The following is a 63435-nucleotide window of genomic DNA, read 5'->3' on the forward strand; positions in this document are numbered from 1 at the left end:
TGAAGAGCTCGTAGCCAGCAATTTCGTTTGCTTGCTTCAAGCTACTCACGACAACTCGCAGTTTGTTCGGCCTCACCTTCGTAATCTCGGTTACGGCCGAAAAATGTTTTGCCAGGTCTTTGCCAATTTGAATAATATTCAATGGCTTCTTTATGGGCCGGAAAAAACAACGTAGGAACCGCCAGCGGCATCTGGGTAAGCTTTTACCCGTACTTCCGGTACTCTTGGTACAGGACTTGGCAAAGGGGAGGGCACAGGGGAAGGTAGGGGTGAGCTGATGGGAGAAATTTCAATTTCTTCCCCGTTTGTTTCCACCTCCAGGAAAAGTTGCACCTGCATGTCGTCCATTTTGCGGGAGCGTTACGCTCTACCGCACACAAACGATAAATATTCGAATATGGGGGGGGGGGTTCAAGTAGTTGGTGTTAAATTTTAAAAACAATTTTTCAATCTACAATGGATCAAATAAAAAAAAAGACAGTAATACTAATTCTAATAACAATAGTAATAATAATAATAATGATAATAATAATTATAGTAATAATATTAATAATATCAATAATAATATTAATAATAATATTATAACATAGTAATAATATTGATAATAATAGTAAAAATTCTAAAGATAATACGTCACCGAACGTCTAAGTCACGACCTCACGGCTGATAGTAGAATAATCGAGCGTCTCCGCAGAACAAACAATGACGATCCAGCTTCGTGTTGAGACGCAGTGGCCGTGTCCTACACGCGACCTTGTAGATGCCACTTGTAGTTGACTTCCACTCGCTCGATCGTATGATGGTCCGTGCTGCTAGCGGGGTAACAGCGGTGCGGGAGAATTATTCTTGCTGATATATCAGCTGCGTATCGAATCACTGGCGGGGTAGCCTGCCCCTACCAGTGTGCAGATGTTTCTGCCGATATATAACAGGCTATTGTTATCGCGCAGCACAAGAACTAATCGACAAAAAAACACCCGTACGATAACTCGTGTATTGTTATTTTGCGAACTCAAACGAAGATAAACAATTTGCGTCTAATCGAGACGAAAGCAAAACAACGAATCTAATAATAATAGTAATAATAATAGTAATAATAATAGTAATAATAATAGTAATAATAATAGTAATAATAATAGTAATAAAAATAGTAAAAATAATAGTAATAATAATAATAATAATAATAGTAATAATAATAATAATAATAATAATAATAATAATAATAATAATAATAATAATAATAGTAATAATAATAGTAATAATAATAATAATAATAGTAATAGTAATAGTAATAGTAATAGTAATAGTAATAATAATAATAATAATAATAATAATAATAATAATAATAATAATAATAATAATAATAATAATAATAGTAATAATAATAATAGTAACAATAATAATGATAATAATAATAATAATAGTAATAATAATAATAATAATAATAATAATAATAATAGTAATAATAATAATAATAATAATAATAATAATAATAATAATAGTAATAATAATAATAATAATAATAATAATAATAATAATAATAATAATAGTAATAATAATAATAATTATAATAATAATAATAGTAATAATAATAATAATAATAATAATAATAATAATAATAATAATAATAATAATAATAATTATAATAATAATAATTATAATAAAAATAATGATTTTAATATTAAATGAAATAATTTTAATATTAAATAAAGTAATTTTAACAATAAATATGGTATAATAATAAGTTTTTCACAAGAAATTTACGTGTTACTCTGTGTTCAAATCATTGAACGATTGTGAATCGATTGCGTTAGCTCAAGATGTGTCATAATTATTTTATAGGAATCATAGAAATTAAGGAACGCCAGACGGCAAGTTTTTTGTCCGAAAAAATATTACAAATCATTGATAGCTTTAATATATCAATAAGTCAAATTTTTTCTATAACGTGCGATAATGGCGCAACATGCTAGCTGCAGTAAAAAAACTGAAAGAAGTTTATGAATATGAGCAACTTTGCATCCACTTTGATGAGAAAGACATTGAAGAGAAAGAACAGGAAATCGATAAAAATTTATTTACCGAAGAGCTCAACAACAAACTAAAAAAAAATTTGAATTTAGTGCGCTGTGCCGTTCATACTCTCCAATTGGCCATTTTGGATGTGATAAACAAGTCAAACGCGGACGTAAAGAAACTAACTGATGTTGCGAAGAAAAGCAGATCTGCTAAATACAAGACGTACTTTGAGTGTCACAAAGGGCACTATCCCTCACTTTGGGGCCAAACGCGATGGGGTGGAATATACGAAATGATGTCCAGTTTTTTGCAACAGCGTCAATTCTTTGAAAAGCTTGCGGAACAGTTTCCAGAAATGGGTAATATTCAACTATCACGGGTTTAGCAATTATTATATATATTTTTTTAATTTAGATCTCTCGAATAACTGGAAATTCATTATTGATTACGAGCAAGCCTTCAAACCTCTTTTCTTAACCACTGAAGAGATGCAATCGCCGCATGTCTCTTTAAGTGACTTTTACTTAAAATGGATTGTTGCGATTCAGAAAATCAAGGCCATGAACAAAAATCCATTTTCTGAATCTCTCATAACCACTTTGACAACTCGCCTAGCCGCTTTACGCGAATCGCAAGCTTTCAAAATGGCTTTGTATTTAGACCCTAGATTGAATTTCGCTGGTTCCACACTTTTCACTTCTGACGAAAAAGAGGAGATCCAGGTGAGTTTTTTTTTTGCTTTTTTCGTAATAAGTTATCATTGATTGAATGAAGGTTATTTCATTCAATTTAATTTCCAAGCATGACCTAATGACATTGGAGATTTTTGAAATTATTGTCGAAGTTGACGATTATGTAAATTTTCTCTACAACGTTCGTTAAACTTTGAAAAACTTGCAAATCGAAAAATATACGGTGAACGACAATTAAAAAGAAATATTGATATAAATCTGTTGTCGATTTTTTTGTGTATTTGAATTGTTTTTCACGAGTTGTTTATATGGGCGAAAGGTTCTATTATGTGGTGTTGGTTTAATATTTTGACACAAGTCTCATTTTTATGAATCTATAGAAGAATGCTATGTTGGGAAGGCATTAATGATTACAAGTATTTTTAGAGCTTCAGTGTGACGTCGTCAGCAAAGTTGTAGATGATTATTATGTCTATCCAAAAAAATATACACTAAAGTCACTTTTTACGCGGGGGATACGTGCCGCGTAAAAAAAAACCGCGTTAATTCCGGAATCCGCGTAAAAAACCGCGTAAATTCCGGAATCCGCGTAAAAAAAGCCGCGTAAAAAGCGACCTTAGTGTACTCTAAAAACATCATTTCTTCGAAAACAGTTTTTTCATTTTCATTTTTGGGTGCAAATCATGAAAAGAAAGTTTTAATTTTCTTCTAATTTTTTTTTTCAGAAAAAATTACTTGTGAAAAAGAATTATTTTTTTTTTTCAATCTGTTATATTTTGTTCTCCTTGATTTTTTCATGATCAGCCAGGCCGTAATGTTTAATGTAATCTTTTGTAGTTTTCATCAAAAAATCGGATTGAACCAAACTCATTTTTGAGAGCTATTGAAAAAAGCTATGTTGGAAAGGTATTGATGATTACAAATAAAAAAAAAAAATAAAAAAAAAGTCAAAACGGTTTGTTTGATCGGTGTGACGTCGTCAGCAAAGTTTTAGATTATAATTATGTCTATCCAAAAAAGTATACTCTAAAACCAACTTTTCTTTGAAAAAAGTTTTGAGAAAAATAAAAAAAAATTATTCAAAAAAGTAAATTCTAAAAATTGAACATTGCGGACATGGATTATGGCAAAAATGGGTGATCTTTAATAGTTTCAGATTTTAAAAAATTTTATATTTTATATTTTAGATAATTATTTTTAGTTTTTCTTTTAACTTTTTTTAAAAATAAAAAAACTTATTTTCTTCAGAGTGTTTATTTTTTTCAGAAAGACAAAATTACTATCTTCAACTTTGCCGAAAAAGTCACACTGATCAAACAAACCAAGGATCAGAGAGCTAAAACATTCACCAACAAAATGCTCGGAAAACTCGGTGAACAAAATGCTCGGAAACAATGTCCGTATTAATTTAAATTTCCTTATAATAGTCCTCATGAGTCATGCCTATAGCCAGATACTTACCTCACCTTGCTATTGTATGAAATTCGCTTGCCTTCGGCGCAACAATACCTACAACACCTTGCTTCGGTTTATCGTCGTCATGCAGTTGAAAGTGAATTTGGAAGCATCAAGCGCCGAGCAATGTGCTCGACATTTTTTGTGTCTCTGCCGTCTTAAACCCACAATTCGAACAGTTCATTCCGAAGTGACGAATACCAACAACACGCAGGGAAGCAATGCAACGTAGCGTACCGAGAGAAAGACGATTTTTGTGTTAACTGTGAGAGAAGGATCGGTGTGAACAGCGTTGCCAGGTCATTTTTTCAAAAATCTGGATAAGGTAAAAAAAAAATCTGGAAAAAATCACAAGAAGGTTGTATGCAAAGCCACGACCGCAAGGTTGAAGTAGAATACTTTTACAAGAAAGATAACCCGGCTGCTTGCGTGTCAGTCATTTTTTCTAGTAAATAAACGTTGACCGTTCATTGGCAGTATTGTAATTTCTTTTTGTTTGATATTTTGAATGAAGTTCATTGAATATTTTTAAATTTTGTGCAAATGAGAAGTTGAAGTGCTGCCGAATCGTAATATGCACATTTAATACGACATCATTAAACGGGAACGGAACAAAGGCTACGGTTATGCAGAACGCGAATGCCGGCGCGATGCGATTCGCCTTACCGTGGTGAAATGTACAGCTTTTTTTAAGGCGAAGTAGAGCTATACATTTCAACAGATTTCGTCTTGCCGAATCGCATCGCGCCGTTATTTGCGTTATGCATGACCGTAGCCAAACACTAAGCGACGCAAACACGTAATAATAGTCAGAGTATGCATGTAGATGAAGATAATTAACTTTGGATTATAGCGCAAAACGAGAAAATATTAACTCTTCAAATATTCATTTGTGTTCTTCAAATTTCAGTTGTTCAATTTAGTATCCGATGAAATGTCTGTTTATTATCTGATAAGCTCTTATATAGGCCAAATGATGCATTCCCAATTTACTAGGTCCATAACTCTGCCGACCGTGCTTGGGAAAGCGCGGTATAACGACCAATCAGAGGTCGAATTTTGTGTTTTGACAAGGCTTAAGAATTTTCAATGGTACAATAGTTCGAATGATAAAATTGCAATTTTATGCATTTGGTAGGAATCTTAGAAGATTTTCTAATCGATTGCTGCAAAAACGAAGGAAGTCCATCGAAAACTAACCGATTTATTAGCATTTGAAATTGGACATATTTCTCACTATTTTCAGTTTAAGATTTTCATTTCACATCCCTATGTAGCCGAACTTCCTGAGAGAAGTATTCTACTTCAAAAGACAATTTCCACGTGTTGTAACGTGCTGGAGCACGAAATCTATGTCTGTGATAGGGAACCTTCACGTTCACGAGGCATGACTGGAGAAACGCGTCTAATAATGCGGTAAAATTTTTAATGTCTTTTTGTGCAAATTATTGTACTTAGACAAAAACCTGTTTTGAATTGGATGAATTTTTAGTGAATAAACGTTAATCGTTTGTTATTCAAAGTTGGTCATGCTGATCGCAGCCTTTGCGCTGCCCCTACAGTGGGGGGTTTACTAAATAAAGTAAAAGTAAAAATTAGACAACTACAACAGAATTTGATTGCATCCCGCACAGAATGTCTGCTTGTGTTGATGCCAGAAAATTATTAACCTTCAATTATTTGTTTATTTGCCTTGAAAAAAGCATAACATTGGGGAAATTAAGATACACGGACAACATGCACTGTGGAAGCTATTTCACATTCAGTGAATTAGAAGGGCGCGACAGATTTAAATTGCTAGGATGCAACACAGAATGCTTGCTTGCGTTTACAAAAATTATTGACTTTCAATGACTTGTTTATTTGCCTTGAAAAAGGCATTTTGATTTCCAAAATTGGATTTCCTGATGGCAATCTTCATGCTGCCCCAACACGGGGGGAATAATGGCTGTCTGGCGACACACGCTGAGAAAAACCGCGCTGCTCCTGAGACGTGGTGACCAACCACAGGGCTAGTGCTGCTGCTAAGGAAGAACGACTGCTGTTGTCGCTGTCTAGAACTATTATGAGCGGCTCCGGCTGAAACAGACTCTTATATAGGCCAAATAGCATGTTTTTAATTGCAAGGTATATGATCCTGTCGACCGTGCTTGGGAAGCAAGCATATAACGACCAATCAGAGGTCGAATTTTTCGTTTTGACAAGGCTTGACTATTTTCAATAGTACAATAGTGTGAATAATAAAATTACAATTATCTTATTTTGGGAAGAATCTTAGAAGATTTTCCAATCTATTGCTGCAAGAACGAAGGAAATCCATCGAATACTAACCGATTTATTAGCATTTGAAATTGGACATATTTCTCACTTTTTTCGGTTTTAGATTTTCATTCCACATCCCTATGTAGCCGAACTTCCTGAGAGAAGTATTCTACTTCAAAATCTGGAAGTCATTTCTTGGGGTGAAAGGTAAGTTCTTCGGATAAAAGTCTTGGGGTACGTAAAATTTGTGGTGACGAAATTGCAAAATTTCGCGCCAAATTTGAAGTGATGACCTTTTTGCGGAACAGAGAAAATAAAATCTGGATAAAATCTGGATCATTCATGAAAAATCTGGATAATTGGACATCAAATCTGTCTACCTGGATACATGTTCAAAAATCTGGATAATCCAGCTAAATCTGGATACCTGGCAACGCTGGTTGTGAAACGAAGCAGGTACTCAATCGGGCCGAAGTCGAAGTTATATTGCATCATCGTCGCTTGAAGATTCACTCATGAAGGTGACGATTCAAAGGTCTGTTTATAACACAGTCTCTAGTCGAGTCCTGCCAGCTTTATTAGTGTGGCTCACAAATATTAGGGTGGTTCAAAAAGTAATAATTATCCTAAAAGAAATTGATAATTTAACACTTCCCCTCAATTTCGTAATTGCAGGCTCGCAGTCATCCTCTCGAACGTAGTCCTTGGTAATGGATTGGTGAGTATGTCCGCAAGTTGATCTTCACTCCTAATGTACTGGATCTTCAGCTTCTTGGACTGGATTATCTCTCGAACATACATATACTTTATATCGATATGCTTCGTTCGCTGATGCTCCCTTGGCTCTTCAGCAATCCCAATACAAGAAATGTTATCCTCAAAAATCGTGAAAGGACATGATTCAATTCCTATCTCACGTATTAATCTTGATAACCAAATTCCTTCATTTGCCCCATTACATAGGGAAATCAGTTCAGCCTCTGTTGAAAAAAGACTTACTGTAGGTTGTCTCTTCGTTAACCATGAAACCAGATTTCCATAAACTAAGAAAAGATTTCCAGAATTCGATCTTCTATCTTCGTAATTATTTCCATAGTCGGCATCTGCATATCCTTCCAATGCTCTTGCCTTATCATATATATCATATATTATAGAAAAGATATAGATCCTTTCTACCTTGCAAATATCGAAGAATTCTCTTCAATCCATTCCAGTGCTCCTTTGATGCACAACTTAGGACCTTGCTCAGGATACTCACAGCTGCGCTGATATCAGGACGAGACATTGATGCTAAATATTGCAAACAAAAAAGCTTTATACGGCTCCTCCGTTCTATTGCTTTCTGATGCTTCCCATTTTACATTGCATCCATAGGTGTTGCAACTGGCTTGCAATCATGCATACCAAATCAATATAGAACTTTATCAACATAATTCTTTTGAGAAATCTTCATTTCTTGTTTCTCTAAGTTTCTGTCGATTTCAAATTCCAAATAAATCTTGACTTCTCCTACATCTTTCATTTGAAATCTCTTCGATAACACTTGCTTTATCCAATTGACTCTAGCAATATCATCAGAAACAATAAGGATGTCGTCCACATAAAGTGCAACATACAATATGAGGTCTTTAAGTATGTAAACACAGAAATCGCTAGACAGCTTAAAAAACCCCAGCTTAATCATGACTTCGTCAAAGCATAGGTCCCAGCTTCTTCCAGCCTGTTTTAATCCATACAGACTCCTATTCAAACGACAAATTGGACTATTCACACATTCATCACATGGCAATTTCATGTAAACTTCTTCTTCTAAATTCCCATTGAGAAAAGCTTTCTTAACATCCATCTGATGTACCAGCATATTTCTCACAACGGCTATAGACAGAATAGTTCTAATGGTTGTTATCTTCGCCCCTGTTCAGCAGGCGATAGCATGTCGCCCTGGTGTGGCCTACCTTGCCACATTCGAAGCACGTCCGGGTCTCCTTTCTCTACTTCTTCCTGGGTTGGTGGTTGGCAGTTCGAGGGGCAGCCATTGCCACGTTGGACGGCTCCGGCAGCTCTTGATACCCTTCCCTGCTTTCCTCGGCGTCCAGGAAGAGGCTTAGAATGTCAGCCAGCGACATTTGGGCCAGATCAGCCTGACGCATCACGGCGATGGCATCCAGGATAGTAGTATGCTTCTCCGGGATGGCGACTAGCAGGGTTTTCAACTTCTCGCTTGCCGAGGTGACGTCACCTGCCCTCTCAATTTCCTGGACGTACCGCTCGTGAGCCATGAACAGCTCCATGAGAGTACGGTGGCCTGCTGTCCGTAGGTTGTACAATTTGCGCCGAACGTTGAACAGCGCAAGTCGTCCATGCCTTAAATAGACGGAGTCAAGGCGGTCCAAAATGTGTTTAGCGTAGACACACTTCATCACGTGCGCCATGGCGTCGTTGTCCAATGATAACCAGAACACGTTGACGACCTCGTCGTCCTATTTTAGCCGCTGCTGGTATTTGGCTGCGTTCAGGGCAGCTTTCTCCGGTGAGGCGTCTATACGAGTGTCGCCGCAGTCCTCCATCGGCGGGATCCTGTTCGAGCAGTGTAAAAGCCCCGCTGTTCCAGGTAATGCGTCACCCGCACCTTTCAGAAGGGATAGTCCTTGCCGACCGCTCTCTTGAAGGTGGGAATCATCCCCAATCGTCCGTCTTCCTTAATAGAGGTAGTAGAGGTCGCGCTAGCCATTTCTTCCTTCGGGTATTCCACTATCTTCATTACAATCTTAGTATCTGAAAATAGATTAATGACTTAACCAGATAACCCTGCGGGATACTGGTGCTTTCCGGCGAAGACCTTGTTTTAGGTCTTCGCCAAGACCAAAAACAAACAGCTAGATCTAGTAGTACGAGTACCGCCTAGACTTGCACTCACTGGTACATGTTACCACCTGAGTATCAAAAAAGGACTATGTGCCTAGAACTCTAGCAGAACTATGTTCCTGGGCCCATAACCTGTTGATCCGACATACCAAATAGTAATAATACGTTTTAGTTTTGTCAGATTTCAAAAGTAATTAATCCATACAATCTAGTATCTTATATTTATATATAATACATGGTCCGTTAGCGATTGCTAATGTGAAACACAATATCATTGTTCCGATTCCTACCACGCATCTCTGTACATGCATATACAGCGCGCAACTCGGTTATACAATTTGTCATTCTATTGTCGAGTCCTGTCAGCTTCATTAGTGTGGCTCACAAATATTAGGGTGGTTTAAAAAGTAATAATTATCCTAAAAGAAATGGATAATTCAACATATATGCTTCGGTCCTTCGCTAATGCTGCGAAGACAAAACATGCCGAGCTCAAAACAAAAGCCGCGGCTGCTGAGATGGGAGAAACGACGATGATTGAGAGGGCGACGAAGTCGTTCCAAAGAGACTCCTGCACGTTTGCAGACCAGCCGTGAAACAAATGAGACAGTCCCCAGGAAAAGCGCCCTCCGAGAACACGGAAAAAGGTTGGTAGTGCTAAGCCCGCGGGATATTACATTAATGGGTTCAAGGTCCGCTGTAGAATCAACCGGATCAGCGGCTGCGGGACACTGTTGAGTTACTGTAGTGGGAAAACGGCACCAAGAGGGCAGGGAGCGCAGAAGGCAACACGGGGACCTGGGAGCGGATGTGCGGAACGTTCAGCGGGGACCCAGGTGGCTACCTTTCGGCTTGCATCGTCCAATGCAAACCTAGCCCTGGAGATAGCCAGACATATTGTGCGACTGCTTGTCTATCTAGAAAATACAGACATGCAAATATTTGTATTTTCTCTGATAGTCATCCAAGATTGTTTGAAAATGTATTTTCAAAAATACATATATTTATAACACCGAACGTAATCATTCAAAACAGCTCTCGGAGCTCAATAAAAGAGCTCTTTGTACATACGTCGGCCTAGTAACGGGGCACTTACCGAGTAGATACCATTTTAAGAACATTGGCCGGGTTTGGGATGATATCTGTCGCTTTTGTAATATGGAAACCGAGGCATCGGAACATCTGCTGTGCAGTTGTGATGCATTATTTACACGCAAATCAAGGTTTTTGACGTGGGACTACGTCTTTGTTTTCTATACTGGTATGCATTCTGTAAATTTGGAAAGGAAACTGGCAAATGTTGCGTCAGATTTCAAACGATAATAACAGCATAACCATAAGATGGATAACAATAACCAATATGTTGTTGGATAGATAATACCACTTTAATACGATAGTTATCATTATTTTTTCATTGCAAAGCGGTAAAAATCGATAAAAAGTGTCAAGGACAAATTAACGCGAACAATGAACTAATCACATGCGAGCATTCCGAACACAGACGACATGAATAGACACCAACCATTCCGTGATATTCTCTGTATCAATATCCGAATAAAAAATTGACAGAGTCTCCCCGTCCCAATAGGTCAATTTATGTTTGCTTCCATGAACCTAGACTAATTTGATGTCTCGAAGGTAAAGAGTTTTCGAAGTTTCTTCCTGTTACCTAGTGATGTTTCGTCTCCAACCTCTCGAAGTGAAAAAACGTTTTCTCACCCCGTGTCTGCTTTTTGATCAAGTCGTTACATCATTCGCTACCATAGCAGACAAAACTGGCGTGAGGCGTTAGTGAGCTGATAACGTCTAGTGACTATCGTCATCGCCGATATCGTTAATGTTTGAAGACGCTATCGTCATCGTCAGTAACGATACCATACGTTATCGGTAACGGCGATGACGATTATCGACGATAATCTATCGTATTAACAACCTTGATTGGAGCGAGGGCCCAGTGTGGTTGGTAACGTCTCCGCCAACCACGCTCGACGCCTGGGTTCGAATCCCACCGCCGACATTGGTGTCGATGGTTGTGAGGTGGCGTGATCCACTCACAACCAACCCAACTGGTCTAGATTCAATCCTAGCCGACATCGGGAGATTTTCTGAGGCGAAAAATCTCTGGGATCACGCCTTCCATCGCATGAGGAAGTAAAGCCGTTGGCGCCGGTCCGTTAATAAACGGGTCGTGAGTTAGGGTCCTGGGTGTGGAGTCGCCTCCCTGGGCGTCGGTGATTGGCCACAACAGTGGCGGAACTAGGCCGACGGAAAATAAGCGAGAATAAAAAAAAACAACCTTGATTGGGATATATTACAAAAGCTCACATTGATGGACAAAGTAATTCTAATTCCCTAACAAAAAAAAGAAGGAAAACGTTGGCTGGTCAGTATGTCTCTTAAGCATACTTCAGCAGCCGGACGTTTGATTCAGGTGCTTCGAGGGAGGAAACAAATCCTGGACCTACAATGGGCCCGATAGAAGCCAGAGAGGATTTTCATATGACGAGAAGCTTCCTACCTGCTGGATCATCACCAAAATCAATTCAAGCAGCTACTGTAAGCTTCTGGAAGACGTTCTGGTTCTATACTTGGTGACTACTATGTATGAACCGGTTGTATTTCAGCAAGAAAACGCTTCTAGTCATGTTTCCCAACGAACCAAGGCCTGGTTTTCTGAAAATGACATCGCCGTACTTGATTGACCAGCATGTAGTCCGGATTGTAACCCGATCAGGAACCTCTGGGGTATCTTGGCTGCAAGAGTTTACGCAAATGAACACCAGTTCAAAAAGTAAACGACCTTAAATCATGCATACGTTCATGCTGGCAACAAATCTCTGTGAATACTCCTCATAATCTTGTCAATTCAATGCCCAGAAGAGTATTTGTAGTTATTTTAGTAAGGGAGTAGCTACAAAGTATTAGCCAATTATTAGCTTTACTCAGAAAATTTGAGCTTTTACTACGTTGACTTGAGGTGCGTCTAAATGAATGCATCAGCTTATTTTTAATTTTTCGCATTTTTTTATTCTATCAAGTGCACTTTTTTGAAGAAACGATGCTGTTTGTTTTAGTTTATGATAAGTGATGACATTCAAAATTCAATTAGTTTTGAAAGAAATACCTATGAAAAACATGGTGCGTCTAAACGAACGCATGTCACTGTAGTTCGGAAACTCACCTCAGAGATAACTGCAATGTTCTTCAGTAGGGTTACCATTTGATCGGGGTTAAAAATCAGGACAACTTTTTCCGGTACAAATTTGATATGAGGCGTTTTCTTTTTTTGAGGTTTGATTAAATAAAACACGTAATTTGAGATTTACACTTCTAAATACGCTACTCATTTATTCATTTAAAGTATTTCTAGGACGATACAATTTTGCAACCTTGATTCATTAGGCGTTAGTAGATACCTAAAAAATGCAGTATACAAAAAACGGTTCAAAATTGGGTCCTAAAGATTTACACGGTTTTTTGATTTTTATATATCAGTTGAAAGAGCGCAATTTTCTGAACTAAACGTGATTCTTTAAAAAATGTTTATCGTTGTCCTTTGATTTTTAAATTTAAATAATTTTTAAATAACAAACTGCTCGAAATACCTTAAATGTCAACTCTCCCATATACCTTGTGCGAAATGTCATTTAAGACATTTCGAGCAGTTTTTATTCTTCATTTTAAAATCGAATGAAAACGATAAACATTTTTTTTTTAAATCACGTTTTGGAAACGTGTGGAAACATTTTAGGAAACGCGGTTTTTTCAAATGATATATAAAAACTGATATCCAGCTTTTTACGCGGAGGCTAAAATGAAAAGTTCATATTAAATCATCCACCCTTTTAACAACTCTGCTCATGTCAATTTAAAATCTTCACGTATTTTATCAAAAGAGAAATAAATCTGGTAAGATTTGTGTTGCCAATTCCTCAGAAATCCCCAAAACTGACGTAAGCAGAGATGTTCGCATATTACGAACACGCATCATAGCGAACGCCATTATGGTGCGAAAAAAGCTGGATGGCTTTAGGACCCAAAAGTCAGAAAGTTGAGGGTTGCAAGAACTAGGCAATTTCTCTCGACAAAATTCAACCAAAGAAAAAAAATCGTTCAAAATGAGTCCGTTCCGTTCCGGAGTCAAAGTTAAAATACTGAACAATCTTCAACATTTCTGAGCATCCGGCATCATCCAGGAAAATCAGGACAAATGCTAAAACCTGAAAAATAAATCAGGACGCTCCAAACGGATCTCAAAATCAGGACATGTCCTGCTAAATCAGGACGGATGGTATCCCTACTCTTCAGCTTATAAACCTGAACGAAATCAGTGAGGGGAGGCGAGGTGGCATACAGCTCTAACAAATATATGTTTTCATGTTCCTATGTGTGTGAATGTTTTGTTTTGAATACTCGGTACAGTGCTGTTGACTGAAAAAAAAAATATTTTTGAGAATTGAGAATGAAAAATAAATTCAGCAGAAATTCTTGCTGATGTATTTATTTTCACCATGCCGGAGACAGTGAGATTGCGGGTTCATGTCTCGTCTGGTTGCGGTATATTTTTCCACATATGTATCATATTTTTAATTCGGTTATTTTTCGCTTCCCCAGCTGCACACACTGTCAACACTGTGTATTTAAAAAACAATAAAGTTTATGAGAATTGTTAAGTTTCACCGCTAGGTGGATTAATTCTTGTTTTCCATGATACAACTAGGATGCATTTTTATATCTGTATAATAATTTCTTTCATGCTGCTTCCAATATTCGCCATGCCATCTAGTTACTTCATTCAAACCTTTGCTGATTCGTTTCGCCAAAATTGCATTGATTTGATGCTGGGTAATTCGATTGCTTTCGAGTCACTCGTTGAGGATAATCCTTGTGCGGTTCTTGTCGGTGTTGCAGCGGGTGTTCTTATACCGTCGCGAGGTCTTCCATTGACATACTACAACCGTGGATTATTGAGTGTTGAGCATTATTTATTGGAAGAACTGTTGTTTAATGCCAGGTTGATGCTCTTTTTTAATTTTCAGTTCCGAATAGAAAGTAACAATATTTTTATTTATTTTTCTCCTAGTTACTATTTGGCCCGATTCAAGGATGCCTATCGTCAGGCTACTATTGATATGATGTTAGGAAATACAGTGTCGGCAGAATCTGTAAACGCCCTGGGAGGTCAAGCAGGAGCAGTTGATGAAACGGATTCTCTGGAAGGCGCGGAGCATGCTCGTTTGTTGGTTGAGGACTGTCGACGTTTGCTACTTGGCACAACACAGTTTCCATTAGGAGCTTGGGGTCTTATTGATGCCGATCCAAGGTGAGTAATTGGAATGTTACTTATCGGCACAAATATTGGAATAACTCTTTAATTTGTGTTTTCTGCACAACTTGAAAAATATTTTTAATCCCCTAGAAAATAAAAAAAGTTAAATGGAAAAATTATACTCTTTAATAGTTAAAACATTTCGTGTTCCGCGCCAACTCGTCCAGACGTTGGCAGACACATCTCAGAATTCTATGAATCTTTATGGGTTTGCAGGCCATATAAAACTGAGTACCGTAAAACGGGGTATCATTGATCAGCGGGGTAAGATTGATCAGTTTTACCCTTCTCATTATTAGTTGAAATAAAATTGCTCCGTGATTACTTTTGCTAAATTTGAGTATAACATCTTAGTCTTGTGGCATTCGAGGTCTGAATAATATTGCCTTGGTTGAAATTATTTATTTTTTTAATAAACAAATTTTGGAAATAATTTGACCGTTATATTTCTGAGAGTACACACTTACATTTAATCACCGAATTCGTTTTTTTTTCAGCGACTTTTCGACAGCTGAGCGTTCGGTAAAACGTTCGGTAATATAAACCACTACCGACCGATCAGTAATCAAATTGTTGTTGCTTTTTGTCATTATTACCGACCTAATTTGTGAAAACGGCGAATGCCATTAGTTGCCAAAACCACCGATCAAATCTGTAAGTTGTGTAAGACAGTACCGGAAGATCTGTGATGTTTGTTTTTTGTTCACTTTTAATTATTTAAGAAAACCAGAAATATGACGTAAATTTATATGATTATTTTTATTCGAATGTTATTAAAAATTTTAACTATTGAAAACCAAAAAAAATCAAAAATCGACGTTCGCCGCACCAAATTTGCATGAGTGAAAATCAATTAAACGTTTTTTACTGCTGTGGACTGTGCATGAACTTCATGCCAGTTGTGCTCATAGTTTCAAAGCCGAGGATCTTCCGGATGTGTCCATTAACATGGCGGTGTAAACTATTTACGTAGCATGCAACAGATGCTCGGAAGTAGAAGCAAATAATGTGATGGTTTGATGCCTAAAATATTTACAAATTTTATCATCATATACTTACGAAAAATTTGTTCTATGCGATCATCTTCTTGCTGAAGTTGTTGGAAAACGTCCTCCATTTTTTTTTCGCAGTAACCTCAATGTTCAAACGAACCGAGAATGTGACTTGACAACCAGAAGGAGAACAACGAATAGAGAAAATTTGACAGCGCTGTAGTTGGTCCGGTAGTTTTTCACCAATATTCGGTAAAAGTTTAATTTACCGAACAGTGCAGCAGAAAGTATAGCAGTATTCAGTAAAATTATTTGTTGAATACAGAAAATATGTAAAGTTATATCAATTTTACAAACTACTCTGTATTTTCTCAAACTTACCGATCGAAATTGTTATAATAATTACCGAACTTTTATTATCTGATTGAGTGTGTAAGAAGTGCCAAAAAGCACTTTATACTAGTCGAATATTGAACATTTAGTATTCATTGACATGTTTTCGAAATTCGTTATTTAGTTTTCTCAATCAACTAGAAAAAAAAATTAGTCAAATTTATTACATTAACAGTTAATTAATTTATATTTGTTAAGAAAGTCCAGTTTTATGCTCTAGCCAAGACATCATCCTGGCCTACGCCAGGATGTTGTCTTGGCTAGAGCATAGAACGTAAGCGGCTAGAGCTGGCCTATTGATACGTTTGTTGTTGGGAAGGCCATGCATATATGATCAACATACGTTTTCTGAACATAATTATTTTACAACGATTGCTGACTTAGAAAATACTTCTGACACATCTCGTGACCAACGTTTACGTTTTTCATCATCGGAAGGTAAAATTACATATGGCATAAAATGACATACCGTGGCTAGGTGCAAGGACAGGACTATCCTCCGCAGTAAGAGCAGTCAAGGAGAACGTGATGTCAATCCGGGAAGCGTCTCTAAACATGTTATCAAAGTATTATCTAACATTTTTATTTAAAAAAGGTTTCAAAACTATTCAAAATTGAAACTGATCAAAGTTACCCCAAATAAGGAAAATTGAAACAACGACGAAAAACAAATGTTTTTAATGTTCAAGATTTTCGAAGGGCTTTAAAAACTAACTTCTCAAGTTCTAAGGATGCCAGTACTGGTTTTGAAAATATGAAACCTGTAATTTCAGTTGTAAAATATATAAATACTCACGAAAATCGACATGTTGCTGACATTTTACGTAGATCAGACACCTGCCAATCGATTTCTGAGATTTTTTACTCATTATAAGATATAATTTGACTACCACTTTTAGATATTAACGCATTACCATTAATGCTCATACATACTCGATATTATTCTGCTCTGTGAAATATACTAAAACCATGGCAAAACCGTTTCCGTAGAATCACCGTTTTGAGCTCAGTTTTTGTCCGATTTAAGATCTGTTTTTTTTAAAGATGGGTAAGAAGATGCTAATATGTGGACAAACTCATGGTATTTTGATTTTTGGTCTTAAAACAAAATGGCGTCTAAAAAACCTCAAAAATTTTCGATTTCTCAAAAATTCAAAATGGCGCTGTTGTTGCCGCTTAAGTTGAAATATGTTCAAACTCGAGGAAATTTGTTTTCGCATAAAACTTTATCAAAAAATCATACATAGAAGCCAAGGCAAAAAAATTGTTGCACTGTGTTATAGGATGGTCGGTGTGCGACCAGTCCGAACCAAGCCCCATTTTTTTCGAAATTTTAGTAACTGACGAGGCGGGTAAAATGTTGTATTAGGGATCGCAAGTGAAACTTGGCTGCTGACAACTGAGTCGAACAGTTTTGCAGGCGAGCTATTTGTCCAAAATCCAGCCGACTCGCCATCTGTAATATCAAAATTGGTCAGGCGAGTAACTCGCCGCTTGCCTCGTTTTCTGTGATAAGCCAGTACATATAACAAAAATTTCCTAAAACTTTGAACGCCGATTACTCGAAATAATGTTTTTATAGCTTGGTTCGATTTTGTTGCACGCCGATCATATCATATCTGCTAGTTCGTCACCAGCTCCATTTTTTGCGGGAATGGAATGGACTATAAGGAGGCATGATGATGTCATAATCGCACGCAACCTTCCAAAACCCGATAAAACAACGATACACGATCACTGACAATGACTAAAAATTGCATAAAAAAACTGCTGTATGCTGAAGAATAATTTAAATTTTTAAGAGATCGAAAAGATCAAATCGAAAAGTAAACGATCTTTTCGATTTTTGCAAAGCTAACGAATCGATCAAAAAACTTGAAGATCGGCGCAAAAAAGATCGATTTTTCTTAGATCGATCCAAGATCGAACAATCCTAGCCGAACTTTGCACTCGTATTTGACTTAAGGTCCGAATACACACACGGCATGACAACGCCTTCCTGACGAAAATTGTCAGTACCTTCTTGAAACATTCCAATGTACCTACCACCTCCCATCAGAGATGCCAGAACTATTTCGTGAAAATCCGTAGATTAAATGTTAGCAACCATGCACTTTTCGTGTTCCTTATGGGTCCTGCAACAACTGTGTAAATTTTCAGATCGATCGGTGGAATTATATTTTGCGCCCGATTTTCTAAGTTTCCATACGATTTTCAAAACTTATTCTCTAGAGATGCCTGGCTGGCTCCTAAAAATATATCAGTACATGATATTTGTAGGAAATTTTCCTGGAAAAAAGTTTTCTGAAAACCGTAAGGCGCTAAAACGTCTAGAATTGGTGTCATCTGATTTTTTTTTCGCAAAAATCGTTTCTCTGGGACTTAGTTGTTTTCTAATTGCGAAAGGCAGAGTTCAAAATGCTTAGAATTTATCTTTTGAAATTAATCTCTAGTCTCTCGAAATAGCCTGTATAATGATACTAGCTGATGCCCGGCCCGCGTTGCTGCGCCAATAAGTTTAAGACGACAACGGTATACCTATCAAATGTACTTTATTTCAAACAAATATCACCATGTTATATGTACATAATGCCTTATTCATTATGCCCAAAAATCTGTTTTCCTGAATCCTGTTTCACCAATGTTCCAATTCCTATCAAAACTTTAATAAATTGATGATTTTCTTGCTATTTGGTTTCTCGTGTATTCAGATTTGACAGTTCACGCGGGAATTCTGACAGCTGTCAAAGTCTAATGTACTCAGCTTGGTTTGCCATTTCACCATGAACAGACTTACGCCTGAACAACGCTTACAAATAATCAAATTTTATTACCAAAATTCGTCCTCCGTTAAAAATGTTTTTCGCGCATTACGACCATTTCAGTGACGAAGCTCATTTCTGGTTAAATGGGTATGTTAATAAGCAAAATTGCCACATTTGGATCGAAGAGCAACCAGAGGCAATACAAGAATCGCCAATGCACCCAGAAAAATGCACGGTTTGGTGCGGTTTACGCGCTGGAGGCATCATGGTCCGTAGTCCGTAGTTCTTCAAAGATGCTCAAAATCGCAACGTTACAGTCAATGGCGCTCGCTGTCGCGCGATGATTTCTGATTTTTTTGGCCGGAAATGGAAGAGCTGGGTCTTGTTGACATGTGGTTTCAGCAAGACGGAGCAACGTGCCACACATCGCGCGAATCAATGGACATATTGCGGAATGAGTTCGGTGAGCAATTCATCTCACGAAATGGACCGGTGAATTGGCCGCCTAGATCATGCGATTTAACACCGCTAGATTATTTCTTGTGGGGTTACGTTAAGTCTTTCGTCTATGCGGATAAGCCAACAATAATTCCAGCCTTGGAAGACAACATTACACGCGTTATTCGCGAGATACCAGTCGAAATGCTCGAAAAAGTGACCCAAAATTGGACTTTACGTATTTTTTTTTCAAGGTGGCGGGGAAATCTGCGGACAGACACCTGAGAAAAGAACTCAGGGTGTGGGGATGAGACTAGAGGAGAGATGCTGAGGTAGTTACACTCCTCCAGGCACCTAATGGTCCCTGTCCCGACCCACTAAAACCCCTCCAGTCTCCAGCCCTGATCTTCCCGGAACGACGGTTAAGTATTACGTCGGGGAGTGGGTTTTGTGCGTGATGCACCCTCTTTACTCTTATTACCTCCTAGCTAACTACCTGGAGACTGGTAGTTAGCTACCGCTGGCGTGTTGGTGGTTGACCCGCCACACACGTTGTAGCTCCAAGACAATCTGAGAGGCGGCCGCACAGGCCGCGTTCCAGATGTCCGGGTCGTCGCACATCCTCCGGACAAGATTGTCCGGAGTAGTGCCAGGCCCGCTCACAGCCATCATGTTGCTCCTCGCTCTTACGAAACGGGAGCATACGAAGAAGACATGCTCTGCAGTCTCCTCCTCTTCCACGCACTCGGGACACATGGGGGACCCCGCGTGCCCGAATCTGTGCAGGTAGAGCATGAAGCAACCATGGCCTGACAGGATCTGTGTCAGGTGGAAGTTCACCTCGCCATGTCGCCTCCCGACCTGGCCGGATATCTCCGGTATAAGTCGGTGCGTCCATCTGCCCTTTGTGGAATTAGACCATTCCCTCTGCCAACGGAGCATCGAGAATAACTTTCTGGTGCCTCGTATGCCCCTTATGTCACGTTGGTCGAAACACTCGCTGTCCTCCTTGATGGCGATGCTGATAGGCATCATGCCGGACAAGACACAGATTGCATCGTATGACACCGTACGATACGCACTCACAACTCTCAGGCACATGAGCCTGTAGGTACTTTCCAGTTTACCGCGGTAACTGTTAGTACCTAGCGCTCTGGACCATAATGGCCCACCATATCTAAGTTTGGACGGAACCACGCTGGCAAGAAGTCTTCGCTTGCTGCCATAAACCGCTGAGCTATTGGACATCATACGAGATAGTGCTGCAATAGCCGATGAGGCCTTCTTACAGGCATAGTCGACGTGGCTCCCGAACGTGAGCTTGTCGTCGACCATAACCCCCAAGAGTTTCAACGATCGCTTTGAAGTGATGGTGCAGTCTCCGACTCTGACCACCGCCTGTTGCTCCGATTTACGGTTGTTCACAACCGTGACCTCCGTCATATGGTGCGCGAGCTCCAGTTTCTTGGAGCGCATCCAGCGCGTTATGTCGGCTTTGCGTCTCTAGCGTTATGTCGTCTGCAAAGCCGACGATCACAACCCCTACAGGAAACTTTAGTTTCAACAACCCGTCATACATGACGTTCCACAACACCGGGCCCAGGATGGAACCTTGCGGAACCCCTGCGGTGATTGGAACGCACTTCTGACCCTCCTCTGTGTTGTAAACCAGTAGTTTTTCAGAATCTTGTACAGCGACACCGGTATCTGGATGCTCCTGAGCGCGAGCGCTATGGAGTCCCAACTGGCGCTATTGAACGCATTCTTCACGTCAAGCGTGACGATTGCGCAATAGCGTATTCCCCTTCTCTTGCGCTGGAGTGCTATCTACGGACTTTTCGTATTGGCCATTTAAAACGTAGCCGTGGCCAACATTTGAATGAGATTATCTTTAAAAAGTAAATGGCATAAACCAATTTACCGGCTCAAATAAAGATTTCATACAGTTTTGTAATTTTTATGCGTTTTTTTTAAGAAATCCAAATTCTTAAAAAATCACCCTTTACATCGGGAAAATAGCAATAGTTAAAATTGTTAGAAACTTGACGGAACGTTATTATATTAAGTTTATTTTATTAGCTAGCTATAGCGCTGTCCTAATCTTCAATCAAGCAACACATGCAAAAAGATCCAGGTGCCAAACGTGAACAAATTGAAACCGGTTATTCTGATTCAAAATGATTCGAGAAGTGTATTTGTTTCACAATTGAAAATAGTATCCATCAATGTTGATGACTACCTGTACCCTTTTCAGATGGGCTTTATAATGTAGAGGTCCAAGTCATTGTTGAGTGAAAAATAATTGTTTCTGTAATTCGAACAAAAATAACTTTAAAAAATCCAGTATTAAAAATGTTGTTTAAGAATTAGTAAAATCAATAGAATCAGTATTAGCCCAATTTACTTAGTTTCAATCAAGTATTTATCTGGTAAGGTAAAATTAGAAGATTGGATTGCAAAGCCACGACCACAATATTGACGTAGTGCTACATATTGCTGTTTGTTACATTGCTTGCATTTTTGCATTCAAAAATAATCGCAAAGGAAATGTTCGAAACATACTTTTTTTCCAATAATTCTGTAAATGATAATCAATAAGGTTACTATGAACAATCTTGTATCAATATGTTTAAGTCAATAACTTTTACTAATCTCTATCTCTATCTTGGATTTGGCTTCTGAAGTCGATTTCGGGCCTCTGGGATTTATTTTGGTTCCAACAACAACCATATTGGGTGGTTCTTCGGTTATTTACGGATGCCGGATATCGCCATCTTGTATTTGAAAACGGCGTCTAGATTTGATTTCCGATCTCTGGGTATCGAATGATCATATTAGGCTATTTTCCAGCAACCCGACGTTGCAATTTCGGCAGACGTCTAAATTTGTTCTCCGGTTTCCGGACTTCATCGATCCTAAAACGAATGTTTTTGGTATTTCTTCCGTAACCGCAAGTTGTCACTTCGGATTAAAAAATGGCGTCAGGGGTCGATTTTGGCCTATGTGCATCGTCTGATGATGAAATATTTATTTTGGGTGGTCTTTGGTGATTAATGGAAACCGGAAGTCACCATCTTAGATTTTGAGACATCAGAACACTCATATTGGGTGGTGTTCGGTCATCCTTGGTTGTTTTTCAAAAACCGGAAGTGGTCATATTGGATTTCCAAATTATTTCGATTTTCGACCGTTAGCTATCATTTTGATTCCAAAAATAACCATACTTTGTAGTATTTGGTATGGGAGCTGCGTAGCTGCAAGGTTACAGAGTTCGCTTTGTCATGCGGATGGTCGAGGGTTCGAATCTTAGTAGAACCAGGCCATCCGATGTCAAAAAGGACTTAAGCATGGGTTTATTCTCAGGCTCCCCACCAGTTACCCTTTCTTTACGCTGAAATCTACAATTCCTTTGCGTGTTTTCCTCTTAACAAAAAATAAGTCCCTCTCATCAATAAAACTGGCCAGAAGGACGCACGACGAAACTTCTCCAGGGAATTATAATTGGTGATATTTGGCAAGAGGAACGAGTGTCGGTATAGTAGAACAGTAAGCGTTTAAGGAAGAGTATCACATTACACACAAGCACTGATAAACAATAATAATAAGCATGCCACTTCTCAATAGCGGTATTGCTATTAACAGAAGTGCGGGATACAGCAGACACCTGGGCATATCTCACAATAGATCTACGATTCTGGTCGCAGTGAGGAAGTCCATACAGGAAAAAAAAAGTATTTGGTATATCTTGTATTTTTAAATAGCGTCAGGATTTGATCTCTGGTTTCTTGGCATCATCTCGGTTCTGGAATGACTATTTTTGGCTGTTTTCCAGCAACCGGAAGTTGCCAGTTCAAATTTCAAAATGGCGTTTGGGAAGGAATTTTGGCCTATATTCATCATCTCGATTACAGAAATACCCATATTGGGTGATATTTGGTCATTTCCAGAAACCGGAAGTCGCCATTTTAGATTTCAAAATGACGTCTGTATTTGATTTTCGGTCTCTGGACACAATTCTGGTTCCAGAAATACTCATATTGGAAGGTATTCGGCCATTAAGGTTGTTTTACGAAAACCGGAAGTCACCACATTAACTGGATTCTGAAATGAATATTTTTGGCATTTTTACCGCAACCGGAAGTTGCCACTTCGGAACAAAAAATGGCGTCAGGGGTCATTTTTTGGCCTATGTGCATCTTTGAGATTACGGAAATTTTCGTTTTAGAATGAATTTGAGCATTTTAGGCAGTTTCGTGAAAACCGGAAGTCACCATTGTGAATTTCAAAATGGCATATAAAGTGGATTTCCGAACATTGTGCATCATTCTCGTCCTGAAAATATCTATACTTGATGGAATTTGGCCATCTTTTGCTATTTACTGGAAACCGGAGATTACGCCATCTTGGATTTCAAAACAGTGTCTGGGGTTGATTTGATTAACTCTGATTTTTGGAATAATAATTTGTCTTATTTGGCCATTTTAGGATGTTTTCCAGAAACCGGAAGACTCCATTTTGAAATCGAAAATGGCATATCATTCCGGTTCGATAAAATACCAATGCTGGATCATATTTGACCTTTTTTCAAACTCTCATTGGTTGAAATCTGTGTTTATAACATGTCTCGGCACTTTTCATTTATACAATAGTTTACCTCATAAAATTATAATTTTACGGCATTTTAATGGACGTGCAGCTAATTTTCCAGTTGATTGTAGAATTTGTAAAAATCAAGGAAATCCTTTGACACAAAGTTAACACTGAGACACAGAAAAATCAATGTCACAGGAATATACCACGTATTCAAGAAATCACGTATACTAAATAATACGGTATCGTGTTTGATTTTGGAGTTTACAAATAACTATTATTGCTAACCCCCCCGGGCAATGCTAATGAGAAAGATAAAATTAAGTTATTGCAACAAATACGTTGCTATAGGACCTTTATATACTGAATGATATGATAATCAGTCAGGCGGTTTCAAAATTGATATTGGTTGACAACATTCATCCACTTTCTTCCCCTCCTCTCAATGTCGTGAAAGGCTCGTATCATACTCGAAAACGCTTGTATATAAATTTTACGATGAATTTGTCGGTGATTTACATATAATAATAAGTTTGATATAACCCCTTGGCTACGCCACTGAAACACAGAAAAATCAATGTCTTAAAAACATACTTTAGAACCCACATATACAAATTGGCACAGTATTCAAGCTTGGTATAAAAGAATTTACAAATAACTATTTTGCCCCTCCCCTCATCACGTAATGAAATATATGAAATGAAAAGTCGCTGAAACACATCACCCACTACAGCTTCCACATACCGAATTTGATGATGATCGGTTCAGGCGTTTTAAAGTTATAAAAGAGTGACATGGCTCATCTCCCTCCTTATACTTACTTTACTACGCCAATGAGATGTTGAAAAATCTCAAATGACACACTTATGTTACATTAATACGCCTCACACAAGAAAATCCCCTGCATTTCAAGTTGAACGATTATTGTTGAAGACGTTTTCAAGTTTATAGAGTACTGGGCATTTGCCACTGGGAGTCAGAAAAATAAATGTTATAGAAACATACCCACCTACCGAAATTGGCACGGTAATCAAGTTAGGTGTTGAGGATTTAAAAATAGTAAATTATCCCCCCCCTTGCCACGCTAATGGAATATATAAAGTTCAAAGTCGTTGAATTATAACAGCTACCAGAAACTCTACATACCGAATTCAATGCTGATCGGTGCAGCAGTTTTAAAATCATCAAAGGTTGACATCGTTCAACCCCCCCCCCTCTCATCATTGCAACGCCTCTGAGATTTCAGAAAAGTCTAACATGGCACAATAATGTCGCAAAACTACATCTCAGACTCAAAAACATCTGTATAAAAATTTGCACGGTCATCGAGGAGGAAGTTTTCACGTTTATGGACCACAAGTTCACTCCCCCTTGCCTACGCTTATGACTTAGAGTAAAACTAATATTTCAGGATTACACCGCGTACTTGAAAACCCCTGTGTACAAATTTTCACGGTAATCGGTTCAGTAGTTTTTGAGTCTATAGGGAACAGACAGACAGACATTCGCCTTTATAGATATAGAATACACAATAACTAACATTGAATACATTATGTTTCATTAGGTTGGTTCATTTATTCGGCATAGGGTTGTTCATAATATTGTGTAAAAATGAGTATAAAATAAAAAAATGAGTTTAAAATAAATAACTTCTGTTCGTTTGATTGGTGTGACGTCTTCGACAAAGTTGTAGATAACAATTTTGTCTTTCAAAAAAAAACACTTAAAAAAATTATTTATTCAAAAACAAGTTAGAAGAAAAATTAAAAATTAATTATTCAGAAGAGCTCATTTTTTAAAAATCTGATTTTTTTTTAATAAAACCTACAAAAGATCGAAGGAACTTACATCTCCTTTGTTCTGGCTGTTCAATATGTCGTTGGAAACTGGAGTCTTCCCAAATATATGGAAAAGCTCATTTTTAGTGCCTATTTTCAAATCTGGCCGTAAATGTGACATACGTAATTATCGTGGAATCGCTATTATCTCTTGCATACCTAAACTCTTTGAGGCAATTGTCAATGAAAAGATATTTGCTCAAGTCAAAAATCGAATAACTGACAAACAACACGGCTTCTTCAAAGGCCGCTCTACATCCACAAATTTACTTGAAGTCGTAGATTACTCATTGAACGCAATGGATAATGGGAACCATGTTGAAGCTCTTTATACAGACTTTAGCAAAGCATTTGATCGTATTGACATACCAATGCTACTTTTTAAACTGCAAAAATTGGAATTAAGTCTGGTCTCCTGAAGTGGCTTGAATCATATTTAACAAACAGGCAACAAATAATAAAATTTAATGGAAAAAAGTCAAATCCCATTCAAGTTACTTCAGGTGTTCCCCAAGGCTCCCACTTAGGACCACTTCTTTTTATTTTGTACGTAAACGACATTTCCTTCATCCTCAAAAATATTAAAGTTCTAATATATGCCGACGACATGAAGCTGTTTTTGGAAATAAAAAGTCAAGAAGACATCAATGTATTTCATAATGAAATCCACACATTTTACATCTGGTGTAAGAAAAGCCTACCTGAATTAAATGTAAAAAAATGCAATGTAATATCCTTTAGCAGAAAACTAACAACGCCCAAAATTGTAATTGCATTAGGGGATCAGAATGTGAAGAAATGTGATAAAGTTAGGGATTTAGGAATAATCTTAGATTCTAAACTTAATTTCATCGACCACTATAACACTATCATACACAAGGGAAACAACATGTTAGGGTTCATCAAACGCTTCTGCTACAATTTTCAAGACCCGTACACAATCAAAACTTTGTATATAGCCTATGTGAGGTCAATACTGGAATACTGTAGCATTGTGTGGTCTCCTCGTCCTGGCGTACATGAAGAAAGAATAGAATCAGTACAAAAGCAATTTCTACTATATGCTATTCGTAAGCTAGGTTGGACCGCACATCGTCTTCCGTCATATGAAGCACGCTGCATGTTGATTGACATTCAAACATTAAAAGAACGGCGAGAGTACGCGATGGCTTCATTTGTAAACGATATCGTTTCGCAGAACGTTGACTCAGCAGTACTACTTTCTAAATTGAACTTTTATGCACCCATTCGACAACTTCGACACCGTAGTTTATTTGCTCTTAACCATCATCGTACGGAATACGCAAAAAATGGACCTATAAATAGTATGATGAATTCTTATAATCAACACTGCGAAGCCATTGACTTTACGATGTCCCGGTATAAACTAAAACAGTATTTCAAGTCCTTGAGGCTGAGGACACAAAATTAATTTGTTTTATGTTCGTGTATAATTTAGAAATTATTGTAACCAGTCTACATATATGATTGACGAAATAAATAAATAAATAAATAAAAGATTACCAAAACAATGAAACCAGTCTGATCATTTAGAAATCAAGAAAAAAAAGTTATCATTAAGAATTGAGAATATTTTTACAGTCAAAACGGTTTATTTGATTGGTATAGTGTATCTGGCAAAGTTGTAAATAATAACTTTGTTCTTCCAAAAAAATGTACTCTGTGGAAAAAAAAATTGAAAAAAATTTAACTTTTTTAAGTTAAGTAAAGCGGGCAATGTATGTAGTTTCGCGGGAATGCGAAGATGAACGGGAATAGAAGGTGTGACTAGAATTAGAAAAAAATTTCCCTCGTCCAGACGGGACACGAACCCGTAATCTCCGTTGTCTCCGGCAAGGTGTTTTGGCCAATTAAACTACTGGGTAAGGGTAACTCTTCCTAAGACCAATGTCGAATCACCCTCTACTATTGTGTTCCCGCATCTCAGCACGCCGCGATGAAACTGCACACACTGTCCTGTGGAAGTTTATTTCTGTCAACTGAGAGAGTGGTCTCTTTACGCACACTATGTATAATGACTTATTATATCTACAGCGGCGCAAGCGATGAGACACGTCAGTTGGTGGCCAACTCCCATGGAAGGCGTATCACGGAAGAGCTCCGTTGTGCTAATTTTACTTTACGAACTAATTTCATTTTTTGTCATATTGACTTACATTTTAAGTTTGGTAAAGCGGGCAATGTATGTAGTTTCGCGGGAATGCGAAGATGAACGGGAATAGAAGGTGTGACTAGAATTAGAAAAAACGTCTGGACGAGGGAAAAATGTAAATAGCTAAAAATGAGGTATTCAATTAAAACATGACATTTTACCCACCTATTGGTAGCGTAAAAAGGGTTTTAGAACGATCTATTTCTTGTTCCAAAAAGTGACAAAAATAGATCAAAACGTATACCAGTTTCAATTTTTTTCAATTTAGATCTGGTATAAAACAAAATTTACACCACCGGTACAGCAGTGAATTTGAGTTTGTTTCAAAAAATAGTACAAAACAACGATTTGGGCCACCGCTGAAGATGCTCTTAGCAAATTGAGTATTTTTTTAAACTTTCTGGGCCAAAATAAATTATAACAAAAACAATATGGTCAGCGTGCGACCAGACCGAACCAAGCGCCATTTTTAAAAAAAATTGACTTATTAACACTAGTGGATGCGAAAATTGATAACCTATCTTTCACAAAAAAACGAACAATTCAGAATGATATCATAACAAAAATTGTCTGTAGCAGCTTGCAGGAAGCATAGAGTAGTGAGGGCAAAAGTACGCACTTAATTGTTTTTGCAACAGAACTATTGCAAACAATTATCATAAAATTCGGTTTTGTTTCCAAGCGGTACATGAACCTTTCGCCTTCAAAATGTATTACCAGAGTTTTTCGAATTTTGTTTGTAGCATAAGAATTTCACTTTTTAGAAAAAATACTCAGATGCGAACTTTTACCCAGCATGCGGGGCAAAAGTTCGCAGTTTACGGGGCAAAAGTTCGCACTGTATGAGCAGTGTATTTATTACACTATGCTTAAAAAAGTTGTTTTTCGCTGGTTCTGCACTAATTTTTTTCCAGCTGCGTTAGAGCGGTGCCCCGAAATAACTTTCTTACTTCCGGAAATTCGGTTTTCTGGGGATATGTATGGTTGTTTCGGTGATAAATCCCAAAAATGGACCTTCCAGAAGTGATTCTGATAGAAACAAATTAATACAATTTATTTTCGGAACCGGGGTGATACATAGAGACCCGAAAACGACTCCAGATGCCATATTAGATTCTAAAAAAGCGACTTCCGGTTTCCGAAAAACAACCAAAAATGATTGAATACCACTTAATACTAGGATTTTCGGAATCGAATTGATGCTCTGAGATCAAAAATCAACTTCAGACGTTATTTTTGAATTGAAGATGGTGACTTCCGGTTTGCGGTAAACAGTAAAAATTGACCAAATACCACCCCATATGAGTTATTTCGGAATCGAAATGATGCCAAGAGACCTGAAAACGATCCCAGACGCCATCTTGAATTCCAAGAAAACATCAAAAATTTACCAAATACCATCGCAGATGAGTATGCTGCCAAGTAGGGATGGGCGTTACTACCATCGATACCAACGGTATCGATACTAGGGGTCGCGGTATCGAGTATTTTGGCATCGATACTCACCGCGAGAAACGAGTACCGGTATCGATACTTTCTAAATGATGATTTTTAGAAAAAAATTGCAGGTCTAATACCGATACTATCGAAACATCGATAATCGGTACTCCACCAGCCGATACTTCGATACCTGGTATCGAAGTTTATTGAAGTATCGCGATACCAAAGTATCGATACTTTCGTCAGCATCGCCCATCCCTACTGCCAAGAGACCTGATTACGACACCAGACGAACCAGAAGTCACCATCTAGAATTTGGAAATGGCGTTTGAAGTCGATTTTTTGTCTCAGGGCGTCATTTGGTTTTAAGATATACACATATTGGGGGGTGGCCTCAGAGATCATCCCGATTCCGAAAATACTCATATTACCTAGTATTTGATCACGTTTTGTTGTTTTCCAGAAACCGGAAGTCGCCTTTTGGAATCAAAAACAGTGTCTGGGGTCGTTATCCAGTCTCTGGATATCATCTCGATTATGGAAATACACTCATTGGAGGGTATTCGACCATGTTAGGTTGCTTTCTAGAAACCGGAAGTCGCCATCTTGAAATTCACAATGGCGTCTGGGCCATTTTCCGATCTGTGGACATCATCCCAGTTGCGAAAATAAATGTTGGATGGTATTTGGCCTTGTATTTTACATTGTTTTTTTGGCCTCTAGAAGCTCCTATCTATTCCGGACGGACCATTTTGAAAGCATATAAACAAAACTGTTAAAATGGTTGTAAGATTTCATTTAAAAAATCATGAAACCATAATATTCCTCAGTTTCGGAGCACATCCGCATATCACTAGTTATTTTTGAGTAATTTCTGTACAAAAACATCCATATTAAACTCATTTTTTCATTACGGTTAATGGCGTACTTTTGCCCAACGGTTTATGCGTACTTTTGCCCACAATGAGTTTTGCAACTGGTTTGAGTTTTATGACAAACATCAAAATATTTCCGGCAGAACAAATTCACCCTACAAACTACAATTGTACAAGAGTTTTTTGGGCTCTGTTGTTTTCGAGTTTCTGTAGGTTCCGAATAGGTCACCAAAACTAAGAAAATTAGATCAAAACAACTCAAAACACAACTTTCCTCATAGCTTCGCCCCATTTAACGGAATGTTCACATGTGTGATTAACTGACGTTATAATACTGCAAATTCATACAATGTTGCCAGTTTATTTTGCTCGTATGCTTTGAAAAGCTCAATGCGTACTTTTACCCCGTGGGTACTTTTGCCCCTCACTACTCTTCGGGGTTGTCAAACTTTGAACGCCGATCACTCCAAATAATGTTTTTGGCGCTTGGTTCGGTTTGGTTGCACGCCGACCATATCTTAGTTAGAAAAAAATAGAGTTAAAGAGTCATTTAAAAAAAACCTGAAGTCATACCAAGACTTGTATTAAAAAGTTTTGGATTGAGAAATGACATATACATTTCACCGCAAGTTTTGAAATAATATCAAATTTTGAAAAATCAGGGAAATTCAATATTTTTTCGTATTCATATAAATTCAACTGTTAATTTTCTAACTTTGTAATGTTGAATTCAAATTAACTAATAAACAAATGCAGTTAGGAAGTAAGTTGTTATAAACTTTTCAATTAGAAATGTTTACTTAAACTTTTTAAAATCATGAGAACATAAATGTTTTGCAAAATGTTAAATTTGACTTTTTTCTTATAAAACTTAACCTTCAATAAGAAATTTACATTTCATTCCACCATCCTGAACTTTGCACCAGAAGTTTTGTTATAACTTCAGGTTTCGTCGAAAAGAAAATGAGGAAATTTCAACTCTATATTATGTCTATTAAGATGTAGTGTTTATTTATAATTTATTTTGACTAAAAAATGTTTTTTCGCGGTGTATATTTTTTGTGTAAAAATTACTAGTTTTCTGCAGTTCATTCTCAGACAGTTTTTTTGTACAACTAAAGACTTCTGAGCTACAATACTTCAAATTAAACACATACAAAAATGCTTACGTTCTTCTAGAAAATTTTTCTTGAGTCTGGAAAAATTGTTTACCTGCGAAAAATATGTTACACATTACTTTACTATTACATTTACTAGATAATACAATACCGTAGCATTGAATTGCCTTTTCGTCTGCGGTATCGAAAGCATCATGTATCAGTTATATGATTCGAGCATCACAGTTACTTAAAGATTTGTGTTTTCGATACGGTATACGTCATGAGACCCGGAAAATTGCACAAAACTATATCACTGAGATAGTTACAAATGTTCACATCGTTGCACAAGGCAATTCTATTCCCCCAACAAAAAATTTAAATTAATAAATAAATTAATGAGTTAATACACCATTCATTATTTTAACGGTGTTCTGACACAAGCTCCTATAACACCGTAAATAATAAATCACATAAAGTCTCCTGCATTCATCCATCTGTGCAAAATCACTTTCTTTTTTGCACCATCAGCGCAAAGCAATATGTGAGACAAGCTCGCGAGACGAGCTCACGTGAATTCGCACGCAAGCTGTCTCGTGTACGCGACACCCATACACCCATGCGCTCGTTGCGTTGAGAGACGAGAAGGGTGGTCGGTATTACCAACTTTATGAAAAACCGATAAAAAACCGGTATTTTCATTTTTTTGGATTAATACAAACCAGGGGTGACTCGTGGACTTGGAATGACGCTTGTCCGCCGAAAAACGCAAGTCATTCTCTCTGTACTATTTAAAAATAAAACTGAAAAATAATTCAAGATATAGGGTGTCGAACGTCTCCGGCAGTGGTTTTCTTCGGCTGGTTTTCTACCGCACTCTTCTGCAAAAACCTGCCGAAGACGTTACCTACACAAATTTGGATTTGAAATTTATTTTTTTGCTTAATATCTCAGGTTGCATCTATGTACGGACGTCTCGCTGCATAATTATGATTTTGCATTTATGAGTACCTATACTTCATCACGGTCCAGTTTTTTTTGTAAGTTTTGGACATTGCATTGTTGATCTCTTGTGGTATATTGTGTACAACACTGGATAAATTTAACAGTGTTTGAAAAACTTCAATGAATGAATCTAGTGTTATGATTACGAAGAACATAATTTTGAAACTCATGTTAACAAAATAAAACCTAAATTATTCCACCTAGCGGTGAGACCCAGCCTTTCTCATTCGAACTTATTATTTGTTGAAATAGATTTACACCAACACTTAAAAATACACCTTGAGCAAAATCATTTCAAATGACCTGGAAATACGCGAAAATTTAATCGACCATTTTTGATTTGAATGAAACTTTGCACACGTATTTGGCTTAGCAAACTGGGCTACAATGCTTCGAATAAAACCTATGCCAAAAGGCATACGCCCTTTTAGAATGTAACTCATGGATGTAAAAAATCTCTCCATCTGTGAAAAATGCTCAGTTTGCTAAGCCAAATACGTGTGCAAAGTTTCATTCAAATAAAAATGGTCGATATTCGACCATAGGTCATTTGGCGCGATCTTGCTCCCTTGATAATTTCTGCTGGATTTGTTATTCATTCTAAACAACAAAATATTGGTATCCAACAGCACAACTGTACCGAACATTTAATATATAACATATGAACATACATTAACACATATACATGCAAATAACATTAAATTCTTTCAAATATATGATACGATTTAGTTTTTGATCGTGGTATAATCGATTTGTACTCATATACTGCGTATACATATTCAGATTGTTTATGTCAACTTTAGTCAGTAGATTTCAAATAATGTATAATTAAATGTTGTTCCTTATACATTAATTTGAATGATCTTATCAGTGAAAATGAAATTCTTTAACGCAGTTGATATTACTGATCGTTTCTAAGGGGTATCCAATGAATGGCCAACTACCAATCAATATGGCTTCTTGAAACCTGGATTATACCCAGTGGCCAGAATCCGACCTAAAACCCAATTTTCAATCCAGATGACCACTGCTGGTTGCCTGATAATCATAAAATCCATCATAAAATTGCCGAACTGCTTAATCTGGGTATTTCTATGGCGAAGATGGCGACAGTTTCCGATCAACAGCCTAAAGTGACAAATATAATCCAATACGATTTGGGGAAGCGGTATGATACCCTGAGGCCAGAAATCATCTTCAGACACCATTTTAAATTTCTAGATAGTAGCTTCCGGTTTCTGAAAACCAGTCTAAAAGGGACAAACATTATCCAATGTGAGTTTTTCAGAACCCGGGATGATGCTCAGAGCCCAGCAATCAACTTTATACTTCATTTTGAAATCCGAATTTGCGACTTCCGCTTTATGGAAAACATCCTTCAATTGTCAAATACATTCCAATAAAGGTATATCAACTCTTTGGGTTCTAGAATATTGTTGTATTCGGAATTCGGAGTACTCGGAATTTGACGTAATATTTGTACACGCAAAGTTGGATGGTGCGAAACCAGTACAAAATTGTGCGTTTTTAGCGCAATTGTTGATGTAATTCGGAACCAGTACAATGATTGCGTGTTGGGCATAACGCAATTAATGCTCTAGCGTTTCTCCAATGTATTTGGCAGCTCCAAACTACTACACCTAAACAGTTTCAACTGGTATCAAGCAGCATTGCAAAGCGAGCGAGAAGCAAAACCTTTTCCTCCTTTCTGCTTGAGGACGAGACATATGTTACGCTTTTCAAGTCTTTTGCACACACGCTTTCGAGATACTTTTTCTTCTTCATGCCTTCCTCTGAATAGCAGCAAGCACGTATCGACAGTATGAGTGAGACTAACAACACTGGCATCTAGTATGTACAGCACTGGTGTCTCGCTCATTTCGTAAAGCGACGAGACATCGTCTTGCGCGTCGCAACCCGAACCGAAAAAGAAGCGAAAGAGCAACCTGCAAATTATATGTGACGTATCTAGTCTCGTCGCACGTGCATGGAAAATCTACGAGCAAGAGAGAAAGAGCAGTCACTAATACACTCGATGTGAGAAATAAAGTGTCGGTATATGATACATATTCTGATTTCAATCTATGTCAATGTATTCGCAGTACAACTGTTGCGTTATGCGTTTCACACATTTATTGTGCGATTTCTGTGCAACATTTGAGCGAATCGGGAAGACACAATGATTGTACAAGACTTCAACTTTTGCGTGTACTGAATAAATAGTTTTTCTATCATAATGACTCCTAATTTCGAACTTTGATCAAAGCAGCTAGTTTTACACAGCTTTGGAGGTTTGATTCTCTTTAAGTTTGAGGAACAACCTGTTCGTTTAACACCTGTTTTCTTTAAGTAAGTCGTGTAATCTTTGAGAGATAAACTTTCAATATTTTTACAATTGAACACATAATGGTTAAAATAAAAGTCCGATTACAATAGTCAACACAAGTGTTGCCCCGATGATCAAACTAAGAAAAAATGAAAAAATATAGCTTTTCCTGTGAATTTTTTTCTTTCTAGGGCACCTATTGTGAGCTTTAGAGCAGCTTTTTTTTCGATTTTGTCAACCAGTGTTATAATCAAAGGAAATGGGTACCAATAAAGCAACTAAACCTCCAATTTAAAACTAAGATTGTTGAAATCAGTCATGCCAACTTTGGCAAAAAACGAGTGAATTTAAAAAGTTTTCTGAACACGTTTCTTTTCAAAACCTTCGAACTACATGTTCGAATCATAAAATTCGTTATTTAAGGGTTTTGAAGACAGTCCGTTAATTTGATACCTATTTTGTTCAAATCGGTTGTGTAGTTTCTGAGATAATAGAGTTTCATAACTTTTATATTTTGATACATAACAGAGAAAGTTACAGTCCGATTATAATAAAATTCAATAGGGCTTTATCAGGCAACTAGACCTTTCTAGTGCAACTTATTTTGTGGAAATCGGTCCATCCATCTTCGAGAAAAGTGGGTAAGTTCAAGCAGTCTTAGGAACATGTTTCTTTTCATAGCCTGATTTCACATTATTATACATAACGGGCAAAGTTAAAGTCCAATAACAATAAAATTCAATATGGGGCAACAAGACTTTCCATATGACACTAACTTCATGAAAATCGGTTCAGCCATCTCTGAGAAAAGTGAGTGAGTTCAAACAGTTTTTGAAACACGTTTCTTTGCATAACTTTCTAACTACATGTCCAATCATTATAAAATGATTTTACAAATGGTTCGAAAAACAAGCCCGTTCTTTTGATACCAGTTTTGTTCAAATCGGTTGTGTAGTTTTTGAGATAATGAAGTTTTGTGATTTTCACATTTTGATACATAACCTCGAAACTAAAAATCCGATTACAATAAAATTCGATAGAGTCTTATGGGACAACTAGACCTTTCATTTGCAATTAATTCCATGGAAATTGGTCCATCCATCTCTGAGAAAATCGAGTGAGATTGGGAGAGCACACACACACACACACACAAACACACACACACACATACAGAAAATGCTCAGCTCGTCGAGCTAAGTCGATTGATATACGAGATTCGACCCTTTGGAGCACTTTTATACCTTTGGTTTTTTCAGTGATTGCTATACCTTTCTAGGAGAAAGGCAAAAACATGCAGATTTTTATTTCAATTTTCATTTACATCGCAAATCTTAGTTTCAAATTAGTGAATAACTTCAAAATTCTTAGAAAAACAATTTTGAAACTATTGAGAAGAGTATATGAATGAAGAAAAAAAAATGACGATTAGACCAGAATTTACTTTTTACGAATCCGAAGGAATCGAAGGTTAATACTTCTTTATTCTGTTCGTTGGTCTTTAAATAGTTCGTCCAAATTATTTATTATTATAATTATTTTATTAATTTTAGCTCCTGCTGGAGAAACGAAAAACGTGGCATATGAACAAGTTTGGAACTTAAATAGAAATAAATATTTGAAATGAGAGGTTGGTAAAAAATATATAAAAATATAGAAAATTATAGAAAATGCAGAAATTTTTACACGAGCAAATCCGGGAACATTCAGTTAGTTGCTAATGAAAGCCCGCTGCGGTATGAACGAAGAAGCTTTGACCATGCTACAGCTATTTAAATTTCACTTTTTCAAGGAACAGTAAATTTTAGGATGAAATTCTCCATAGGTTGATTAATTCATCCTGTAAACATTTTTTACCAACAAAAAGTATACTCCTGATCCAAATTTATATGTATTTATTATTTTTTTAGTTTCACTTTTAAATAGCACAAAATGAATAATGACCTGCGTTGATTGTGATTACTGCCTAGTTTGATTTTCATAATTTGTAGTTAAACTGGTAGGTTCAAAACCTACGAGTTGCCTCTGTGAGTATGAGTGTGTAAAGAGATTAGCTGTTCTACTTAAAAAATAAATGTTTTGCTATATTGATATGAAGTTGTTTGACATATTATAGATACACATAAACACATTGTCTGAATCGATGCAGAACAAGCAAAAAGATAACAAAAACCTAAATTAATCCACCTAGCAGTCAGACCCAGCCTTTCTAATTCAAACTTAATATTTGTAAAACTAGATTTACATGAATGCTTCAATTCAGTAAATGTATATTCACTCTTTAGGGTTCTAAAAAATTGATGCTGTAATCTATACATATAAAAATGCAGTCCGGTCTGTCTGTCTGTCGGTTTGATCCATATAGGCTCGAAAACTACCGAACCGATCGACGTGAAAATTTGTATGTAGGGGTTTTTGGTGCCGATAAAGGTTTCTATGATAGTTTGAGACCCCTTCCTCCTCTGGAAGGGAGGGGTCCCATACACATGAAACATAAATTTCTGCACAACTCAAGAACAAACCAAGCAAGTGAAACCGAATTTGGCATGTGGATGTTTTATGGGGTAACAAATATGTCCATAATAGTTGGACGCCCCTCTATTTTCTGGAAGGGAGGGGTTCCATACAAATGAAACACAAATTTCTGCACATCTCGAGAACTAACCAACTAAATAGAACTAAATTTGGCAAGTAAATATTTTTAGCATAATGGTTTGACACCCCTCCTTTTTCTATAAGGGGGGGGTCCTTTACAAATGAAACACAAATTTCGCACAGCTCAAGAACCAATCAAGAAAATACAACCAAATTTGGTATGAGAATGTTTTTAGAGGTAACAAATATGTCCATAATGGTTCGGCGCCCCTCCCTCTTCTGAAAGCACATGTTTCTGCACAAATTTCTGCACATCTCGCGAACTAATCAACTAAATGGAACCATATTTGGTAGTTGATTGTTTTTAGTGGTAACAAATATATTCCATAATCGACCTCAGGCAACATTTTAGATTATAAGATGGCAACATCCGATTTCTGGAAAACAGCCAAAAATGGCCGATTTCCATCCAATATAATCAAATCCGGATCTAGAATGATACACAGGGGTCAAATCAACCACAGATACCATTTTGAATTCTAAGATGGCGACTTCTGGTTTCTGAAAAACAGCTGAAAATGACCAAATACCACCCAATATGAGTGTTTCTTTAACCAGTATGACGTTCAAAATCCAGAAATTGTCTCCAAATGCCATTATGAAAACCAAAATGGCGACTTCCGGTTTCAACATTCCGGAAAAACAACGGCAAACGACCAAATACCACCCAATATGGGTATTTCCGGAATCGTAATGATGCACTGGAGCCACAAATCGACTTCAGACAACATTTTGAATTGTAAGATGGCAACTTCCGGTTTCTGGAAAACAGCCTGAAATGGACGATTCCAATTAAATATGAGTATCTCCGGAACCAGAAAGATGCACAAAAGCTATCGAAAATGGCCGATTTCCGTCTAACATGAGTATCTCCGTATCTAGAATGATACACAGCAGCTGAAATCGACCACAGTCCCCTTTTTAAATTCTAGGTTGGCGACTTCCGGTTCCTGGGAAACATGATCGAAAAACACCCTATATGGGTGTTTCTTCAACCCTAATGTCGCTCAGAGGCCAGAAATTATCTTAAATACCATTTTGAAATCCAAGACGGCAACTTCCGGTTTGTGAAAAACAGCCTAAAATAACCAAATACCATCCAATATGAGTATCTCTGGAACCAGAATGATGCGATGAGCTAACAATTGATGTCAGGCACCATTTTGAACTGCTTAATGGCAACTTCTAGGAAACAGTCGAAAATGACCGAATAATACTCAATATGTATATTTCCGTAATCGAGATGATGCATAGAAACCAAACATTGACCCTGGACACCATTTTGAATTTATAAACGAAAACAACCAAAATAACTAAATACTAAATATGTATTTCCGGTGTCAGATTGATGCCAGAAAATCTGCTGAAAATGACCGAATACCACCCAATATGAATATATTCAGAATTAAGGCGATGTAGAGAAGCCAAAAGTCGAGGATGTTGTCATTTCGATAAAACCAATCATTTCAAACGATTTGTTATTTGACTTTGATCATATCCTATGGCCGATTCGTCGTGCATTTGCAGACTTTAAACACATCGCAAGGAATCAATGAATTTGGAACGATCAAATAGTACGACACCACATTTAAATTATGTTGAGGCCACATATATCGATCAAAGCAGGTATAGTTTCAAATAGTCTTTGAATTGCTTTCCTTTCCATAACTTTTGAGCCACATATCAAATTGTTATGAAGTTTGTTATTTGTAAGTTTGTAAGTTTGAGAGATGACTCGTTTGTATGACACTAGTTATGTTCAAATAAGTCATGTAATCTTTTAGATAATAGACTTTCGTTGTTATATTAACAGTTTAATACATAACGGTTGCTTAAGTTCAATTATAATCAAATGAAATGGGAACGTATAGGGCAGCCAAACTTTGAAACCACGTGTTCAATCATAATTTATCTGATATCCCTTAACTAGCCCGCTCATCTGATAATAATATTGATCAATTCGATTGTGTAGTTTCTTTAATAATGAAGTTTCGTGATTTTCACATTTCGGTACATTACAGACGAAGTTACAGTCCGATTACAGTAAAATTCAATAGGGTGTTATGAGACAGCTAGACTTATTAGTTGACACTAATTTTGTGGAAATCGGATCAGTCATCTCTGATAAAAGTGAGTGAGTCCAAGTAGTCTTCGGAATATGTTCCTTTTCATAGCTGGAATTCACATTTTTAAACATAACAGGCAAAGCAATAGTACGATTGCAAAACAAATCAATAGGGTCTTATGGGGCAACTAGACCTTCCATTTGACACTGATTTTATGAAAATCGGTCCAGCCATCTCTGAGAAACATGAGTGAGATTAAACAGTCTTCAGAACACGTTTCTTTTCGTAACTTTTGAACCACAAGTTCAATCTTTATAAAATTCAGAAGTTAAGAGTTTTTCATGTTGCCCGTTCATTTTAAACCAATTTTGTTCAAATCGGTTGTGTGGTTTTAGAGATAATGATGTTTCATGATTTTTACATTTTGATACATAACCTCTAAACTAAAAATCCGATTACAATAAAATTTATTAGGGTCTTTTGAGACAACAAGACCTTTCATTTGCAATTAATTTCATGAAAATCGGTTCAGCCATCTCTGAGAAAAGTGAGTTAGAATAAAAATCTGCACATACACACACATACACACACATACACACATACACACACACATACACACACATACACACACACATACACACACATACACACACATACACACACATACAGAAAATGCTCAGCTCGTCGAGCTGAGTCGAGTGATATATGCCATTCGGCCCTTTGGAGCACTTTTATATCTTCGGTTTTGCAAGTGTTTGCTATACCTTTCTAGGAGAAAGGCAAAAATGATAAATAGGTAAGGCTAAATTATTTTTCAATGTTGCTTCTGTCTAAATGTATTTATCATATACATCGTCATGTGATTTGTAACGCCTACCTAAGCGGGTAGCATTCATTAGCCTTACAATGATTTATGAATATTGTGACAAGTTTTTTTTAATTTAAAAAAAAAATACCAAAAATACCGGTTTTTTCGCTTCTCCAATACCGGCATTTCGGTATTGAAAAAAATATCGGTTTTACCGGTTTTTGTTTTACCGGTAAACCACCCTAGAGACGAGATATCTTCGTGTACGTCGCTAAAGAAAATCCATGCGATGAGACATGGCTTGTACGTATGGCAAGATCTCTCGCTCGCATCTTGCGCACAGCACAAAACGACTGAATGAGAAACGAGACTTGCAGCGCAAAGCACATTGTCTCTTCTTTGTCCGAGCGAGATTTCAGGAAGTCTGCCCAGAAACAACGATTCAATTGTGTTGCGTAGCTGATTGAGATCCCTATACTCTAAAGGTCATTATTGTGGTAAATAAAACGAATAAATTGTCTGGTACAACATTCGAAAGAACAAGTAAAAGTGTCCTAGAGAGTAAATTTTTCGAACAAAATAATAAAAAAGCATATTTCATCAGTTTCCACCGTTTCATGTAGTTTTGAGACACTTGGAATCCAAAAACATTTTTCAAATATTCAAATTCCATGTACCTTCTGTGTGTGATTTTGCAAATGACATGAAAGCATTCAACATTTTCCGCGAGACACAATCTTAATTTTTGTTGAGATAACTTTTTTTTTCACAGAGTAGTTTTTTGAAACATTTTGTGAATTTGTTTTGTAATATCTTCCCATTTTACATGGTATTTTGCTATTGGTATACACTAAAGTCGCTTTTTACGCGGGGGATACGTGCCGCGTAAAAAGAAACCGCGTAAAAAAACCGCGTAAATTCCGGAATCCGCGTAAAAAAACCATCGTTAATTTTGCATTCCGAGTGAAGGGGAACCGAAATCCGGGCAAAAAAAAAATACCGCGCAAATTCCGGAATCCGCGTAAATTCCGGAATCTGCGTAAAAAAACCCGCGTAAAAAAACCCGCGTAAAAAACCGCGTAAAAAGCGACCTTAGTGTATTCAGTGAAAAGCGATTTCTTTCATTTTATACTCATTTTTACAAAATATTATGAACCACCCTATGTCGAATAAATGAACCACCCTAATGAAACATAATGTATTCGATGCTAGTTATAGTGTATATTATTATACAGACTAAGAGTGATCAATTTCATGAAATAGAAATTCCACAATTGAAAAAAACGACTAAGTCCCAGAGAGTCGATTTTTTCAAAAAAAAATTTTTTTCAGATGACACCAGTTCTCGACGTTTCATGCGTTTTTAAGTCATTTGGCTTTAAAAATACTACAAGGTACAGCCCTAGATTTATGAATATTGTGACAAGTTTTTTTTTAATTTAAAAAAAAAATACCAAAAATACCGGTTTTTTCGCTTCTCCAATACCGGTATTTCGGTATTGAAAAAAATATCGGTTTTACCGGTTTTTGTTTTACCGGTAAACCACCCTAGAGACGAGATGTCTTCGTGTGCGTCGCTAAAGAAAATCCATGCGATGAGACATGGCTTGTACGTATGGCAAGATCTCTCGCTCGCATCTTGCGCACAGCACAAAACGACTGAATGAGAAACGAGACTTGCAGCGCAAAGCACATTGTCTTTTCTTTGTCCGAGCGAGATTTCAGGAAGTCTGCCCAGAAACAACGATTCAATTGTGTTGCGTAGCTGATTGAGATCCCTATACTCTAAAGGTCATTATTGTGGTAAATAAACGAATAAATTGTCTGGTACAACATTCGAAAGAACAAGTAAAAGTGTCCTAGAGAGTAAATTTTTCAAACAAAATAATAAAAAAGCATATTTCATCAGTTTCCACCGTTTCATGTAGTTTTGAGACACTTGGAATCCAAAAACATTTTTCAAATATTCAAATTCCATGTACCTTCTGTGTGTGATTTTGCAAATGACATGAAAGCATTCAACATTTTCCGCGAGACACAATCTTAATTTTTGTTGAGATAACTTTTTTTTTCACAGAGTAGTTTTTTGAAACATTTTGTGAATTTGTTTTGTAATATCTTCCCATTTTACATGGTATTTTGCTATTGGTATACACTAAAGTCGCTTTTTACGCGGGGGATACGTGCCGCGTAAAAAGAAACCGCGTAAAAAAACCGCGTAAATTCCGGAATCCGCGTAAAAAAACCATCGTTAATTTTGCATTCCGAGTGAAGGGGAACCGAAATCCGGGCAAAAAAAAAATACCGCGCAAATTCCGGAATCCGCGTAAATTCCGGAATCTGCGTAAAAAAACCCGCGTAAAAAAACCCGCGTAAAAAACCGCGTAAAAAGCGACCTTAGTGTATTCAGTGAAAAGCGATTTCTTTCATTTTATACTCATTTTTACAAAATATTATGAACCACCCTATGTCGAATAAATGAACCACCCTAATGAAACATAATGTATTCGATGCTAGTTATAGTGTATATTATTATACAGACTAAGAGTGATCAATTTCATGAAATAGAAATTCCACAATTGAAAAAAACGACTAAGTCCCAGAGAGTCGATTTTTTCAAAAAAAAATTTTTTTCAGATGACACCAGTTCTCGACGTTTCATGCGTTTTTAAGTCATTTGGCTTTAAAAATACTACAAGGTACAGCCCTAGATTTATGAATATTGTGACAAGTTTTTTTTTAATTTAAAAAAAAAATACCAAAAATACCGGTTTTTTCGCTTCTCCAATACCGGTATTTCGGTATTGAAAAAAATATCGGTTTTACCGGTTTTTGTTTTACCGGTAAACCACCCTAGAGACGAGATGTCTTCGTGTGCGTCGCTAAAGAAAATCCATGCGATGAGACATGGCTTGTACGTATGGCAAGATCTCTCGCTCGCATCTTGCGCACAGCACAAAACGACTGAATGAGAAACGAGACTTGCAGCGCAAAGCACATTGTCTTTTCTTTGTCCGAGCGAGATTTCAGGAAGTCTGCCCAGAAACAACGATTCAATTGTGTTGCGTAGCTGATTGAGATCCCTATACTCTAAAGGTCATTATTGTGGTAAATAAACGAATAAATTGTCTGGTACAACATTCGAAAGAACAAGTAAAAGTGTCCTAGAGAGTAAATTTTTCAAACAAAATAATAAAAAAGCATATTTCATCAGTTTCCACCGTTTCATGTAGTTTTGAGACACTTGGAATCCAAAAACATTTTTCAAATATTCAAATTCCATGTACCTTCTGTGTGTGATTTTGCAAATGACATGAAAGCATTCAACATTTTCCGCGAGACACAATCTTAATTTTGGTTGAGATAACTTTTTTTTTTCACAGAGTAGTTTTTTGAAACATCTTGTAAATTTGTTTTGTAATATCTTCCCATTTTACATGGTATTTTTCTATTGGTATACACTAAAGTCGCTTTTTACGCGGGGGATACGTGCTGCGTAAAAAGAAACCGCGTAAAAAAAAACCGCGTAAATTCCGGAATCCGCGTAAAAAAACCATCGTTAATTTTGCAATCCGAGTGAAGGGGAACCGAAATCCGGGCAAAAAAAAAATACCGCGCAAATTCCGGAATCCGCGTAAGTTCCGGAATCCGCGTAAAAAAAGCCGCGTAAAAAAAACCGCGTAAAAAGCGACCTTAGTGTATTCAGTGAAAAGCGTTTTTTTATTCATTTTATACTCATTTTTACAAAATATTATGAACCACCCTATGTCGAATAAATGAACCACCCTAATGGAACATAATGTATTCGATGCTAGTTATAGTGTATATTATTATACAGGCTAAGAGTGATCAATTTCATGAAATAGAAATTCCACAATTGAAAAAACGACTAAGTCCCAGAGAGTCGATTTTTTCAAAAAAAATTTTTTTTCAGATGACACCAGTTCTCGACGTTTCATGCGTTTTTAAGTCATTTGGCTTTAAAAATACTACAAGGTACAGCCCTAGGGTTGTTTGAAATGGTGACGTGGGACTAAACACTGTAATTAGGGTTTTTTTGTTACAAAATATACAGAGTCTGCAGACAGAATCAATGTGATTGCTCAGCGACTGTACGTGTTTTTATTTTCAGCCTCCCCTGGAAATCAATTTCTGAAATATATTCAACAACACTTATATTATGCCTGTAGTATTTTTTGTGCAAACAACATATATTTGACAAGGCACAAGCATATCGTACTCGTTGAAGAAACACCAAGAATTTCTCGTAATGCATCAAAGTCAGAATTAACTCTATATCCTCAAAAACCAAATCCAATAATACTTACGTCACAGACTAACAGACGTAACACTGGAACCTAGCTCCATCGCCACAAAAAACGATCATTTCAAATTTCCAATCGAATAACAATCATCACGCGATAACGCCGTCTGGGGCGCTGTCATGCAGTCTCATACATATTTTGTGGTTCCCCATTTGACACATGCAGTAACGCTGACACATGCAGTAGCGTCTTACGGTCTTCAGAAGAGTTTTCCCCAGGAAAGGAACACGGAAAATGCATGGGAGCGAAAGAATAACACCATCCCTTCTTTCCCATATAACCGTGTCCCAGGCTTCTAGTGTACACCTTTTTGTTGCCTTGCTTTACAATGTTGCGGTCTACACGGAAGGCGTGATGAGCAGAAGGCGGGATCGACAAATGTCATTTCCAGATATTCTGTTTACGTTGGAACTGTTCCAAAAAATGTCCCAATTCATTTTTTTTTATTTTTCGTTTTTTAATTGGGTGAAATTTCCCACTTTCCGGCAAAGTTGTAGATAATATTTTTGTCTTTCAGAAAAAAATATAGACCGCAGCAAAACCCAAATGCATTTGTTGGAGGAAAAAAAGAATTGTGATGAAACAGATTATTAACATACTTCTCGGTCAAAACTCGAAACGCCAGAAGACGGCAAATGATACTACACTGCGTACAGTACGAATCAAACGAGAAAGATTTTTTTACAAGTACCATGGAACGGGGTGAAATTGATCAATTTTTATAACAATTTCCAATTTGTACATTTTACACTTCATGTACATTTTTCCCGAAATAGTATAATTATAAAACAAGTACTGGTATGTGCTCCAGTGAACCTCTATGGCTCTTGGTGAAATTTCTATCGTCTACTTCATGAAATAAATTCGATAATTCTATAAGGTACTATGAGGTGAATTGGGGTGAAATTGATCACCATTGAAATCCATACATTCTTCGGGCAATGTGCTTTTTTCCATATGCTAAAGATAAATGATGATTTCTGTGCTGAAAAATATTACTTACAGCTAGTTTTGAAACGAAAATAACGATATTGTAGGTTAAAGGTGGTTTATTTTAAAACCTACCATTTGAATTCATGAAACCTATGGTTTGAGCCATTTTGAGCTCTGTTTCGACAGGAACCTGATTTCGGACTCGTGAACTGAATGTAACTCTTATTTTCACTAATTAAAACGACAGTTTATTATAAACTACAAATTGCTTAAAGCGACTGAATTTAATTTTATTTGTTTTGTATCGGTTGAGTGGATAATAAATTGCGATCTGCGCGCACTGTTGGATGTGAAATAACTGGCTAATCCTAATCAGAGTTGATCATTTTATCGCTTCGAGTGAGCGGTATATAACTGAGAACGGGAGAGTGAGATCTGATCGGATGCTGCTAATGGGAGCATGAGTGTATGGACCAAACTTATCGTTAGGGTATCATGCTATATTGTGTCCAAATATACCGCCTACCTTGGAATCCCTGCGATTGCAACTAATTTAAGCTTGTTCTAAAACTATAACCACTCTACAAAAATTTACTGATCTTGCTGACGATGTTTTATAAGATAATAACATTTGATTCTCTTAGTATGACTATCGATGACAAATTTTTGTTCTCTGGTACAATTACTGGGCGAATTTTTCGTTTAATCGATTCTGGACGAGTTTTTCTTTGCTGCAGATATTGGTTCGCTGCCTTTCCTTGAACTGGGTGCTTTGGCTAACGGGTGATTTTAGTTACGATCGATCATCTATGCTCCTGGCAACGCATCTACGGACATCTGATTGTGCGGGCTCCACAATGCCACATCAGCTATACTGTAAGATGAGAGGGTGCTTTTTAATCAATATAACCCAAACAAAATATGACTTTCCTGGAGCGGAGCACCGACGATGCCTACGGTTGTAGGGACGATAACTGGACGAAAGATGACTTAGTGCTCGATGTTGCATCTACGGGATTGTAGTTCCATGATTCCATGGGTTGATGATACGACGGGTTGCTTGAAGCGGGTGCCAACGCACCAACGATGTCTCTGGTCGCTCGACGGAATACTGGTAGGGCTTTTACCAGATGGATGGATATGTTGACTTCTTGAATTCTTCTGGGGAATATGTCGTCCTACTGTGACATAAGAATTGCGACATGATCAGAGACCTTTTCCAATGACGGACTGAACACCACCATGGACTTCACGCATGCAAAACGATTCATTAGTAGCTTGTCAACCCCAGACTAGCTGATAACAGACGGATGCAAAATGTTGTAGACTTTAAGAACCGGAACTTAGAATAATGCTGGAAGTTTAATGCAATAGTGAAAAATCGTCCAAGCATGACAAAATGCAGATCAATTCTGCTCTGACTGTATATTATCGCGTATAGGAAGGACACAGACCTTTTATATTGCCCTTTGGTATTGACCGTCCTGTGATTTTATAGTTATGACACGTATATTGCCATCTGATCTGACATGGATATCGATGACACGACCAAGTTTCCATCTTAATGGTGGAAGTCTATCCTCCTTAAGGAGAACCAGTGTTCCAATAAAAACATTATCACGCTTGCGAGTCCACTTGGTTCGATTATGGAGATCGGAGAGATATTGCGTCGACCACTTGTTTTAGACTTGCCGAACGTAGTATTGCGCTTGCTGCCACATCGTAAGACGATTTGTCTGAACGGTTTTTAACAACGGTTCAGGAATCGCTGTTAATGGTCGTAGGATAAAAAAAATGGCCAGGGGTCAACACTTCGAAATCCGTGGGATCGTTACTGATAGGTGTGAGTGGCCGTGAATTCAGGATCGCTTCGATCTGCGATAACACCGTGGTCATCTCGTCGTACTGGAGTATTTTTTCACTGATGGTACGCTTGAAGTGTCCCTTGAAGGTCTTTACTGCGGCCTCCCATAGACCCCCAAAGTTGAAGATCTTGCCGGAATAAAGCGAAATTCGATGCCTTCCTCGTTCGCTCCACAAGTCACTGAATTTTGGAAGGTTTGTTCGATTAATAATTGCCGCAATTCGTCTAATTGTCGCTTGGCCCCTACAAAGTTTGTGGCATTGTCACACATTATCATTGCCGGTTTTCCTCTACGGGCCACGAATCGTTTAAGGGCGGCCATAAATGCTTCGCTGCTTAGATCACTTGCGAGTTCGAGGTGCTTACTTAACGACGAGGATGGACTAATGGAATTCTTTCTGCTTAACCCTTAAATGCGCAATGTTGTTTTAAAACAACACTACTAAAAACGTTTTAAAATATACGTATTTTAGAATTTTTCAGAAATATAATTCATTAGAACAGCTCTCTAGACTCTAACGAAGAAAACTTAACAGCTGGAAGTACTGTATTTGAATGTTTTGTTTTTATTTTTGCTGTCAAAATCTCGGAAACGAAAAAAAACATGGCGAGATTCCCGACTGGTGGTGACTGTCTTTGAAAATAAATTTTAAAATAAGGTTAGTGGTTAGTGAAAATGTCTGAATTATCAGTAATTATACTAACAAAAGGTCAAGTTTAAAGTTACTGTTAACAAAAGTCATTGTTTAGACTTTATTCTGCGATAAAGTCACAGTGTTGTTTAAAAACAACATGGTAATATTTGCACATTTTTTTATGCATATTGGTTAGTTTTAAGGCAGTAAACCTGTTAAACATAAATTTTATGTTTTTAGATGATTTTCTAATGTCGCGCGCCTTTAAGGGTTAACGTCGATATTTCAGCTGGAAACGATTCTCGCTGTGCTATTTGAGCCAAGAATTCTAGCGTTTGCTCATGCTCAGGATGTGTCAGGGACCCAGCGAGACGTTCATGTCTTTGTTTCACGTTATGCACAAACCGGCGAATAGCTATCTCACTAAGCTGAATAGGGATGATCGGAGGCTAAACAATTCGTTTGGGGATTCAGGCGTTACTGGTAGCGCAACTACTTTTTTTTCCTCTAGAAATGTAGGATCGATTTCCTCTACTGGAAGTTTCGATGGTCAGGTACTCACTTCATGACGAAACCACAGAGGGTCCTCGAACCATAAACTTTCATACTGCAGCTGAGCTGAAGTCATTCCTCGGGAAATGATATCAGCAGGATTATCTTCACCTGCTACGTGGCTCCAAGTGCATCCTTTCGTGGCGTGTTGGATTTCGGAAACACGGTTAGCTACGAACACCTGCCATCGTGATGGCAGTGACGACAACCAGTATATCACGATTGTGGAGTCAGTCCAATAATGAGCTGTGTGCTGAATCGTGACGCTGGCAGAGAATTTCTCATACAGATGACAGAGCATTTGGGCTCCGCAGAGTTTCAGTCGAGGTATAGTCTGTGCTCTTTTCTTTCGTTTGGGATCTTCTAGTGGTGCAACCTTAGATTTTGCCGCAATCAGGCAAACTTCTACGGCACCACCGAACGTGGTACTACGGAGATATAGACACGCTCAATATGCCTTGTGGGAGGCATCACAAAAGCCATGTTTTTGGACAGAACAAAGATCCGTACTAAACCCCAGCCAACGGGGAATTGACAATAACGAGACAGCAGAAAGATTTCGTCTGTATTCCAGCCAGAAATTCTGAAATGATTCGGTTAACGGCTCGTCCCAGTCGCACTTCTGCTTCCACAGCTCTTGCATAAAGATTTTTGCAAGAACTACAACTCGCCCTACCAGGCCGAGAGGATCGAACAGCCGAGCTGTATCCGCTAGTACAGTACGTTTGGTTATAACTACGTACGCATTCCATACAGGAGAATGGAAGAGGAAACAATCGGAAGAAGTGTCCCACTCACTGGACCGCTTGACGAATCAAGCTCTCGAGTCGGTCGTCTGTCAACGAGATCAACAGATAACTGGTTCAACGGCTCACTAGAGTTGGAATTCCATTTTCTCAAATTGAAGCCACCGGAAGAAGTGAGCTCGATCATCTCTTCGGATAATTTAGTTGCAGAGTCAATATCGTTGGCTCCAGTCGACATGTCGTCGACATAGAAATCGTTCCTTAGCACTCTCGCCGCAACAGGATAACTTTCCGATTCTAGGTCTGACAGAGGCTGTAAGCACTTGGTTGTCAAGTACGGCGCACATGTGGTACCATATGTCACGGTGGTCAGCTGATAAGAGCGAATTGTCTCGTCCGGGGAATTTCACCACAGAATGCATTGGAGTCGTTGATCTGACGGACAAACCTGTATCATCGGATACATTTTTTCCACGTCACCGACGATGGCTATTCGGTGGAGACGAAAGCGTAACTGAATCGACAGAAGATCATCCTGCACAACTGGACCGACCATCAGGGCATCGTTTAATGAAACACCCGTAGATGTTTTACAGGATGCATCAAAAACTGCACGCAGTTTAGTGGTCGTACTATCCGGCTTTAATACTGCATGATGCGGAAGCAAGCATATGGGAAATTCTGGATCCTACTCGTTCACCAACTTCAAGTGTCCGAGTAGCTCATATTCGTGGATAAATTGATGATATTGCGCCTTTAGTTTGGGGTTGGCTTCCAATCGTCATTCCAAAGCTAAAAAGCGTTTAGTAGCAATAGTTTCACACGCTACAAGCTGCTGCAGGACGAATTCCTTTTTTTGGCAACGATACTATAAACCTTCCCTCGCAATTCCGAGAAGATCGTCTCACATGTGGATTCTTCCACTGATTGTGTGCTATTCGACTTGCAGGGCTCTATCTCCCAAAATCTCGCCAACTGGTCATGGATGTCCGCCAGAGAACACGAGTATGAAACTGCTTGTGGTGGATTAGTTGACTGGGTTGAGATACGTCCTGATACTATCCAGCCGAATACAGTGTTTTGCAGAGTGGGGCCTTCTTCACATATGTTGCTGCGCCCATCGACGAGTTAGGGTATCATGCTATATTGTGTCCAAACAAGTTCTTTAGAATGGAAAATGCAAAACAGGTTTTTCCATACAAATCTCCATATAAATTTGAAATAGAATGCGCCAAGCGGAGACAAAATCAATCGACTTCCGATAAATTTAGGATTGTTTGGGGCCCCAAAAAGAACAAAAAAAAACTTGGTTCTGGCTTCCTGCTATCAAGTTTCGTTTTTCCATATAACGATTCCCCACCCTAATACACACGTCCGTGTTCAGTACCGTCTCAAATTGAACTCTTGAATAAAAATTACAATATTTATATTGTATTTTTTTCTTTTTTTTTTTAATAGCACTGGAGATCCAAACGAAACTGAAGTGGATATTATTCTTATACTTACTGACGACTTTTACATCGTAGCCGAATATGATTCCCATTTGGATAAAATTGTCCGCTTTGAAAACGTTGCTCTGGATAATATAACATCAATCGAACTTGGACTTTTTCAACACAACAAAATGTTCCAGGGTCCAGCACCAGCTTATCTTTGTATTCGCTTGAACTATGTTGTGGAGGGAGTTGATGGCTATTTTCACATGTTCCGATCACCAAATATTAGGTTTTTCAATAATGTGGCTGTAGTAATTAAAAAACCAGAAGAAATCACCGAGTCACTTACAGCAATAGTTAACCTATTTCGAATAGCACTAGAAAATCGGGGCAGAGAAAATGTTCCTTTGCATTGCGGAGGAAGTTTGCAGCGAAGAAAAAGTCGAACTTTGCTTACAGTCTCGCAAGGTATACCTAGAAATCTCTCGGAATCTCAGTTGGTTCAAATTGGTTCGAAGGCATTGAGTAATGTAGCCGGTCAATTTTCCAAAATAGGACAAAGTTTAAATCCAGTAAAAATCGGTAAATCATCGTCAGGAAAAAAATGTAAATCAGCGACTCCGTTACCATATATATACACTAGCCAAATAGCTGATGAAGCAGAGTGCAGTAAGTTTGCTGTTGGCACTAGTAGCACAAATTTGAAAAAATCGGAAGGTTCAAGCTCTGAATCCGAAGAAGCTGACACCAGCATTTATGAGCCAGATGACTTGGTACAAGAGAATCCTTTGTACAACGAAAATGTTTTCTTGCCTTCAGTTGGAATCGTTATGGGAGGATCTGGAGGTGTTGGCAGTGATAAAACAATGTTAGAAGAGAAAGATAATTTTGCCAAAATGTCGTCTGATGTTTCAACAATGTCAATATCATCGGTTACAGATCACATAAATATGCCAGCTGGTATGCTGGAGTGTGCCTCGCCTATACGTAGTCGAAGTCCTATACCTAACACACGTGTAGATGCTATAGATTCGAATGCAGAAGTTGATAAACATTTCGATGCGAGGGAAGCAAAGTAAGGACAAAGTATCAGTTTAATTTAACAAAACATATATAACTAACACCGGTTTTTCTTGCAGAAATTTGACGCTTAATTTGCCAGGAAGACAAAACGATAATCCTTTGAATCAATTGAAGCGATTGACCAGCCCTCTTTCTAATATAGGCAAAGGACTTCAAACATTGAGTGCAAATCTGGATCCACGAAAAATGGCAGTTAAGGTCAGTTCAATAGTTTCTTTGCAGTGATATCGGTTATAAAAGCCTTGGAGCCTTGGTAATTACAATGTGTATTGAAAGATACACAGTGTACGGCATACCCAGCTTTTTTGTCAGTTTGTCTTTTGTAGTTTTGAGTTATACTTATAATAAGTATATTTCGTTTATTATTGAGTAATAATTAAGTTATTATATTATTCAGCAAAATCGATGTACTCTACTGAAAGTTATAGCAATTTTACGATTTAACAAGTTTTTAAACACTACATTTTGAGGGCCAAACACCTCAGATTTTGCGAATTATTGCATTATTGCATATCTGTACATGACCTAAAATTTTCAGCCCGGCTGAAGATCATCGACACAGATCGGCGTCACGCTTTTGCACATTCAGTTTCTCTCTCATTTCTATAATGGCGCATTTCTTAAAAGTATTAAATGAAAGCTCTTGACCCTGCAATAAAACTGACCCTTGACGTGGTGCATGGGCTTTAAGACAAATCGGTAAATAAACAGCGGTCACATTCACTTCTGAAAGTGGTTCTAAAAAATGTATACAAAATGTTCTAAAATTTCAAGTGGGAGAACGGGGAACAATTCTTTAAAATGTGATTCTTGCGTTAGCATAGCTTACCTTAGCTTGACTGACTGCACATATCAATGGTTGCTACTCCGTGATTGATCTGAATAAGTAGATTTACATAGTGAATCTACTAAATGGGACTGGACGTGGTCAACCATTCTCATTGTACAAGTTTTAGTGACTCAATACTTCAAAAGATCAACAACGGCGCCGGCCACGTCCTTGCAATCAGGTGGGAACAGGAAAGGGATATTAGCGAGACCTCTGCTATTCAGAGACCGTGTTAACCTCAAACGTCATAGGAGAGGATTTTTTGTTAGTAGGGAAGGGTACGTTTAGTCTGGATTCACCTTGATAAGTAATGCGATCATATCTATAATTCGTACTCGTCTTTATTTAGCTGCTTCCGGTTTATTCTCTGTCTAGTCGGCTGATTAGAGAAGCACAATTAGATTGTTTATATTTAGTACCAGTTTAAACCAATAGCCAGTAAGGATTATCTAAATTCTAATTTGAGACCGATTTGAACCGATGCATCGCGATGGTATGCCACGCACAACCCAGCAAACCAGGGGTCGTATAAGGATGTTAATTTTAAGTCGCTCAAATGTGCATGTACCTTACCTTACCAATCAGACGAGAGCCGTGGTGGCTCGTGCTGTATCAAGAATTTGTCGCCATGTTGCTCGGTTTTGGGCTGTGTTTCGCCAGTTCCCCAGGCGTCTCATCACCCGCAAGTCTCCTTCGATCTGGTCGAGCCATCGTGCCCGCTGCGCCCCTCTATTTCTGGTGCCGGCAGGGTTGCTGAAGAGAAGTGATTTCACAGGGTTGCCGTCCGGCATCCTTACGACATGACCGGCCCACCGCAACCTATTAACTTCCGCCAGGTGTGCAATGGGATTCTCTCCAAGCAGCGCGTGCAGTTCGTGGTTCATGCGCCGTCGCCATTCTCCGTCGTCCGTCTGTACTCCACCGTAGATAGTCCGTAGCACCTTCAGTTCAAAAACTCCAAGAGCGTTAAGGTCCTCCGCGAGAAGCGTTGTCGTCTCGATCCCGTAGAGGACTACCGGTCTTATCAGGGTTTTGTACAGAGTCAACTTCGTGCGTCGTCGCATTTGATTCGATCGAAGTGTCTTCCGGAGTGAAAAGTAGGCACGATTTCCTGCCTGGATGCGTCTCTGGATCTCTTTGCTGGTGTTATTGTAGGCGGTTACCAGTGACCCCAAATACACGAACTCATCGACCACCTCAAGCTCATCACCGTCCACAGAGACTTGAGTTGGGAGGCTGATGTTGTTCTCCTTGGAGCCTCTCGCTCGCATGTATTTTGTTTTCGACGCATTTATCCGCAATCCGATCCGTTCAGCTTCGGCTTTTAGTCGGGCGTAAGTTTCCTCCGCCGTCGCAAAGTTACGTGATATGATGTCGAAGTCATCCGCGAAGCCCAGAAGCTGAACAGACCTTGTGAAAATTGTGCCCCTCGTGTCGATGCCCGCCCTCCGGATTACACCCCCACGGGCGATGTTAAACAGCAAACAGGAAAGTCCATCACCTTGTCTCAACCCTCTGCGCGATTCAAAGGGACTCGAGAGTATCCCCGAAACACGCACGAAGCACATCACTTGCGCCATGGTAGCTCTGATCAATCGAGTCAGTTTATCCGGAAATCCGTTGTCGTGCTTGATCTGCCATAGCTGTTCTCGATCGACTGTATCATAGGCCGCCGTGAAGTCAATGAAGATGTGATGTGTGGGCACGTTGTACTCGCGACATTTCTGTAAGATCTGTCGGATTGAGAAGATCTGGTCCGTGGTGGCACGGGCTCCCATGAAACCCGCTTGGTACTGGCCAACGAACCTCCTGGTTAACGGTGATAGACGGTGGAACAGGATCTGTGAGAGTATTTTGTAGGCGGAATTGGTAAGCGAGATGCCGCGGTAGTTGCGGCACTCCAGTTTGTCGCCCTTCTTGTAGATGGGACAGATAACTCCCTCCATCCACTCGTCTGGCAGTTTTTCCTCCTCCCAAATCCTGGAAATGACCCAGTGCAGCACTCTAGCCAGCGCCTCTCTTCCATGTTTCAAGAGCTCGCTCGGCAGTCCGTCTTTGCCTGCGGCTTTATTGTTTTTCAGCTTCCCGATCTCACAAAGGACTTCGTGAATATCGGGAGCTGGTACTCGGTCATCCGCTGCTGGTGCTCCTAGGTCAGTTCCTGCTCCGCTTCTGTTTGCTGTTTCGCCATTCAGGTGTCCATCGAAGTACTCCTTCCACCTGTCGACCACCTCGCTGGCATCCGTGAGAAGGTTCCCATCCGCGTCGTTGCACATGTCGGCTTGCGGCACATAGCCTCTGCGGGACTGGTTTACCTTCTCATAGAATTTCCGCGTTTCACTGGCACGGTATAGCTGCTCCAACTCCTCATGCTCAAATGTGCATGTGAAGTTTGAAATTACCGTAAAACGGGGCGAATAGAAACAGTGGGGCGAATAGAAACAAAACTTCCGAACTTGAAAAATGCGATTTTAAGTCTTTGATTACATTTGAAAACCATACAAAAAATATTTTTTTTGGATAGTTCAATAGTAAACAAGTCCTGCAAACCCATTTGGGTTAGCAGCACTACAGTCGGTTTGCTTGAAAAAATGCAAAATGGAGGCTCGAATTCTGAACGTTTCCGAGTACCAAAAAACTTTGTCTGTGGAAGCCATTCTGCTACACTTAGAACTTGTTCGTGTGATATACTGGGTCGGTAGCTAAGCATTTCAAGTTTTTACGGTGAATTAAAGAATTGCCGTAAGGTATTCATCACCACGTTACCTATGTTTCATGGAAAACTCGCGGTTCTCAGATCAACGGGGCGAATAGAAACAACGCCGTAGCGGCTTTTTTTTGTACTAAAACATGTGGATTTGAGAAATGCTATAATGTTTTATATGTAAAATGATGTCTGGAACATGTTTTGTGCATTTTCAGCCCATCATGGTCAGGACTTACCAACAAAAAAGTCCAAAAACGTATTCGCTCCGCCTGTTGCTGTTGAGATTTTACGCAAAAAAACTGTTTCCTTGTCAAGCGGTTACGAAATATTAATATAGAATCAACTATCTGTGATAAATCGGATGTTACCTTTAGACTTCAATCCAATAGACAACCACGCTAGTTTCCGAAAACGTGATGAAAGTCTGATTTACCTGCTGCATGATGCTCGACATGGAGTGACCCGAGAGATATGAATCAAGGTTTCAGTTCCGCCAAGACAAAATGTTCCCGGATATCGTGTCCTAGATGAAACACCGGAAGATGCCAGACCGGTGGAAATGCTTGACCCAACCCCGAGTCCTAATAAGAACTCTAATAGAACATATTCATTCATAAGATAACAAACATGAAGTAGGGTAGGGAACATATTCTAAGCAGCTTTAGGAACCGCCTGTGTATTCAGACGAAATACTCGAAATGTATTGGGTGAAACTCGAACAGTAGTATATCAATCTGTTCTCTATCGTTTTCTCTGTCAGAACTTGTTTTCAGATTGTAAAACTAAGTTAGCAAACTTTAACAATCATCAATCAAAGTTACCAATCGAGGGACACTATTCCAATCACCTCGAACCTATTTTAAGCAGTTTCCATCTGTTTTCCAGGCGTTTTTTTTTCAGCACACAAAGTGGCTCTTGAATGGCTGCAATATAGGTCGATTTATTTCAATTGCAATTGTTCAGAGATTGCTTTGTGATTAACGGTATTTCTTATATTCGTAAGACAGCTAGACAATCAAAGTTTTCGTTTCCATCATTGAAATTGTCGATATTGATCAAAATGCAGGAGTTTGAGGCCTATTTTCTCCGACTGATTAAAATAGGCGCTGCTGCTTAAGCCGGTTCCTACCCTAATAAACCGAACATTTTTGATATTTTATATCGTTTTCTTGCCTCTCATATCAATAAATATGATGCAATATGATCATATCAATAAATATGATGCAATTGTTTTCTTCAAATTAAAACTATAATTTTCTATCAGAACAAGGAAAACGTATTTTTGCGGGGCGAATAGAAACCTGCAACATTTTTTTCAATAAAACAATGAATTACTTATTTTATCAAAATGGCCGTTACACCCTTAATAAAGGGAGGCAAGACCCATGTTTTAAAACTTTTATATTTATTCTATACATTATAGTATTTTTTGTACACTGCAAGATGTATCGCAGACTGTTTCTATTCGCCCCGTTCTACGGTACATAAAATGCAAAATTCAATTTGTTTATATCGTATAAAACTTAAATCCTATAAAACGCAATAACAGGTTATAAATGAAGCTATTTAACGTGTCATACAAAATTGTAAAATGCGTCAATTCTCTAAGTCGTATAGAATGCAATTTAAAGTTTCAAATGGGGCCATTTGAGAGAGCACGCGAAGTTATATAAAATCGTAACTAATTTTTTCTTACAATGTACGTATATGGCCTCCAGATTTGGACACATAGGCGCATTTCATGCATCTTATATGGTCATTTTTTTACCAAATAAGGGTTCACTTAACAGAGTTGAGCGTGAGTTATATGAACCAAATGTGTTTGCTGGGAAGTAGGGTAGGGAACGGCTTAAGCAGTAGCGCCTATTTTAATCGGTCTACGAAAATAGGCCTCAAACTCCTGCATTTTGATCAATATCGACAATTTCAATGATGGAAACGAAATCTATGTTTATCTAGCTGTCTTACGAATATAAGAAATACCGTTAATCACAAAGAAATCTGCGAACAATTGCAATTGAAACAAATCGACCTATATTGCAGCCATTCAGGAGCCACTTCGGGTGCTGAAAAAAAAACGCTTGCAAAACAGATGGAAACTGCTTAAAATAGGTGTGGGGTGATTGGAATAGTGTCCCTCGATTGGTAACTTTGATTGATGATTGTTAAAGTTTGCTAACTTAGTTTTACAATCTGAAAACAAGTTCTGACAGAGAAAACGATAGCGAACAGATTGATATACTACTGATTGAGTTTCACCCGACACATTTCGAGTATTTCGTCTGAATACACAGGCGGTTCCTAAAGCTGCTTAGAATATGTTCCCTACCCTATGTGTGGTTTGTCTCAATGAAATGCAAAATATTGTGTTACAATATGAGGAATCAATTTACACCGATCTATTAGATTCTATGGTTGAAACCGGTTTAAATTACCAGTAAAGATGCTGTTGAGGACAAGCACACATGTGATTTGTTTCATAAAGTATTCAAATTTCTTTATATTTACTTAGTTAGTGCATTGAAATGCGTAAGCAAAAGATTTGGAGTAATTATTTAAAGCAGTCTACCAAGACACTGCAGAAATTCATTTTAGTAGCTAAGAGATTTAGAAGATTAAAAATTCTAGCAAAACTGTAACATAAAAAATCATAGTACTCTTCAAATGCCTTGAATTTTTTTTTGTTCCAAATTACTTTCTACTCTTAAGTAGTTCAAACTGGTCAATTCTTACATTCACAAATAAATTTGTTATAGATCGCTTAGTTAATAATATATTTTATGCAAACAGAGAATATAAAATATATTGAAATTGAAAATTTCACAAAACAGTGTTTTTTTTTAAGTCATGTTACACATATTACTTCGTATTTTTTATTAATTTGTACAATTTTTACTAAATATATTTGCATATTAATAGTGAAGGTTTTTCTGTATCCTTTCAGGCGCCAGTTCTTCCAGTAAGTAATCTAGAAACACCGACAGCTGAAATAAAACGTTTGGAGAGTAAGTGGGATGAGTCGAAATGCCGCAGCAAGTTAATAGCACTTTAAATTTCGTTTTACTATAAACTAATGTAACCAATTGAGAAATAACCATTTCTAAGCGAAATTATTCAGTAGCATCAGCAATAATTACTCTATCTGTGTAGATTATTACGGAAACATTTTCTCGTAACGAGCAGAAATCCAAGTATTATACATATTAGGAACGCAATTACACAATTAGCGGTTAAATTAGAACATTCTATCTATAAATAAATCTTGCAAATGCTAGACCAAAGATCTATACTAATGAGATTGTACAGAAAACTTGACAAAATGGACTTTTCTAATCATTGCCTTTTAATTTTCATTATCCATATAACGGCAGAATAACAACACTATTATGAACTAAAAGTACATTCCATAAAATGCGGTTTATTGTAAACAAGTGAATTTCATGAAAGATAATATGGATGTTCATGTTTTCCTTTATCTCAGTTTGTTAATTTTGATATTATGCAAAAATAAACAACAAAATACAATAACAAAATAAATTGATAGTATTCGAAATCTTGCCCGAACGTCGTCAATTGGATTGAAACACACTTTGTATTTTATTAGAAAAAAATCGGTTTCTATTTGATAAATTGTATGTTTCATATTTGAACTATTTTGTTTAGCGGTAGGGCTTGAAATTTTCATCTCCTCGAAGAAGTACCCATGCAAAATTTCAGCCCAATTGGACTTCGGGAATTTGGGCCTCAAAGCAGTTAATTAAAGTTTTACTTTTTGACGACAAAAGCACAGGTTTGTGGATTGAAAATTTTCTGTCTTTTTTACTAGCGGTAATCCAATATTTATTCGAAGACGGAAACTACAAGACTTTTGAAAAATATTTATGGAGAAATAGGTTATGTAGCACGATATACTACTGAACAATTAACGAATAAAAAGAGATCGTCAGCAACTTAACCGAGAATCTTAAGGCCTAAACACAATGGATACGTTGCGGCTGCGTTTGCTGCAATTCGACAGTTAGCCCATACATTTTCTGTCAAACTAAGGTCAATGCAACGCAAACGGATCTATTGAGCTTGGGCCTTTATTTCGGCCTCAAGTACGTTGTATGGAATCATTAACACTCAACCATAAATACAACGCAGAGACATTGCTTATTCGGCAGCCGAACAGATAAGTCGAGATTTCTGTTTGCTCTGCAGTTTTCCGTATTAAATTACCGCTTTATTTTAGCGTTCGCGTCGCAGTGCAGTGTTGTGGTGGTGATACGCTGTGGGTGCTAACGAGTGCGCTACGATCAGCGTTTGTATTAATTTTCCCCCTAGCAGCTGAGGAGTGCTGTAGTGGTGCTGCGCGTGTGCTGGTACGTGTCGTGCCGGTCCGAGTGTGGATATTCCGTCTCGCAGCAGTGAAGGTCAACTCGATTGGTGGTGGATCCCCACAGGGGAAAAAGCAAGCGGTTTCGCTGCTTTGCTGTTGGAGCGACAGCGTAACCGGTGCTGGTTCACATCTACATATAAAAGATAAGTGTCAACCATTTCTTTCTCTGTTCCTTTCCTATAATATATATATATATATATATATATATATATATATATATATATATATATATATATATATATATATATATATATATATATATATATATATATATATATATATATATATATATATATATATATATATATATATATATATATATATATATATATATATATATATATATATATATATATATATATATATATATATATATATATATATATATATATATATATATATATATATATATATATATATATATATATATATATATATATATATATATATATATATATATATATATATATATATATATATATATATATATATATATATATATATATATATATATATATATATATATATATATATATATATATATATATATATATATATATATATATATATATATATATATATATATATATATATATATATATATATATATATATATATATATATATATATATATATATATATATATATATATATATATATATATATATATATATATATATATACATATTTCGGTTTTGGATTCGCTTAGTCATTTCTTTTTCTTATATATAGTCGCTTTCTTTACATTTAGGAATATAAGTATTCAACTGCATATATCTAATAACTCTTAACGACAGATAGTTCACAGCCGCTCCATGGCAGCGGGTGGATTGTCTATCCCTCCGGACCTCTCATCCGGTTCAGGGGGTGAAGAGTCCGAAATGGATTTCTCTGACATCCCGAAAAACGATGTAGATGGCTTCTTTGACGTTATAAAAAAACGAAAAAGAGCGCGCAAAACTGTCTCGCCTGTGCCACCCACTGATGATGTAACAGTTCGGGTGAAGAAATATAAGGAAGACCAACCTGGACTTCGTTGGGTAGTTTTCTTCCGGCCCAGAAACAAACCCCTAAAGGTCGTTCAGATTTGTAAACTTCTGCGAAAAAGATATACCAGCTTGGTAGAGGTTTGTAAAGTTAAAGCCGATAAACTGAAGGCCACATTTTCTGATCTTCAACATGCAAATGCAGTTGTTGAAGATCAAAACTTTACGATCGAGTACCGGGTGTATATTCCGGCTCGAGCAACTGAGATCGAGGGCGTCATAACGGAACCCGATCTCACAGAGAAAGAAGTTATGGAAGGAGCGGGTCGTTTCAAAAACCCAAACCTCCCAAAAATTAAAGTCTTAGAGTGCCGGAGAATGTACTCTAAGGACAACATGGGCAGCTACTCTCCGAACGATTCGTTTCGAGTCACCTTCGAAGGGAAAGTGCTGCCAGATTTCTTCGAGCTGTACAAGCTCAGACTACCGGTACGACTTTTTATCCCAAAAGTCATGTCGTGTACAAATTGTCTGCAGCTAGGACACACGAAAACCTACTGCAGCAATAAAACCAAATGCTGCAAGTGTGGGGAAATCATGGAGAGTAACCATGCTTGTAGTGAACAGGAAGCAAAATGCTCCCTATGTGGTGGTAGCCCACACAAAGTCGAGACGTGCGAAAAATATAAGCTACGGTTTGACGCACTGAAAAAATCGACAAAACAACGTAGTAAGCAGTCTTTCGCACAGATTGCGCCTCAGTTCTATCGAAGCTCTCCGATCGATTAAACCGGTCAAGCACCCGTCCTATTTCCTTCCGGAAATTAGACGGATATTAGAAGTGCTGGTTGATCGGTCTTTCATTATCCGCTTTGCTCAATCCCAGGCAATGAAGAAGCTGATTTATTAGCGAAAAGGGGTGCCATAGAAGGAGATATATTTGATAGACCGATCATCTATACCGAGTATTTTCACTTGCCTCGACAACTGGCCCTGGCAAACTGGCAGGAAAAATGGGATAAAGACGATCTTGGGCGATGGATGCACTCGATCTTGCCCAAAGTGTCTACAAAAGCTTGGTTCAAAGGGTTAGATTTAACTCGAGATTTCATTCAAGTTATTTCGCGCCTAATGTCCAATCACTATGTTGCAAACGCACACCTTTATCGAATAAACTTAGTCGATAGTAATCTGTGCGAATGTGGAGGGTACGAAGATATAGAACATATAGTCTTCGTATGCCCTAAGTACCACAGAGCAAGGACCAAGCTTATTGATTCTCTCCGAAAACAGAAAGTGACATTTACAATGCAAGTACGGGATGCACTTGCTAGCCGCAACCCAGTGCTTGTAATACCTATTTATGACTTTTTAAGAGATATCAAGTATCGAACTTGATTATCTCCTTGCTTCTTCTTCTTATTTTTCCAACACAACCTCCATCAAAAAGTTTCACACTAATTCTGTTCCTTTTTTTTTCTTTTATTGATCTTTTTAGAGACACATGCATCATCGCTTCTTTCTGAGAGACATGATCCACCAAACATAGATATAAGTTTTGATTTCTAAATATATAAGGAACCATCACACCTTAACGAATAGTATTAAGAATTGATATTTACTCATACAGAGAAGAACTTCATTTATTATTGTTATTGTTAGCCGTAGGCTTAAATGATATGTATTTTTAAATTGTATTTATAAAAGAGAAAAGATGAGAGGGTTTTTATGCCTGTTTGAGGAGGAGCAGTCGGGATACAGGCTCTACTCAAGCTGGCTTTTCCCTACTCCAAAAGATATTCGGCCCCGTTATGCTTTGCGGTTGGGCCTAAATAAATATTAGAGTTTAAAAAAAAAAAACGCAGAGTCGCCAGCATGTGTTGTTAATGTTAAATCTTAAATCTGTATTTTGCTCGTGTGCCTGCAAGTGCTCGGGTTTGGTGGGGTTACTGGGCTTGGAATCCGACCTGAAACCGTGAAAAAGTTGGGTAAAATTCCTGATAGAATACTCTGATCTATAGCCGGGTTTTATTTTTCTATGAAAGCAATCGAATCAGGTATTTTTGTTCCAAAGTTTTCCCTCTTAGCCAAATGTCGGATGTCCAAAAGAAATCAAAGAAAAGCACACCGGCGTCAAGCCACGCAGAAAAAGCCTATTCAAGCAGAAAACCGATTAGCCACGACACGAACCATAATTTTGATAATAAATAGCGACATCTGATGACAATCGAGGAAACTCGCGCTATGCCTTTAGATGATAGCCAAGACACAAACCATAATTTTGGCCGTTGCGAGCGATATCTGCTAGCAACCTGCGCGATCGAAATCGGTTGCCTCTTTTACAATGCCTTGAAGCATTAAGCCGGTATACGAACCCTAATTCGTGAGGCTAGAAAGTGACATCTGATTACAAACTGAGGCGCAAAACCCAAGATTACATCCAGTTACGCACTAAAAGCCGCTTCAAGCACAAAAAGCCGGTTCAAGCGGAAAATTGTTAATATTAGCAAATAGATTTCTAATTGATATTAAATTAAATTTTATTAGTTATGGTAGCTTTAAAACAATTCAAATCTTTATTATAATATTAACTTTCGAAAGCTTTGCCAGAGATGTTCTCTGTTAGTTATTTTCCGACTCATATTGAACAATTCTATAAGTCTCATTCTGTCAGGGATACCATCTCGTCGGAGTTATAAATCATGACACCCTTTTTCGGAAAAAAAATTGATCTAAACCAATTTTGTTATCTACGAGGAATAAATAAATATAACACGTTATAAGTGGTTTGCACTTTGAATTCCCCAACATTCTCATTTATTTAACTGTCTCAGACAAATTTTATCAAACAATTTTGAATATTAAGGCGTTACCAAAA

At 37.7% G+C, this 63435-nt stretch overlaps 1 protein-coding gene across 3 annotated transcripts; it reads left to right on the top strand.

Annotated features, from left to right (window-relative positions):
* The first annotated feature begins 1722 nt into the window (after positions 1-1722).
* LOC129718364 (phosphatidylinositide phosphatase SAC2-like) lies at positions 1723-58743 on the top strand. Of its 3 annotated transcripts, XM_055669092.1 has the most exons (7): positions 1723-2378; positions 2434-2741; positions 14080-14307; positions 14377-14616; positions 50594-51646; positions 51711-51852; positions 58135-58743. In XM_055669092.1, the coding sequence occupies exons 3-7, from the start codon at positions 14132-14134 to the stop codon at positions 58240-58242; spliced, it is 1719 nt and encodes a 572-aa protein (XP_055525067.1). In that variant the 5' UTR covers positions 1723-2378; positions 2434-2741; positions 14080-14131; the 3' UTR covers positions 58243-58743. The 3 variants fall into 3 exon arrangements, with proteins under 3 accessions (XP_055525067.1, XP_055525075.1, XP_055525056.1); XM_055669100.1 differs by lacking the exon at positions 14080-14307 and having other exon boundaries at positions 1730-2378; XM_055669081.1 differs by lacking the exons at positions 1723-2378; positions 2434-2741 and having other exon boundaries at positions 13047-14307.
* Positions 58744-63435: the final 4692 nt, after the last annotated feature.

Source organism: Wyeomyia smithii, chromosome 1 (genome assembly GCF_029784165.1).
Source record: "Wyeomyia smithii strain HCP4-BCI-WySm-NY-G18 chromosome 1, ASM2978416v1, whole genome shotgun sequence".
NCBI classification, from domain to species: domain Eukaryota; kingdom Metazoa; phylum Arthropoda; class Insecta; order Diptera; family Culicidae; genus Wyeomyia; species Wyeomyia smithii.

What these genes read in the sequence shown, in the direction of transcription:
- LOC129718364 (XM_055669081.1), top strand. Translation starts at nt 14,015, where the DNA reads ATGCATTTTTATATCTGTATAATAATTTCTTTCATGCTGCTTCCAATA. An exon ending in CTTATTGATGCCGATCCAAG is followed by an intron (nt 14,617 to 50,593) that starts GTGAGTAATTGG and finishes TTTTTTTAATAG; the next exon opens with CACTGGAGATCCAAACGAAA. An exon ending in TTCGATGCGAGGGAAGCAAA is followed by an intron (nt 51,647 to 51,710) that starts GTAAGGACAAAG and finishes TTTTTCTTGCAG; the next exon opens with AAATTTGACGCTTAATTTGC.